This window comes from Cottoperca gobio, chromosome 10, assembly GCF_900634415.1.
Source record: "Cottoperca gobio chromosome 10, fCotGob3.1, whole genome shotgun sequence".
Classification (NCBI taxonomy): domain Eukaryota; kingdom Metazoa; phylum Chordata; class Actinopteri; order Perciformes; family Bovichtidae; genus Cottoperca; species Cottoperca gobio.
Genome location: NC_041364.1, coordinates 24,850,317 through 24,922,405, shown reverse-complemented (window position 1 = coordinate 24,922,405; position 72,089 = coordinate 24,850,317). Strand labels below are relative to the sequence as shown.

At 44.5% G+C, this 72,089-nt stretch overlaps 3 protein-coding genes across 6 annotated transcripts in view; 1 reads left to right on the top strand and 2 right to left on the bottom strand.

Moving 5' to 3' along the window:
- Positions 1-2,700, bottom strand: part of LOC115014440 (storkhead-box protein 2-like) — a 73,859-nt gene extending 71,159 nt beyond the window's left edge. Inside the window, 1 exon segment of the mRNA XM_029441277.1 lies at positions 1,723-2,700. Coding sequence (XP_029297137.1) covers positions 1,723-2,062 — 340 coding nt within the window. The 5' untranslated portion in view covers positions 2,063-2,700.
- Positions 2,701-28,343: 25,643 nt separating this feature from the next.
- Positions 28,344-37,172, bottom strand: LOC115014639 (pancreatic secretory trypsin inhibitor-like). The gene is made up of 5 exons (XM_029441653.1): positions 37,109-37,172; positions 33,059-33,125; positions 29,857-29,915; positions 29,048-29,157; positions 28,344-28,455 (listed from the first exon to the last, which is right to left on the bottom strand). The coding sequence occupies exons 1-5, from the start codon at positions 37,160-37,162 to the stop codon at positions 28,404-28,406; spliced, it is 342 nt and encodes a 113-aa protein (XP_029297513.1). The 5' UTR covers positions 37,163-37,172; the 3' UTR covers positions 28,344-28,403.
- An 830-nt stretch (positions 37,173-38,002) lies between these two features.
- On the top strand, positions 38,003-66,506 carry csnk1a1 (casein kinase 1, alpha 1). 4 transcript variants are annotated; one of them, XM_029441650.1, is made up of 11 exons: positions 38,005-38,776; positions 39,043-39,149; positions 48,390-48,516; positions 49,017-49,115; positions 55,445-55,528; positions 58,837-58,976; positions 59,084-59,162; positions 59,700-59,774; positions 59,858-59,964; positions 60,291-60,403; positions 65,735-66,506. In XM_029441650.1, exons 1-11 carry the CDS (start codon positions 38,654-38,656, stop codon positions 65,740-65,742), a joined length of 1,062 nt encoding a protein of 353 aa, XP_029297510.1. In that variant the 5' UTR covers positions 38,005-38,653; the 3' UTR covers positions 65,743-66,506. The 4 variants fall into 4 exon arrangements, with proteins under 4 accessions (XP_029297509.1, XP_029297510.1, XP_029297508.1 ...); XM_029441648.1 differs by having other exon boundaries at positions 60,291-60,439; XM_029441649.1 differs by lacking the exon at positions 65,735-66,506 and having other exon boundaries at positions 38,003-38,776; positions 60,291-60,444.
- The last annotated feature ends 5,583 nt before the right edge of the window (positions 66,507-72,089 follow it).

The following is a 72,089-nucleotide window of genomic DNA, read 5'->3' as shown; positions in this document are numbered from 1 at the left end:
TCTTACAAATGGTATACACACACTCCACACTGAAGACATTTACGCACTGTCTGCATAAAGTTTTTCACAGTTTACCTTTACCGGCTGATCAGACTCATATTCCCAATTTCTTGCCGGTCAAATTCACACACGTGTCGCATGGTGGTTTTACGTTGCACACACAGCAGCACAGACTGTAACGTCCTAGCCACACACACACACACACACACACACACACACACACACACACACACACACACACACACACACACACACACACACACGCACGTCGGCACACAGTGGCAGAACACAATTACACAACACCCAATTCCATTTTCAAATTTAACAGTTTTTTAAAAATATTCATCTTTTTGCCTACTTTTCCAAGTACTTTTTTTTGTTTTTAAGTAAACATTAACCACTCTTTATAACGGAATACATTATATCCACCGCACAGCACTTATTTAGAAAGAAAATGTTACTTTTCAAGCTGGTGCGCAGTGAAAAACACCTGGAGCAAATGCCAGGAGATGAGTTTTCATTCAAACTAAATTGTGACTGTTGTGTTAACTGCATGGTAACATTTTTTTTACTTTGCTGTAGATGGGATCGGGCGATTAAATAAACTGCGGGTCCCTGGATTTAGCTAGCACTAACCAGAAGAATGGAGTCAAAATGAAGTTGCTTTTCTGAATCTGTCCAAGCATTTCCTGTGATTCCTGAGATATAGGGAAAACACTGGAACAGATATTTTTGCGTTACTTTTGGCTTTAAAAAAAGAAAGAAATTGGGGGTCTGTTGGGGGTTGCTGTTGGACTGCCAATCTGTCAGGCCTGTACAATTATAGCGGAAACACTTACAGTCAAGTTGTTTGGAAATAAGCCAGTTATTTGTATCTCAATAATAATAATATTAAATTATATCTAACATAACTCAGTTTAGTAGAAATCGTTGACATACGTGGTTTAAATAATCCAACAAAATATATTTTGGAATGTACCCTGGAACAAAAAATGAAGAAAAAAGTTTATGCTTTTTTGCAAATTAAGGTTTAAGGTCAAAACATCACCTAATTTATTTATATATTTTGGACCAAAAGTATTGAAATTGCAGATAAACTTGTTTGTAAGCTTTCTGATAATCAGAGAACCGTACTGTTATGCTTATTTTTTAAGTAGATAGCTTTGTTTTTAGGGGGGGGGGCAACCTTGAGGGCCCCTGTCTCCTGAATGGTCGGTCATTCTGGTTAATCAAACCACTCTCATATAGCATATGACAGGCAGGAAACAAATTCGAAAGGGGTGAGTTCAGAACGTGACTGACTTATCATGGAATGCCCCCTTGTTAAGAGCATGTACAGGCATACAATATACACAAATAAAATACAAGAAAGTAGTAACTAAACCAAATTATTTGGTACAACTAGACACTGCATACAGTTTACCACCCACTTCAATGATTATAAAGCAATTATAATCAAGTTTTCCTATTATGCGATTGCATCTCAAAATGTTAAATGTGGCTCATGCCACTGGAATTTCTGACTAATCTTTTTTAGAATCGAGCTTGAATGCAACAGAGACATAGTCCAACACGCTGTGATGATGATGACGATGGGCAGCATCGATTTCTCGTGCTGAATGGAGGCAGTCGTGTTGCATAGTGTCAATGAAAAACACAATCACAAACACACGAAAATTAGTCGGCTTAAACCTAAGCAGACGGGGGGTGTAGAGGCCTTACCCAGGTATTTGATGGTGAATCCTCGTGGCGGATTGAGGGACCTCCGCATCCATCCCTCCCTCAGCACCTCCAGGTGGTCCTCCTTCCCCTGGATCAGCAGCACATGCTCGTCTATCCATCCCAGGAAGAAGGTCTCAGACACAGCTTCGGTAATCCTCTGGTTCCAAACATGTTGCTGGGTATTTTCTGCTTTGAAATCGGCAAAAATCTCATAGCCGGTGTGGTGCCTTGGCAGCGCATCGCTCTCTGACACCCCGGCCGTACCCACCGCCTCCCCAGCCCCGACCCTGGACAGTACTATAGCCAGGGAATGGGGAGCTATCTGCAGAAAAGACTCCATTGTCGCGTCGGCCTTCTAGCTGACTATTGAATGCAGTATTGTCATTGTATGTATCTATCTGAGACACCGTCAGGCTTAATGGGACACAGACACTCCATTTTAGCTAGCAGGGTGTGTAGCTACAAGCTACGCTCTGCAGCAGCCGCATAGCCAACTGTATTTCCATGAAGCTAGCCTGCTAGCTCCCGTTAGCTCTCTAGCCTTACATGAAACCCATTCCTACACCTTTAGGTCCGTCTTCTTCTCCGTACGTAATATATCGCTCCGTAACAGGAACCGGTATTTACTGAAGATTCATGTCGAGCGCTGTCTACTAAAAAGCAGAGATGACATTCGTGTTTTTCGGTGTAACGTTAACTTACACCTCGTTGCGTTAGGTCCCTTGCAATATGGCTAGCTAGCTGGATGCTAACGTGTTAATGAATTCACCCAGGCAACAGATGCGGAGAGCCCCTTTTTTTCTCGTCGCCAGGCAGCAACCGGCTCTCGTGGGACACCTGTATCTTTTTTTGCCAGCCTTCACGGTTAACGAGGATTCAAGATCCCTCCAGCCGCCGGTGAATATTGTCCTGTCTCTTGCCTGACACGCTTCGGTACAGTGCGCGAGAACACAGCTGGATGCAGGACCGTCTCATCCAGGTACAGTGATGGTAGGCATCGTTCCGGAGCTGCGTAAAGTCAGCTTTAACAAAACCGACTACACTATCTTCCGGCCACATTTTCAAATTAAGACTTCTAACGCAACAAGTCTTTTGGGAATAATAACATTACAGTTAGCAATTCGCCATTAATATGCTGCCAGCAAGGTAAGTGTAACTGCCCCCGAAGCCAATAATGTCAAATAGGTACTTTTTGACTATTACGTAGTAAGTAGTATTACTGCAATAAAAGAATATGGCTATTGAAACTGAGTCTATAAATACTAATTTCTCAGTTGTCTACATACTAATACATTTAGGAAAACAAGAAAAACTAATTGACTGACGAACTCATTGTTACAATTTATACTTTGTGGAGGTTGTATGTTGATATTTTTCTGCCCCTATGAACAATTCCAAACTTCAATTCATTATTGAGCTTTTTTATCATGAAGTGGGACTCCACCAGAGGGGAAAAAAGCTTTGACATGCTTAAGATATTTATATAAATCAGACTACTTTAGAAACACACATTTCGTTTCTTCCATTTTTCAGTTTTGCCTTTTATAACGATTTGTTACTACATTATATATATATATATATATATATATATATATATATATATATATATATATATATATATATATATATATATATGTTTTAGGTATAATTTGTCTCTTACATATCTTCAAAACATTACTTCAAAATGTTGTTTCTAAATTATGCAAGTTGTAATGAGTGATTTCACATGTTTTTTTAATAGTCCATATGTACTTCTTACATCTATTCTGGTGTATGGTGTGGTAATCAGATTCACCAGAAATATATTTAGATAAGTAAGCACATTATCAGTAATTAAGGTTTCAAAACTAGATCTAACACAAGGTCCCTCTTTAGAACAGGACCTCAATAAAGGACCCACCTTCAGGTCTTTATCTAGTGATATTATTGTGCTTTTGTACAAAGTTACGAGTAATATTACCACAACACAAGTGGGGGGATTAAAAAAAAACATGCCATAATGCTATTAAATATATTATATTTATATATATTTTAGTTAATATAATATTGACCAGACTTTCAGTAAAAAGCAAACATATAAACAAGATATTTGTCATATAGGAAGTTTAATGAAGTTAAAACTCGGACTCACTATTTTGCCTTTTTCATAACTTTGTGTTGTTTTCTGCTTCATTAAATACTTATATATATTTATATTTAAGTGTATATATTTTAATATACATTACATTACAGGTCATTCAGCAGACACTCTTATCCAGAACGACTTACAGTGAACTAACAACAGGGACAGTCTCCCTGGAGCAGCTCAGAGTTAAGTGCCTTGCTCAGGGGAACACAACGATCTGGTGTTCTGTTTGGAAGGTGTACCACTAGACCACTATATAAGTTTGTTTGTGTATAACTTGACTATCACAAGACAGTTGTTATATTTACCATTTCTTACAATTACCATTGTGTGTCTTTACATTTAATATTTTGCATCTTTCACCATAGATTTTAATTTTTTTAGCCACTTTTGCCACTAAGCACCATACCAAGCATTTGTTGGGTGAATGGCAAGATTAAGGATAAAGGTATCAGGTGTTTTAATCTCAGGTAATGCAACAGGAAGAGAAATGTTTATTACAGAGCAAGAGAGAAGCAGGATGTACACATGTGCACTTTTGCTTTAGAACAAAATAATCTACCTAAACATGAATTCAACACAAATGCCTGCATCAGTGGCCTTTTGTTGTAAGTTTATTTTTTTTGAAGAAAATCTTTTTTGACAAATTGCCATAACACTGCCCTTTCATTACAGATATCTACCTCCATGCCCGATGGAGCTGCATTTATATACAAGCATTTTGGTCCAGGGTCATGGACAGCCAATCGAAGTTCCTTGACCTTCAGTGCCAGTCCTAGGTAACCTCTACACACAGGAAATAAACAAAAAGTTTCACACTGTATGTATTTGTGTATCTGTTATTCGGTTATCTCGCCAACCCTTTTACCAATCTACTTCACACTTGCTGTGTGTGTTGCTGAGGACCCAAGGGAGTGCAGGGAATTACCGGAAGTAATCCGGAGTGGCCGAAAAGATGTTCAGTCTACCGAAAAATGTGTCGGCCAGTCTAAATTCCACTTTCTTCCATAGTGTTCATCAAACCTGGAGCAGACACATTTAGTAGCTCAGTCTGTAGGAACTTGGCCGGAGAGTTGCTGATTCAAGTATGGAGTGTGGACTGATAGCTGGAGAAGTGCCAGTTTGCCTCCTGGGCATGGCACCGAACCCCCGCACTGCTCCCCGGGTGTTGTATACAGGACTGTCTCAGAAAATTAGAATATTGTGATAAAGTTCTTTATTTTCTGTAATGCAATTAAAAAAACAAAAATGTCATGCATTCTGGATTCATTACAAATCAACTGAAATATTGCAAGCCTTTTATTATTTTAATATTGCTGATTATGGCTTACAGCTTAAGAAAACTCAAATATCCTATCTCTAAATATTAGAATATCATGAAAAAGTATACTAGTAGGGTGTTCAACGAATCACTTGAATCGTCTAATTAACTCGAAACACCTGCAAGGGTTTCCTGAGCCTTGAAAAACACTCAGCTTGGTTCAGTAAACTAAATCACAAGTATGGGGAAGACTGCTGATCTGACTGCTGTCCAGAGGACCATCATTGACACCCTCCATCAGGAGGGTAAGACACAAAAAGAAATTTCTCAAAGAGCAAGCTGTTCACAGAGTGCAGTTTCAAAGCACATCCACAAAAAGTCTGTTGGAAGGGGGAAATGTGGCAGGAAACGCTGCACAACCAAGAGAGATGACCGCAGCCTTAACAGCATTGTGAAGAAGAGTCGCTTCCAGAATTTGGGGGAGCTTCAAAGACAGTGGACTGAAGCTGGAGTCCAGGTATCAAAAGCCACTGTTCACAGACGTGTCCGGGAAATGGGCTACAATAGCCGTATTCCCATGGTCAAGCCACTTCTGAACTCAAGACAACGGAAGAAGCGTCTGACTTGGGCTATGGAAAAGAAGCACTGGGCAGTGGCAGAGTGGTCCAAAGTCCTCTTTTCAGACGAAAGCAAGTTTTGTATTTCATTTGGAAGTCAAGGCGACAGAGTCTGGAGAAAGGCTGGAGAGGAGCAAAATTCAAGTTGCTTGAAATCCAGTGTGAAGTTCCCACAGTCAGCGATGGTTTGGGGAGCCATGTCAGCTGCTGGTGTTGGTCCACTGTGTTTCATCAAGCCCAGAGTAAATGCAGCTGTGTACCAAGAGATTTTAGAGCACTACATGCTTCCGTCTGCTGAAAAGCTCTATGGAGATGAGGAATTCATTTTCCAGCATGATCTGGCACCTGCCCACAGTGCCAAAACCACCAGTAACTGGTGTACTGACCATGGCATTACTGTCCTCGATTGGCCTGCCAATTCCCCTGACCTGAACCCCATAGAGAATATGTGGGGTATTGTGAAGAAGAAGCTGAAAGACACCAGACCCAACAATGCTAATGAGCTAAAGGCCGCTATTGAAGCATCCTGGGCATCCATAACACCTCAGCAATGCCACAGGCTGATTGCCTCCATGCCACGCCGCATTGATGCAGTAATCCGTGCAAAAGGATTCCCAACCAAGTACTGAGTGCATTAATGGACATTTTCAAATGTTTGATTTTGTTTTGCTGTTATAAATCTTTTTTTTTACTTGGTCTGAGGAACTATTCTAATTTTTTGAGATAGGATTTTTGAGTTTTCTTAAGCTGTAAGCCATAATCAGCAATATTAAAATAATAAAAGGCTTGCAATATTTCAGTTGATTTGTAATGAATCCAGAATGCATGACATTTTTGTTTTTTTAATTGCATTACAGAAAATAAAGAACTTTATCACAATATTCTAATTTTCTGAGACAGTCCTGTATATGATAGCTGCCCACTGCTCCTAATATGGGTTGAATGCAGAGTCTAAATGTGACAGTGTGTGCTGTGCTGTGTACAAGTGTGACGATTAAAAGATGATTCAAATCCTCCATTTCCTTTATGTCTTTATGTGTACTCGTGCAGTGTCCGTTCAGGATGTGCTCGTGCCGCTTGGGTTTCGAAGTAAGTCTACAGTCTACGCATCATGAGTGCAAAAGAAAAACAGTGTTTGTCTCTGAAATATGAGCGGCCTGCTGTGGACAACATGCTCCACTTAGTCCACAGAGTGTCTGGGTAGTGGAAAAGTCAGGCGCCAAACAGAAACCGAACCGAAAAAATGAGGTAGTCGGATCTGCTCAAAAACTTTAAGGGTTCTTTCTTGGCCCTTGCTACAACCGTTCACTGTTTTATGAAAATCGGACCAGTAGTTAAACTATAATCCTGTTGACGGACAAATGGACAAAAGGACACACAACCTAAGCACAAAACATAATCTCCTTGGTGGAGGTAAATATTACGAAGTGGAAAAGGAAGAAGAAACAAAAAAAAGAAGAAAGAACGAAGGAAACAAAGCAGAAAAAGAAAGGAAGGAAAGAAGAAAGGGAGAAAGGGCAGGAGGAAGGAAGGTAGGGGGGAAAAGAGAGACAAAGGAATGAAAGACAGGGATGGATGCAGAGATGGTCTTGCTCGTCCATGTGGTCGTCCATCGTAGTTGTTGTACATGTTCGCCACCTTTTCCTCAGTGTTAACACTGATGCTTACATTTGAAAACCTAAACCGGCCAGATAGCAGAGTTGCAGGAGGAGAGTTGATTTCCCTATCCTGATGAGTGACTTGTTATGCTATCATTGTACAATGTTAATCACAAAAAGTACAACTAATACGCACACACACACACACACACACACACACACACACACACACACACACACACACACACACACAGTTCAGAACGCAGATGAACAGCTGATTAATTACGCAGTCTTCATAGTGTGAGGTAAATCTACTGCCAATCCTTCTCTGCCAATATTCTATCAAAATATGCAATCAGGAACACAGCACTAGTGCTTTTCCCCAACTCCTGATAATGCCATATTGTGAACAACCGTGTAAAAACTGCCATGAGAGCTAGTAACCCTAACTGTTAGCAACCAGGCGAGGACTATCCAGACCGTGAGTTTTGTGACCCTCTGCACTCCTAGAATTCACACATCTCAGAATGCCAACAAAAACCGAACATTATAAGCTTTATTAAGGTCGTATAGGTAATATAAGGCAGACCTCTTTTTATCCTAGCTGTCCAGGTACAGCTCAAGATGGTCAGTGTGGGGATCAAAATGTTTGAGATACGAACATTAACTCCACTGCCCTGTCCTGCACACAGTGATGATGAGCCCCTCTCTGTTTTTATGGACCAACCTGGTGATGTCATGGAGTGCAGACCATAGGGGTCTGGGTAGCCATGCAACAAAGCTGAAACAGTGTTGGCTTTAGTGCATCAATGTCAGCTCCTTTTTCTGCCTGTACACAATCCCTACCATTTTGCAGGCCTGGCAGAATGAGCATGCAGGGATCATCAGAGAACTGAAGAAGGTGACAGTAAACGTTGGCCTGCAAAATAAAAGTTGGCATATAAAACTAGACCTGAACTGAAAACGGAAACATTGCCACTTTTCTTTATCCCTCCTTGCTGCAGCGGCCATTGCCAGAGGCATTGACTACTGGAATTGTCTCATGATATCTCAGGAACGCCTTGAGGGAATTCCTTAAAACTTGGCTACAACGTCCACTTGGACTCAAGGATGAACAGATTAGAATTTGGTGGTCAAAGGTCAAGGTCACTTTGACTTCACAAAACCAGTTTTTGGCCATAACTCAAGATTTCATTTGGTAATTATGAAAAAATAAAAAGTCAACTTCACGGTGACATCATAATGTTCGGCAAAAATACTTTCCTGGCAATTATTTAATGCCATAATTCAGTAACAGTTGAACGTTGAAAATGTAGTTATTGTAGATTGTCTGTGCTGCCGGGCTGAAGATGTCTGTGAAGCATTACATTTTTTTGAATTTGTAGCTTCTTTGCAGCAACATCTGAAGCATTATCTACTGTCATGGCTATTAGCCAAGCATGTGAACACATGCAAGGAATGTAGCTTACACCTAGACATAGAGCAGAACAAGAACTTTAAAGCTTAACAAAGTAAAGTCAAATCTATTTTATTTATATATCACTATATCACAAATTTAAAAAATGCCTCAAAGGGGTTCACAATCTGTACAGCAAACAACATCCTCCCGGCCTGTCCTTAAACCCTTGACTCGGATGAGGAAAATCTCCCAAGCTTTGATCTTGTCCTTCATCCTTGTCTCTGCCAATCTGCCGCAGACGGTTGTAGTGTTGTTACAAGTGTTGTGTTGTTGAGAGTGAGAAGGGTTATGTAAGATGGCTTTGATTCTGTCCCTTGTGCTCCTCTCCACCACTGCCTCCACACTGTCCAGTTCCAACCTGATCCCCCAGCAGGCCTTACTTAACAGCACTGTTGAGGCTGCTGACCTGCAAGCCTTGATGCCACCACCCCAGCACACGCAAACTGAAATATGTTTTCATCATTTATTTTGTTTTCTGATGAGTTATACTTTGACATGATTTTTTTACTGACAGTTGTTTTCAGGTGTCAGGACCCAGTGACTCCCGCCAGTAACACCTAGGTGTGTGTGAGTGTGTTTTTGATATGTTCAGCCTTTTGTTTGAGTAAGGTGTGCTTGGTATGTTTTGGTTTTGTCTGTCAGTCTGCTCGTTCCCTTCCACTCAGCACGTGACCAATCACAAACATGGACAGGTCTACTGTCAGCAGAGCTGCATATTTCACAAATGAAGAGCACACTGTAATATTAGACACATATGAAGAAGATATAATCAAAGTCATAAATCAGGCTAAAAGCAGCAAAGCTGCAGCTGCCAAGTGCTGGAATAATAGCCGGCAAAAAGAATCGCTGACTGTGTGAATGCGCAAATGAACAGACTTATAATATTACTGCCCTATCTAAGGCATGACTAAATCTGACTTAAATTACATTTGAGAATTTCATTAGATACAAGTGTTGCTTAGATTTATATAGAATAGAATAAAACAATTTAAAAAAATGATGGCGTGAATACCTTTGTCTTATTCTTTCAGCTGCAACCCCCGGCGGTTTGAAACAGACTTGGGAGCAAATGAAAAATAATATAAAAACATCATTAAAAGCGGTAAGCAGACTTGCTTTCATACAGTGATAATCACCCACAGCACAGTCTGTGTGAAGCTGACACAAAGTGAATATATATGATATGATTTGATGTAACTGTGACACGTAGGAGTGGTGTACTGACAGAGCTGCAGGCTGGATGCCTTGCGTTACTTTGCTCCAGGTACTTTTTATGTATGCTGTGGGTGTTTATTAGATATGAACGTAAACCTATTTACCGCTTTGAATTAAGTTATTATATTAATTTTGGATTAGCTCCCAAGTCCGTTTCAACTCATCAGAATTACAGCTGAAGAATAAGAATAAATATTAAATATAAATTATAAATATTATCATACACGCATAAGATTAATTTAATGAAATACACACATTTAATTATAGTCAGATCCTTCCCTGTACTGGGCAGTGATATTGTAAGTCCATTAATTTATGTATTTACACAGTCAGAGATGCCAGCTGTTCTTCCTGCATTCGGCAGGTTAAACTGTTGCTTTTAGCCTGGATTATGACTTTATATAGCCTATAACTTCTTTATATTTGTGAAACATTCATTTAAGATCTGCACTCCGAGCTGTGATTGGTCAGTAGGCGCTGCTTTCCCACAAGCTGATCTCTTATCTAGAACATAACTGCTCTGGACCATGTACTAGAGTAGCTCATGGTGGTTTTGTATGCACTTCTATGTCCAGAGCTAAACTCTTCAGGAATGTCCTAATTGAAGGTTTGGGAACATTATTTGGTTGGTGACATATTTCACAGACGGTCCAATATATTGCCAAAGCTGTATCTCCATGACCGTTTGACCTACGAGGTTGCTTGACCACTCAAAATTTGCGCAATGGCCAAATTATAATAATACATTTTGTTTACCCAAAATCAATAGTTTTTAAGATATTTACAAAACACTACATTTAGCATGTTATTCGTGCACTACACGGTAATTGTAGGTAATTGTTGCTGTTACTATAGTTACATGTATTAATTCCCCTGAACAGTCTAGCAGTAGTTGCTAGATGTGAATTCTTCATTGTGGCTTCAGGATGGTGTATAAATTAATTTAATTTCAATTTCAATTTCAGCTGATAGTCTGACGTGTTGATGTGTCGTCCAATGTGTCCTTAGATTCTTGTTTACAGACGAAAACATGGTAAGTCTTTGAATAGTCTTATCTTAGACAAATTTATATTATTGGTACATCCTGCACATTTAATTAGATATCAACCATGTTGAATCATTTATCATGCAAAACCATCTTTTTAGATGGTGCTTATGGTGGGACCACATGTGTAATATGTAACACTGCATCAGGAAAGTTAATAGGTAAATACATTTCACCATTATCTCCGTTTGAACAAAAACAGTATCAGTATGAACAACAGTATCCTTCCTAAGATAAAGAGTTATCAAGAGTTCGTTGAGTCGAGATTTCAGCATAAAGATATGCACCTTCATGATACGATCCCAACCAACCGCAAAACAGTTTTTGTGAAACACGATTCTACTCAGACCGCAGCAAAAAGATCCATGACGAAAAAGGATGCTGCAGAAACTATTAGATACATTGACTATGCTAGAGAAAGAGGGTACAGCATGTTAGAACTGCTGAAGTTTGAACTGACCAGCACATCTCACTTCCTCACCTCTGAATGTAAAGACGGCATCAAATTGAAGAAGCCTGATAAATCTTCTTTAGCCAGAGAATAAACTTCCACAGGAGACGAGGAATGTTAAGAGTGATGCCCAGGTGACAGTTGTGGACTTCAACTCGAAGAAAGAACTGGACTTTAATCAGCTTGTCTGCTGTTCCTCAATGATACAACAACACATCAAACGAGCTTATCTACAGTGTAAGATGTGGTTGCAGGCCCCAACTCCAGCAGTTATTAAATCAGATCCAGTCCAGTATGGGTATGAGGCAACGGATGTTGGCTTAACACCAGTGATACTGCCAGGACCCTGTAGGCCAGACAATTTACCTCCTCCATGTAAATGCCCAACATCATGCAGGAGTATAAAAACATGCACTTGCAGAGAGAGGAACATAAAATGTTTGACATTTTGTGGCTGTAGTAGTGGCGTAAAGTGTAGAAATCCAAATGATTAGTTCAAACTTTAACAATGCAAGGTACAAACAGAAGTATAGTGTCATTGTGTATGTAGTTTGTAAGCTCGTAACATGCTAAATACAGTTTTTTGTAAATATCTTAAAAACTATTGATTTTGGGTAATCAACATATATTACTGACCCCCCATGATTTGGCCATTGCCAACATTTTGAGTGGTCAAGCAACCTCTTAGGTCAAACGGTCACGGAGATACAGCTTTGGCAATATATTGGACCGTGCCCAAAATGGGCTTGGCCATTTTGGCAATTTCGCCCTGTCTGTGAAATATGTCACCAACCAAATAATGTTTTTAGACCTTCAATTAGTACATTCCTGAAGAGTTTAGCTCTGGACATAGAAGTGCATACAAAACCACCATGAGCTACTCTAGTACATGGTGATCTCGCCGGTAAGAAGTGAACCACCGTCGTAGGACTGAAAGCAGCAGGGTTCAATCTGAAGTTACCTCAATAACCCAAAATCCTGCTTCGTAGTACAGTGTGTATTTTGAAAAAAAAAAAATCTTCTGACCATACATTTTGTACATCCACATATTTCAAATTTTCCAATCCTGTGCTTTGAGTTTACATTTGTGTGACAGGATGTGCCGTCTCAACTTGTCGTGTCGTCATGTCAACATGTCGTCTCAACTGCACGTAGCAGTGGGGTGTGGTGAGGGCGCCACCTGCTGGCACTCACACTCACACTCAGACTCAGACTCACACTCACACTCAGGTTCACGCTCACACTCACACTCAGACTCAGGCTCAGACTCACACTCAGACTCACGCTCACACTCACACTCACGCTCACACTCACACTCACACTCACACTCACACTCACACTCAGTCTCAGACTTACGCTCAGACTCAGACTCAGACTGACGTACTCACACTCAGGTTCACACTCACACTCGCATTCAAACTCACACTCACGCTCACTCTCACGCTCACGCTCACGCTCACGCTCACGCTCACGCTCGCGCTCGCGCTCATGCTCACGCTCACGCTCACGCTCACACTCACGCTCAGACTCAGACTCACACTCACACTCACGTACTCACACTCAGGTTCACACTCATACTCACGCTCAAACTCACACTCACTCTCACGCTCAAGTTCGCACTCACACTCACACTCAGAATCAGGCTCAGACTCACGCTCAGACTCACACCTCACGCTCACGCTCACACTCAGACTCAGGCTCGGACTCACACTCACACTCACTCTCACGCTCACGCTCACACTCAGGCTCAGACTCACACCTCAGACTCACACCTCAGACTCACACTCACACTCACACTCAGACTCAAGCTCAGACTCACACACACACTCACACTCACACTCACACTCACACTCAGACTCAGACTCAGACTCACACTCACTCTCACGTTCACGCTCATGCTCACGCTCACACTCAGACTCACACCTCAGACTCACACTCACACTCAGACTCAAGCTCAGACTCACACTCACACTCACACTCACACTCACGCTCAGGCTCAGACTCAGACTCACACTTACACTCAGACTCACGCTCACACTCAGGCTCAGACTCACATACAGGCTCAGACTCACACTCACACTCAGGCTCACACCTCAGACTCAGACTCAGATTCACGCTCACGCTCAGACTCAGACTCACACTCACGTATTCACACTCAGGTTCACGCTCAGACTCACACTCACACTAACACTCACGCTCACACTCAGGCTCAGACTCACACCTCAGACTCACACTCACACTCACACTCAGGCTCAGACTCACACTCACGTATTCACACTCAGGTTCACACTCAGGTTCACGCTGAGACTCACACTCACACTTACCCTCAGGCTCACACTCAAGCTCACACTCAGGCTCAGACTCACATTCAGGCTCAGACTCACACTCACACTCAGGCTCACACCTCAGACTCAGACTCAGATTCACGCTCACGCTCACGCTCAGACTCAGACTCACACTCACGTATTCACACTCAGACTCACGCTCAGACTCACACTCACACTAACACTCACGCTCACATTCAGGCTCAGACTCACACCTCAGACTCACACTCACACTCAGGCTCAGACTCACACTCACGCTCAGACTGACACCTCACGCTCACACTCACACTCAGACTCAGACTCAGATTCACGCTCACGCTCAGACTCAGACTCACACTCACGTATTCACACTCAGGTTCACACTCAGGTTCACGCTCAGACTCACACTCACACTAACACTCACGCTCACACTCAGGCTCACACTCACACTCACACTCACGCTCAGGCTCACGCTCACGCTCACGCTCAGGCTGACGCTCAGACTCACTCTCACGCTCAGACTCACGCTCACGCTCACGCTCACGCTCACGCTCACGCTCACACTCAGGCTCACGCTCAGGCTCACGCTCACGCTCACACTCAGGCTCAGGCTAAATCTCAGACTCACACTCACACTCACGCTCACGCTCAGGCTCAGACTCACACTCACACTCACGCTCAGGCTCACGCTCACGCTCAGGCTCACGCTCACGCTCACGCTCAGACTCACGCTCAGACTCACTCTCACGCTCAGACTCACGCTCACGCTCAGGCTCAGGCTCACGCTCACGATCACGCTCACGCTCACGCTCACGCTCACGCTCACGCTCACGCTCACGCTCACGCTCACGCTCACGCTCAGGCTCAGGCTCAGACTCACACTCACACTCACGCTCAGGCTCACGCTCAGGCTCAGGCTCAGACTCACACTCAGACTCACACTCACACTCACGCTCAGGCTCACGCTCAGGCTCAGGCTAAATCTCAGACTCACACTCACACTCACGCTCACGCTCAGGCTCAGACTCACACTCACACTCACGCTCAGGCTCACGCTCACGCTCAGGCTCACGCTCACGCTCACGCTCAGACTCACGCTCAGACTCACTCTCACGCTCAGACTCACGCTCACGCTCAGGCTCAGGCTCAGGCTCACGATCACGCTCACGCTCACGCTCACGCTCACGCTCACGCTCAGGCTCAGGCTCACGCTCACGCTCACGCTCACGCTCACGCTCACGCTCACGCTCAGGCTCACGCTCACGCTCAGGCTCACGCTCAGGCTCACGCTCAGGCTCACGCTCACGCTCCTCAGACTCACGCTCAGACTCACGCTCACGCTCAGACTCACGCTCAGACTCACGCTCAGACTCACGCTCACGCTCAGACTCACTCTCACGCTCAGACTCACGCTCAGGCTCAGGCTCACGCTCACGCTCACGCTCAGACTCACTCTCACGCTCAGACTCACGCTCACGCTCAGGCTCAGGCTCAGACTCACACTCACACTCACGCTCAGGCTCACGCTCAGGCTCAGGCTCAGACTCACACTCACACTCACGCTCAGGCTCACGCTCAGGCTCAGGCTCAGGCTCACGCTCAGGCTCACGCTCAGGCTCACGCTCAGACTCACGCTCACGCTCAGGCTCAGACTCACACTCACACTCACGCTCAGGCTCACGCTCAGGCTCAGGCTAAATCTCAGACTCACACTCACACTCACGCTCACGCTCAGGCTCAGACTCACACTCACACTCACGCTCAGGCTCACGCTCACGCTCAAGCTCACGCTCACGCTCACGCTCAGACTCACGCTCAGATTCACGCTCACGCTCAGACTCACTCTCACGCTCAGACTCACGCTCACGCTCACGCTCAGGCTCAGGCTCAGGCTCACACTCAGGCTCACGCTCAGGCTCACGCTCACGCTCACGCTCACGCTCACGCTCACCCTCAGGCTCACGCTCACGCTCAGACTCACGCTCACACTCAGACTCACGCTCAGACTCACGCTCACGCTCAGACTCACGCTCAGGCTCACGCTCAGGCTCAGGCTCAGACTCACACTCACACTCACGCTCAGGCTCACGCTCAGGCTCAGGCTCACGCTCAGGCTCACGCTCAGGCTCACGCTCAGACTCACGCTCACGCTCAGGCTCAGACTCACACTCACACTCACGCTCAGGCTCACGCTCAGGCTCAGGCTAAATCTCAGACTCACACTCACACTCACGCTCACGCTCAGGCTCAGACTCACACTCACACTAACGCTCAGGCTCACGCTCACGCTCAGGCTCAGGCTCAACGCTCACGCTCACGCTCAGACTCACGCTCAGACTCACTCTCCACGCTCAGACTCACGCTCACGCTCAGGCTCAGGCTCACGCTCACGCTCAGACTCACGCTCAGACTCACGCTCACGCTCAGACTCACGCTCACGCTCAGACTCACGCTCACGCTCACGCTCAGGCTCAGGCTCAGGCTCACACTCAGGCTCACGCTCAGGCTCACGCTCACGCTCACGCTCACGCTCACCCTCAGGCTCACACTCACACTCACGCTCACCCTCAGGCTCACGCTCACGCTCACGCTCAGACTCACACTCACACTCACGCTCAGGCTCACGCTCACGCTCAGACTCACTCTCACGCTCAGGCTCACACTCAGGCTCAGACTCACGCTCAGGCTCAGACTCACACTCAGGCTCAGACTCACGCTCAGGCTCAGACTCACGCTCAGACTCACGCTCACGCTCAGACTCACGCTCATGCTCAGACTCACGCTCACGCTCACGCTCAGACTCAGACTCACACTCACATTCAGGCTCAGACTCACACTCACACTCACGCTCACGCTCAGACTCACGCTCACGCTCAGACTCACGCTCAGACTCACGCTCACGCTCAGACTCACGCTCAGACTCACGCTCACGCTCAGACTCACTCTCACGCTCAGACTCACGCTCACGCTCACGCTCAGGCTCAGGCTCACACTCAGGCTCACGCTCAGGCTCAGGCTCACGCTCACGCTCACCCTCAGGCTCACGCTCAGGCTCAGATTCACGCTCACGCTCACGCTCAGACTCAGACTCACACTCACATTCAGGCTCAGACTCACACTCACACTCACGCTCAGACTCACGCTCACGCTCAGACTCACGCTCAGACTCACGCTCACGCTCAGACTCACGCTCAGACTCACGCTCAGACTCACGCTCACGCTCAGACTCACTCTCACGCTCAGACTCACGCTCAGGCTCAGGCTCACGCTTACGCTCACGCTCAGACTCACTCTCACGCTCAGACTCACGCTCACGCTCAGGCTCAGGCTCAGACTCACACTCACACTCACGCTCAGGCTCACGCTCAGGCTCAGGCTCAGACTCACACTCACACTCACGCTCAGGCTCACGCTCAGGCTCAGGCTCAGGCTCACGCTCAGGCTCACGCTCAGGCTCACGCTCAGACTCACGCTCACGCTCAGGCTCAGACTCACACTCACACTCACGCTCAGGCTCACGCTCAGGCTCAGGCTAAATCTCAGACTCACACTCACACTCACGCTCACGCTCAGGCTCAGACTCACACTCACACTCACGCTCAGGCTCACCGCTCACGCTCAGGCTCACGCTCACGCTCACGCTCACGCTCAGACTCACGCTCAGATTCACGCTCACGCTTAGACTCACTCTCACGCTCAGACTCACGCTCACGCTCACGCTCAGGCTCAGGCTCAGGCTCACACTCAGGCTCAAGCTCAGGCTCACGCTCACGCTCACGCTCACGCTCACCCTCAGGCTCACGCTCAGGCTCAGATTCACGCTCACGCTCACGCTCAGACTCAGACTCACACTCACATTCAGGCTCAGACTCACACTCACGCTCACGCTCAGACTCACGCTCACGCTCAGACTCACGCTCAGACTCACGCTCACGCTCAGACTCACGCTCAGGCTCACGCTCAGGCTCAGGCTCAGACTCACACTCACACTCACACTCACGCTCAGGCTCACGCTCAGGCTCAGGCTCACGCTCAGGCTCACGCTCAGGCTCACGCTCAGACTCACGCTCACGCTCAGGCTCAGACTCACACTCACACTCACGCTCAGGCTCACGCTCAGGCTCAGGCTAAATCTCAGACTCACACTCACACTCACGCTCACGCTCAGGCTCAGACTCACACTCACACTAACGCTCAGGCTCACGCTCACGCTCAGGCTCAGGCTCACGCTCACGCTCACGCTCAGACTCACGCTCAGACTCACTCTCACGCTCAGACTCACGCTCACGCTCAGGCTCAGGCTCACGCTCACGCTCAGACTCACGCTCAGACTCACGCTCACGCTCAGACTCACGCTCACGCTCAGACTCACGCTCACGCTCACGCTCAGGCTCAGGCTCAGGCTCACACTCAGGCTCACGCTCAGGCTCACGCTCACGCTCACGCTCACGCTCACCCTCAGGCTCACACTCACACTCACGCTCACCCTCAGGCTCACGCTCACGCTCACGCTCAGACTCACACTCACACTCACGCTCAGGCTCACGCTCACGCTCAGACTCACTCTCACGCTCAGGCTCACACTCAGGCTCAGACTCACGCTCAGGCTCAGACTCACACTCAGGCTCAGACTCACGCTCAGGCTCAGACTCACGCTCAGACTCACGCTCACGCTCAGACTCACGCTCATGCTCAGACTCACGCTCACGCTCACGCTCAGACTCAGACTCACACTCACATTCAGGCTCAGACTCACACTCACACTCACGCTCACGCTCAGACTCACGCTCACGCTCAGACTCACGCTCAGACTCACGCTCACGCTCAGACTCACGCTCAGACAAACGCTCAGACTCACGCTCACGCTCAGACTCACTCTCACGCTCAGACTCACGCTCACGCTCACGCTCAGGCTCAGGCTCACACTCAGGCTCACGCTCAGGCTCAGGCTCACGCTCACGCTCACCCTCACCCTCAGGCTCACGCTCAGGCTCAGATTCACGCTCACGCTCACGCTCAGACTCAGACTCACACTCACATTCAGGCTCAGACTCACACTCACACTCACGCTCAGACTCACGCTCACGCTCAGACTCACGCTCAGACTCACGCTCACGCTCAGACTCACGCTCAGACTCACGCTCAGACTCACGCTCACGCTCAGACTCACTCTCACGCTCAGACTCACGCTCAGGCTCAGGCTCACGCTCACGCTCACGCTCAGACTCACTCTCACGCTCAGACTCACGCTCACGCTCAGGCTCAGGCTCAGACTCACACTCACACTCACGCTCAGGCTCACGCTCAGGCTCAGGCTCAGACTCACACTCACACTCACGCTCAGGCTCACGCTCAGGCTCAGGCTCAGGCTCACGCTCAGGCTCACGCTCAGGCTCACGCTCAGACTCACGCTCACGCTCAGGCTCAGACTCACACTCACACTCACGCTCAGGCTCACGCTCAGGCTCAGGCTAAATCTCAGACTCACACTCACACTCACGCTCACGCTCAGGCTCAGACTCACACTCACACTCACGCTCAGGCTCACGCTCACGCTCAGGCTCACGCTCACGCTCACGCTCAGACTCACGCTCAGATTCACGCTCACGCTCAGACTCACTCTCACGCTCAGACTCACGCTTACGCTCAGGCTCAGGCTCAGGCTCACACTCAGGCTCAAGCTCAGGCTCACGCTCACGCTCACGCTCACGCTCACGCTCACCCTCAGGCTCACGCTCAGGCTCAGATTCACGCTCACGCTCACGCTCAGACTCAGACTCACACTCACATTCAGGCTCAGACTCACACTCACGCTCACGCTCAGACTCACGCTCACGCTCAGACTCACGCTCAGACTCACGCTCACGCTCAGACTCACGCTCAGGCTCACGCTCAGGCTCAGGCTCAGACTCACACTCACACTCACACTCACGCTCAGGCTCACGCTCACGCTCAGGCTCAGGCTCACGCTCAGGCTCACGCTCAGGCTCACGCTCAGACTCACGCTCACGCTCAGGCTCAGACTCACACTCACACTCACGCTCAGGCTCACGCTCAGGCTCAGGCTAAATCTCAGACTCACACTCACACTCACGCTCACGCTCAGGCTCAGACTCACACTCACACTAACGCTCAGGCTCACGCTCACGCTCAGGCTCAGGCTCACGCTCACGCTCACGCTCAGACTCACGCTCAGACTCACTCTCACGCTCAGACTCACGCTCACGCTCAGGCTCAGGCTCACGCTCACGCTCAGACTCACGCTCAGACTCACGCTCACGCTCAGACTCACGCTCACGCTCAGACTCACGCTCACGCTCACGCTCAGGCTCAGGCTCAGGCTCACACTCAGGCTCACGCTCAGGCTCACGCTCACGCTCACGCTCACGCTCACCCTCAGGCTCACACTCACACTCACGCTCACCCTCAGGCTCACGCTCACGCTCACGCTCAGACTCACACTCACACTCACGCTCAGGCTCACGCTCACGCTCAGACTCACTCTCACGCTCAGGCTCACACTCAGGCTCAGACTCACGCTCAGGCTCAGACTCACACTCAGGCTCAGACTCACGCTCAGGCTCAGACTCACGCTCAGACTCACGCTCACGCTCAGACTCACGCTCATGCTCAGACTCACGCTCACGCTCACGCTCAGACTCAGACTCACACTCACATTCAGGCTCAGACTCACACTCACACTCACGCTCACGCTCAGACTCACGCTCACGCTCAGACTCACGCTCAGACTCACGCTCACGCTCAGACTCACGCTCAGACTCACGCTCAGACTCACGCTCACGCTCAGACTCACTCTCACGCTCAGACTCACGCTCACGCTCACGCTCAGGCTCAGGCTCACACTCAGGCTCAGGCTCAGGCTCACGCTCACCCTCAGGCTCACGCTCAGGCTCAGATTCACGCTCACGCTCACGCTCAGACTCAGACTCACACTCACATTCAGGCTCAGACTCACACTCACACTCACGCTCAGACTCACGCTCACGCTCAGACTCACGCTCAGACTCACGCTCACGCTCAGACTCACGCTCAGACTCACGCTCAGACTCACGCTCACGCTCAGACTCACTCTCACGCTCAGACTCACGCTCAGGCTCAGGCTCACGCTCACGCTCACGCTCAGACTCACTCTCACGCTCAGACTCACGCTCACGCTCAGGCTCAGGCTCAGACTCACACTCACACTCACGCTCAGGCTCACGCTCAGGCTCAGGCTCAGACTCACACTCACACTCACGCTCAGGCTCACGCTCAGGCTCAGGCTCAGGCTCACGCTCAGGCTCACGCTCAGGCTCACGCTCAGACTCACGCTCACGCTCAGGCTCAGACTCACACTCACACTCACGCTCAGGCTCACGCTCAGGCTCAGGCTAAATCTCAGACTCACACTCACACTCACGCTCACGCTCAGGCTCAGACTCACACTCACACTCACGCTCAGGCTCACGCTCACGCTCAGGCTCACGCTCACGCTCACGCTCAGACTCACGCTCAGATTCACACTCACGCTCAGACTCACGCTCACGCTCAGACTCACTCTCACGCTCAGACTCACGCTCACGCTCACGCTCAGGCTCAGGCTCACACTCAGGCTCAGGCTCAGGCTCACGCTCACCCTCAGGCTCACGCTCAGGCTCAGATTCACGCTCACGCTCACGCTCAGACTCAGACTCACACTCACATTCAGGCTCAGACTCACACTCACACTCACGCTCAGACTCACGCTCACGCTCAGGACTCACGCTCAGACTCACGCTCACGCTCAGACTCACGCTCAGACTCACGCTCAGACTCCTCACGCTCAGACTCACGCTCACGCTCAGACTCACTCTCACGCTCAGACTCACGCTCAGGCTCAGGCTCACGCTCACGCTCACGCTCAGACTCACTCTCACGCTCAGACTCACGCTCACGCTCAGGCTCAGGCTCAGACTCACACTCACACTCACGCTCAGGCTCACGCTCAGGCTCAGGCTCAGACTCACACTCACACTCACGCTCAGGCTCACGCTCAGGCTCAGGCTCAGGCTCACGCTCAGGCTCACGCTCAGGCTCACGCTCAGACTCACGCTCACGCTCAGGCTCAGACTCACACTCACACTCACGCTCAGGCTCACGCTCAGGCTCAGGCTAAATCTCAGACTCACACTCACACTCACGCTCACGCTCAGGCTCAGACTCACACTCACACTCACGCTCAGGCTCACGCTCACGCTCAGGCTCACGCTCACGCTCACGCTCAGACTCACGCTCAGATTCACGCTCACGCTCAGACTCACTCTCACGCTCAGACTCACGCTTACGCTCAGGCTCAGGCTCAGGCTCACACTCAGGCTCAAGCTCAGGCTCACGCTCACGCTCACGCTCACGCTCACGCTCACCCTCAGGCTCACGCTCAGGCTCAGATTCACGCTCACGCTCACGCTCAGACTCAGACTCACACTCACATTCAGGCTCAGACTCACACTCACGCTCACGCTCAGACTCACGCTCACGCTCAGACTCACGCTCAGACTCACGCTCACGCTCAGACTCACGCTCAGGCTCACGCTCAGGCTCAGGCTCAGACTCACACTCACACTCACACTCACGCTCAGGCTCACGCTCAGGCTCAGGCTCACGCTCAGGCTCACGCTCAGGCTCACGCTCAGACTCACGCTCACGCTCAGGCTCAGACTCACACTCACACTCACGCTCAGGCTCACGCTCAGGCTCAGGCTAAATCTCAGACTCACACTCACACTCACGCTCACGCTCAGGCTCAGACTCACACTCACACTAACGCTCAGGCTCACGCTCACGCTCAGGCTCAGGCTCACGCTCACGCTCACGCTCAGACTCACGCTCAGACTCACTCTCACGCTCAGACTCACGCTCACGCTCAGGCTCAGGCTCACGCTCACGCTCAGACTCACGCTCAGACTCACGCTCACGCTCAGACTCACGCTCACGCTCAGACTCACGCTCACGCTCACGCTCAGGCTCAGGCTCAGGCTCACACTCAGGCTCACGCTCAGGCTCACGCTCACGCTCACGCTCACGCTCACCCTCAGGCTCACACTCACACTCACGCTCACCCTCAGGCTCACGCTCACGCTCACGCTCAGACTCACACTCACACTCACGCTCAGGCTCACGCTCACGCTCAGACTCACTCTCACGCTCAGGCTCACACTCAGGCTCAGACTCACGCTCAGGCTCAGACTCACACTCAGGCTCAGACTCACGCTCAGGCTCAGACTCACGCTCAGACTCACGCTCACGCTCAGACTCACGCTCATGCTCAGACTCACGCTCACGCTCACGCTCAGACTCAGACTCACACTCACATTCAGGCTCAGACTCACACTCACACTCACGCTCACGCTCAGACTCACGCTCACGCTCAGACTCACGCTCAGACTCACGCTCACGCTCAGACTCACGCTCAGACTCACGCTCAGACTCACGCTCACGCTCAGACTCACTCTCACGCTCAGACTCACGCTCACGCTCACGCTCAGGCTCAGGCTCACACTCAGGCTCAGGCTCAGGCTCACGCTCACGCTCACCCTCAGGCTCACGCTCAGGCTCAGATTCACGCTCACGCTCACGCTCAGACTCAGACTCACACTCACATTCAGGCTCAGACTCACACTCACACTCACGCTCAGACTCACGCTCACGCTCAGACTCACGCTCAGACTCACGCTCACGCTCAGACTCACGCTCAGACTCACGCTCAGACTCACGCTCACGCTCAGACTCACTCTCACGCTCAGACTCACGCTCAGGCTCAGGCTCACGCTCACGCTCACGCTCAGACTCACTCTCACGCTCAGACTCACGCTCACGCTCAGGCTCAGGCTCAGACTCACACTCACACTCACGCTCAGGCTCACGCTCAGGCTCAGGCTCAGACTCACACTCACACTCACGCTCAGGCTCACGCTCAGGCTCAGGCTCAGGCTCACGCTCAGGCTCACGCTCAGGCTCACGCTCAGACTCACGCTCACGCTCAGGCTCAGACTCACACTCACACTCACGCTCAGGCTCACGCTCAGGCTCAGGCTAAATCTCAGACTCACACTCACACTCACGCTCACGCTCAGGCTCAGACTCACACTCACACTCACGCTCAGGCTCACGCTCACGCTCAGGCTCACGCTCACGCTCACGCTCAGACTCACGCTCAGACTCACTCTCACGCTCAGACTCACGCTCACGCTCAGGCTCAGGCTCACGCTCACGATCACGCTCACGCTCACGCTCACGCTCACGCTCACGCTCAGGCTCAGTCTCACGCTCACGCTCACGCTCACGCTCAGGCTCACGCTCACGCTCACGCTCACACTCAGGCTCACGCTCAGGCTCACACTCAGACTCACGCTCACGCTCACGCTCACGCTCACGCTCACGCTCACGCTCACGCTCAGGCTCACGCTCACGCTCACGCTCACGCTCAGGCTCACGCTCACGCTCACGCTCACGCTCAGGCTCACGCTCACGCTCAGACTCACGCTCAGACTCAGACTCACACTCACATTCAGGCTCAGACTCACACTCACACTCACGCTCACGCTCAGACTCACGCTCACGCTCAGACTCACGCTCAGACTCACGCTCAGACTCACGCTCAGACTCACGCTCACGCTCAGACTCACGCTCAGACTCACGCTCAGACTCACGCTCGCGCTCAGACTCACTCTCACGCTCAGACTCACGCTCACGCTCAGGCTCAGGCTCAGGCTCACGCTCACGCTCACGCTCACGCTCACGCTCACTCTCAGACTCACTCTCACGCTCAGACTCACGCTCAGGCTCAGGCTCAGACTCACACTCACACTCACGCTCAGGCTCACGCTCAGGCTCAGGATCAGACTCACACTCACACTCACACTCAGGCTCACGCTCAGGCTCAGGCTCACGCTCAGGCTCACGCTCACGCTCAGGCTCACGCTCAGACTCACGCTCACGCTCAGGCTCAGACTCACACTCACACTCACGCTCAGGCTCACGCTCAGGCTCAGGCTAAATCTCAGACTCACACTCACACTCACGCTCACGCTCAGGCTCAGACTCATACTCACACTCACGCTCAGGCTCACGCTCACGCTCAGGCTCACGCTCACGCTCACGCTCAGACTCACGCTCAGACTCACTCTCACGCTCAGACTCACGCTCAGGCTCAGGCTCAGGCTCACGCTCACGCTCACGCTCACGCTCACGCTCACGCTCACGCTCAGGCTCACGCTCACGCTCACGCTCACGCTCACGCTCAGGCTCACGCTCACGCTCACGCTCACGCTCAGGCTCACGCTCAGGCTCACGCTCAGACTCACGCTCACGCTCACGCTCAGGCTCACGCTCAGACTCACGCTCAGACTCACTCTCACGCTCAGACTCACGCTCAGGCTCAGGCTCAGGCTCACGCTCACGCTCACGCTCACGCTCACGCTCACGCTCAGGCTCACGCTCACGCTCACGCTCACGCTCACGCTCACGCTCACGCTCACGCTCACGCTCAGGCTCACGCTCACGCTCACGCTCACGCTCAGGCTCACGCTCAGGCTCACGCTCAGACTCACGCTCACGCTCACGCTCAGGCTCACGCTCAGACTCACGCTCAGACTCACGCTCACGCTCAGACTCACGCTCACACTCACGCTCAGACTCACGCTCACGCTCACGCTCAGACTCAGACTCACATTCAGACTCAGACTCACATTCAGGCTCAGACTCACACTCACACTCACGCTCAGACTCACACTCACGCTCACGCTCACGCTCACGCTCACGCTCAGACTCAGACTCACATTCAGACTCAGACTCACATTCAGGCTCAGACTCACGCTCACGCTCACTCTCACGCTCAGACTCACGCTCACGCTCACTCTCACGCTCAGACTCACGCTCACGCTCAGGCTCAGGCTCACGCTCACGTTCACGCTCAGGCTCAGGCTCAGGCTCAGGCTCAGACTCATGCTCACACTCAGACTCAGACTCACGCTCACTCTCACGCTCAGACTCACGCTCACGCTCAGGCTCAGACTCACACTCACACTCACGCTCAGGCTCACGCTCAGGCTCAGGCTAAATCTCAGACTCACACTCACACTCACGCTCACGCTCAGGCTCAGACTCATACTCACACTCACGCTCAGGCTCACGCTCACGCTCAGGCTCACGCTCACGCTCACGCTCAGACTCACGCTCAGACTCACTCTCACGCTCAGACTCACGCTCAGGCTCAGGCTCAGGCTCACGCTCACGCTCACGCTCACGCTCACGCTCACGCTCACGCTCACGCTCACGCTCACGCTCACGCTCAGGCTCACGCTCACGCTCACGCTCACGCTCAGGCTCACGCTCACGCTCACGCTCACGCTCAGGCTCACGCTCAGGCTCACGCTCAGACTCACGCTCACGCTCACGCTCAGGCTCACGCTCAGACTCACGCTCAGACTCACTCTCACGCTCAGACTCACGCTCAGGCTCAGGCTCAGGCTCACGCTCACGCTCACGCTCACGCTCACGCTCAGGCTCACGCTCACGCTCACGCTCACGCTCACGCTCAGGCTCACGCTCACGCTCACGCTCACGCTCAGGCTCACGCTCAGGCTCACGCTCAGACTCACGCTCACGCTCACGCTCAGGCTCACGCTCAGACTCACGCTCAGACTCACGCTCACGCTCAGACTCACGCTCACACTCACGCTCAGACTCACGCTCACGCTCACGCTCAGACTCAGACTCACATTCAGACTCAGACTCACATTCAGGCTCAGACTCACACTCACACTCACGCTCAGACTCACACTCACGCTCACGCTCACGCTCACGCTCACGCTCACGCTCAGACTCAGACTCACATTCAGACTCAGACTCACATTCAGGCTCAGACTCACGCTCACGCTGCACTCTCACGCTCAGACTCACGCTCACGCTCACTCTCACGCTCAGACTCACGCTCACGCTCAGGCTCAGGCTCACGCTCACGTTCACGCTCAGGCTCAGGCTCAGGCTCAGGCTCAGACTCATGCTCACACTCAGACTCAGACTCACGCTCACTCTCACGCTCAGACTCACGCTCACGCTCAGGCTCAGGCTCACGCTCACGTTCACGCTCAGGCTCAGGCTCACGCTCACGTTCACGCTCAGGCTCAGGCTCAGGCTTAGACTCACGCTCAGACTCACGCTCAGACTCACGCTCAGACTCACGCTCAGACTCACGCTCACGCTCACACTCACATTCAGGCTCAGACTCACACTCACACTCACGCTCAGACTCACACTCACGCTCACGCTCACGCTCACGCTCACACTCACGCTCAGACTCAGGCTCACGCTCACGCTCAGGCTCAGGCTCAGGCTCAGACTCACGCTCACACTCACACTGGTATAAAGTGTTGTAAGTGTGTATGATTGCCAGACAGCTGCAGGTGCCATTGGAAGTGTTTGAGCTTGTTATCTCCCAAATACAACAAAGTTGTTATCAACAGTCGACTCCACTTTCCAGTGGTTAAAATCAGAGGACATCTTCAACTTGAAGAATGTAGTTTCAAGCCATCAACATAAAATAAAACATACAGTACATCATGAAATTCACCTGTACACAGATGACACATTAGTATTCCTACTAAACCCTCTTACTTCCTAACAAGAAATTATTTATAACCTCCCAAAAACCTAAATAAGTAATACTCAATCAATAATACAGACTTGAAATACAGAATATGTCACCACCCATCACTGTGTGACCAATTTAGACAAGAATATTTCAACCAAGCTGTTAAGACTTTTCCATTGAATTGCAATCCTCTTCACATAAAATGGAAGACGATGTGAAGCGTTAGATGACTTTGTCCATTTCACTGGCAGAATTGTTAAAGTGTAAATGGCTGTACTCCTCCTACTGCTATGCTATAAATACATTTGATTAGATGTTTTGATGAACACTCAACTGTTCTTCTCATTTTCCCCATCTGACAAAATCTCTTGAGTGGATTTAAATCAAGAGCGTAGGTTTGGTCTCAACAGCCTTTTAATCTGGGTACTTTTGTATGTTGTACTTGCATGAATGATATAAATTGTGAACATATATGTCTGCAAAATAAGCATCTTCCTAGATGTTGGTAGCTGCAGACAATCAGAAGACACTCGTAAGCACCCGTGAATATTTAGCCCTACTATTACTAAACAAAACAACCAGGCTGCCACTATCCATCTGTGGACATTTTGTATTTCAAATAGTGGAAGTTATCAACCTTACACATACATTTAGTTGGAAATCAACAGCCGTTGCGTGCAGCGGGAATTTTGCTCTTGTAAACTTTCGACAAACCATAACTTTTCATATATACTAGTACTAAAGGATGAAAGAGAGATCACACATGGAGGTCAGGGTGTAGATGAACTGTCTGCTACATTTACAAGAATTACACAGGAGACATCTTGCAATATGTAACTTTATTTAGAAGGCCAGAGACAGTTGGTGTGTGTGTGTGTGTGTGTGTGTGTGTGTGTGTGTGTGTGTGTGTGTGTGTGTGTGTGTGTGTGTGTGTTTGTGTGTGTGTGTGTGTGTGTGTCACTGGGCTCCACATTCAGTTACTTGGAGCACTGCCCTTTTCCTGACATTGTCACATTCGTGTTCTTTTTTCTGTTGGAAAAAAAAGTATGTGTTACAGCACTGTGGTTTGACTTGTGTGTGTGCATATGTGGGTGGGGTTTTTATTGTAGCAATAATAAAAGCAGAATGAAAGCAAAACAACAAGCAGGATCAGGCGTGCTAGTTTTCATGACGTTTCAACGAGTGACTCTTAAGCACTGCAATCAGTGTCTCAGTGTTGACTGAAACAACCTCAAAAGTAAGTTAACACTCATGTCATGAGAGAAATAATATGTGTGTGGGGTTATCTTGTTAGACCCTTCCTTCTGCTTTCAAAATAAAAGCTGATGTGGAGGTGTTTTAACCACCAGATGGAGACAAAGAGCAGTGTCTGGTGTCTGTATTATCTTAAATATTTCATTACGTTTACAGTAAATAAATATAATCACATTACATTTGTTGGCAAAGGATCTTGGTTTAAGACATTATGGCAGAGTAATTTTGACACACTCACTTTGACTCTCACACATGATCCGATGAGATACAGTTTCACAACTCTCCACACACATTTGACAATACTATTACTGCAATAATAACCCCACATATGAGTGTGTGTTTGTGTGTGCAGCTACATGTTACGTGCCTATTTTCCTGGCAGAGGATGCATTCGGTGCTGTAGGTCTTTTTATTACTGCCACACACGGGATCATACTCCCTGGTACAGACTTCATCTTTATACTTATCACAGCCAGGCTGGACAAACACAGGTAGTCACATGGTTATTGGTTAGACACTCAGGCATTAGGTTATCTTTACAGTTACATTAATGAATCATTGCTAATGTCATCATATTCTGCACTTCTTGGACGTGTGCATCTGTCAGTGTTTAACAGATGTTTAATGTTGCTGTTGCTGCCCTCAGATTCAGAGGCAAGACATTCTACAGTTTATGTCCAGAACTACAGAAAGCAGGTTCACTGTCGGCCTTTGTCTTAGTTTTTTGTGAGTGGCAGCTCTGGAGTCCATAAGTACATTTAGAAATGAGTACAAGAATCTTAAAGTTGATCCTTAAAACTAACTTGAAGCCAGTACAGAGACTTTAGAAGAGGAGCTCTTTTCTTTGTTCCAGTACAAACCCTGGGAATAGTGTTCAATATGATCTGTGACTGAATTATAGACCGTTTGGTGCTGGCCAGAAACTACGCATTGCAGTAGTTGAGCCAACCTCTAAAAGTTTGTTGTTTTATTTATTCATAAATTCTAATTGAGATCAATATCTATTTTGCTATAGAGACATGAGAACAAATGACACCAGTTGCCAGTTTATTAGGTGCACCTAGCTAACAGTGATGCAGTACAACACAACAGTCTTGGTCATAAAGAAATACTTTTATCTTCAATCTTTAAACCAGGAGTCAAAATAAAAACACAGAATCAGATCAGAAGTCTCACCTTCACTGTGACCATCTCATCGCTGTCCGGAGTCACAGGCTCATTCTCCAGGGCGAGGACTACACACACACACACACACACACACACACACACACACACACACACACACACACACACACACACACACACACACACACACACACACATTAATACTCTATTCTTCTGACACCCTCAGTGGTATAACACATCTCATTGTAACTTGAATGTAGAATCTGCAGGCAAAGGGACAAGATTTGTTCTTGGTTGTTCTTGGTTTGGTTTCTGTTTGTAGTCCGACTGTCCGAGTAGTGTTGACTGATCATAATCATATTTGCATTCATTTGGTTGAAGGCATGTAAACTGTAATGTATACGGCCTCCTATTCATTTGGAGCAGGTGGTTTGGAACTACACATTGAACATTTAAAAGCAAGTATGAACCTTCAAAGAGCTCTTTGAAGAGGTGAGGACTGGACAAATAGCCATATGTAAAAAGGCTCTTATTCCCAATGTGCACATGTGCATCTCTCCCTCAGTCCTCATGGAAACAAGTGATTTCTGAAATGTAAAAACATAACCAGAGGAATGTAACCCAGCCAGGTCTCAAGTTCAGCTGAACTTCCTCTTGTTTGGCTGCTCCTTGTGTTTTTAATTCTGTTGTTGAAACTGGACTTAAAATGAATTAGTATGAGGTGTTCTTTTTATAGAGATACATAAAGACACACAAATCACATGAAAACTCCACATCACTCTCTTCTTAAACCAATACAAGGCTTTTACTATAATGGCATAGTCATGTTAGGCCTAAAAATAAACTCTGGCACGTTTCATCAGGAAGTCAGTCTGATTACAATAAAGGCATTTTAATTGTCTGAAAAAAGATTGCCTTCAAGTTTTCTTGTGATTTTTGTATTATCCATCCATCCATCGTCTACCGCTTATCCGGGATCGGGTCGCGGGGGCAGCAGCTCCAGTAAGGAACCCCAATCTTCCCTTCTCCGGGCCACATCCTCCAGCTCCGACTGGGGGATCCTGAGGCGTTCCCAGGCCAGTGAGGAGATATAATCTCTCCACCGAGTCCTGGGTCCTAGCTCCGCCGGAGGTGTGAGTTAAAGATCCCCAGGACAGGGGCTTCCTCCAGACGTTCCCAGTTCACCCGCACTACCCGTTTGGGTTTACCAGGTCTGTCCAGAGTCTTCCCCCACCCCTTGATCCAACTCACCACCAGATGGTGATCAGTCGACAGCTCCGCCCCTCTCTTCACCCGAGTGTCCAAAACATGCGGCCTAAGGTCAGATGATACGATTACGAAATCGATCATTGACCTTTGGCCTAGGGTGCTCTGGTACCACGTGCACTTATGAGCATCCTTATGTTCGAACATGGTGTTTGTTATGGCCATTCCATGGCTAGCACAGAAGTCCAACAACAAACGACCGTTCGGGTTTAGATCAGGGAGGCCCTTCCTCCCAATCACGCCTCTCCAGGTGTCTCCATCGTTTCCCACGTGTGCGAAGTCTCCCAGCAAGACTACGGAGTCCCCTACTGGAGCCCCCTGCAGGGCTTCATTCAGGGTCTCCAAGAAGGCCGAATACTCAGAACTGCGGTTTGGGGCATAGGCACAAACAACAGTCAGAGTTTTCCCCCCCATAACCCGAAGGCGTAAGGAGGCGACCCTCTCGTCCACCGGGATAAACTCCAACGTAGCGGCGCTCAGCCGGGGGCTAGTGAGTATCCCCACCCCGGCCCGACGCCTCACACCTTGGGCAACTCCGGAGAAGAATAGAGTCCAACCCCTATCCAGGAGTACGGTTCCAGAGCCAAGACTGTGCGTGGAGGTAAGCCCCACCAGATCCAACTGGTAGCGATCCACCTCCCGCACTAGCTCCGGCTCCTTCCCCCACAGAGAGGTGACGTTCCACGTGCCCAGAGCCAGCCTCTGCTGCCCGGGTCTGGTCCGTCGAGGTCCCTGACCATCACTGCCACCCATGTGACAGCGCACCCGACCCCAGCGGTTTTTCCCATGAGTGGTGGGCCCACAGTATGGATGGATGGGAGGCACCATGTAGCTTCTTCGGGCTGTGCCCGACCGGGCTCCGTGGCAAACCCGGCCACCAGGCGCTCGCTGTCGGGCCCTCCCTCTGGGCCTGGCTCCAGACGGGGGCCCCGGGCTTCCTCCGGGCAGGGTCTCTCCTTTCCTTTCCCTTTCTTTCATGAAGTCGTTTTTGAACCATTCTTAGTCTGGCCCCTCACCTGAGACCAATTTGCCTTGGGAGACCCTACCAGGAGCACTAGGCTCCAGACAGCACAGCTCTCAGGTTCATAGGGACACACAAACCTCTCCACCACGATAAGGTGATGGTTCCCATCCCCCATGTATTATTATTATTATTATTATTATTATTATTATTATTATTATTATTATTAATAATATAAGACTTCTGTTCTGGGGACAAAGCACTCTGGGAAACTCAGCACCCTCCCATTACTGTCAGTATCAGTATCTGTGGTTAGGAGTCAGAATGATCTGGTCTGAGTTAGTTATTGACAGCAGGTATCAATGTTATCTGCGTGTGATTGGATTGGTAAATAGGCACGTCTGCTGAGACCAGTTCAAATCATTCATGGGAAGATGACATCTGAACCACAGAGTTAGTGTCTTCACAAAACTATAACTGAGAAAAGCTGATCCTCCACAGTTAAGGTTTATTTTTTTTAAACTAAACTAACTAAACTAAAAAAATAAAATAAAATAAAACCTTCTGCTCACATACATTACATCAGTTAGATTTGACAGACCAGTTTAAGATCATGAAGATGTATAGTACCATTATTTGTAGACATTCTTATTTTATTTCTAGCCTTTTATTTATATATCTTTTAGCTTTTTTACATATAACGAATTGTTACTCCTTTATTTTATACTGAACATTACATGACAAAAAACTCCACCTCAGCAATTCACTTTGTCCTTAAATCTTTTTAAGGACAAATAATAATAATATTGATTATTATCTAGACAATAATGCAGTTTTCTGCTTTATTCTGCATATTTCTATGTGCCATTTCTAGAAAAAAACCATGTACATGAAAACTACAGTAGAAACCTCCAACACTTTCAGCAGTTTCTGGTTTAAAATTAAAAGCTGTTTCAGAATCTGAGATTAAATGACTTGTTATTAACACGTTGTTAAGATCATTACTTTTGCTGGTAATAAACTCACCAGAGACAGAGAGCAGCAGGGCAGAACAGAGCAGCACAGTCAGCTTCATGATGTCCAGTACAAGTTTCTGTGGACGACAGGTGTGTGTTTCACACATTATGTTTTTGCTTTCATACACAACCTGTTGAGCTGGCAGCTGACCCCTCCCACCCCGGACGCAGACTTTTTCAGTGACTCCCCTCCGGCAGGAGTCTGCGGTCCATCAGGACCAAAACATCACGACATAAAAACAGTTTCTTCTCCTCTGCAGTCGGCCTCATCAACAAGGCCAGAGACCCCCACTGACACTGTCTCACCCCCCACCCTACACGTTACATTATTGTACTGCTCAGCCGGCTGTCCTTGTGATGTGTTACATTACCCCTACTGTTTATATTTTGTATATATTGTTAATTGTTCATTGTAAAAATTTTATATTTATGCACCAACGAACCAGAGCAAATTCCTTGTAGGTGGAAACCTACATGGCAATTAAAATGATTCTGATTCTGATCTATAAATGTTTTTAATTTGTGAATTTGGTTGCTGAACTTTATCTAAAAATTCCTAGGAGTTGAGCTGTGATGACCCCGACCCATGTGGAGGGTAATGTCCCAGAAGGCCTGATCATAAAATGCACAAACTACATTGAGAACAGCTGACAATTATAATACATTTAATTTATATAGTGCTTTTCGAGACCTCAAAGCCGCTTTACAATAGTAGGGGAGGTGGGGTGGAGGGGTGGGATGAGAGAATAAAAAGAGAAAGAGAAGAAGAAAAAGAAAAAGAAAGAAGTATATGGTTAACAGCAGATGATAGTTGAGAAGAGGTGCGTCTAGAGGCGGGACTGAAATCTAGAGAGGGACTGAGAGTCATGGATGTCTTGGTGGAGGGAGTTCCAGAGCCTGGGTGCTGCCCTGGAGAAGGCTCTGTCTCCAAAGCTGCGCAGCTTGGATAGTGTTGAATAGTGTTTCTAACACTATTTATTCATTATTAATAAAACATATTACATTTATTGATTTTATTATCCAAACACATAAGTAAATATATACATGAGCCTCAATATCAGCTATTGTAATAAAGTTAATACTAATTATCTTCCTAACAGTGTCTGGAAAACAAAGGTTGGATGAGGCTTTGATGGATATAATTGTTAAGGATGGCCAGCCATTTTCTGTGGTAGAGGATGAAGGGTTTATAAACTTTGTCAACATCCTAGATTCTACCTACACTATTCAGGGTACAAAGGCACTCAAAGGTATGATGGAGGCAAGATAAAAGACATCCAGAGAGAAGGCCATGTCTGAAGTGAGGCAGGCCTGTGCATACAGGCCACTTCATAACTGAAAACATGAAGCTGACAACGGTTCTTTTGGGGGGTACAGAAATGTACACTGATAATATCTACACCTCGGTCCTGAACAATTGAGGCACACTTCAAATCGAGCACCACATCCAAAACAAATCTGTGTGCCATGCAGGTAAATATGGACATGGCACAGTTAAAACTCATTCAAGAGCTAGAGACAAGATAGAACAGCACCTTCGCTATGCTGCAAAGGTTGTACTATCGAAGAGAACCAACGGGTGCAGGCCTTTTACTGCACACTAGTATAAGGCAACCCACCAGGGCTTTATGGCCATTCCACCAAGCCACAGCTGAGATGCCAGGAAGTCCAGATGCACAGTATGTTGAAGATTTAATGTGTACTGCTGAAAGATAATTGACTGTTCCATCGTGAATACCTTGTCTTTCTGCCTACACAGATGTTTGAGAGAACTACACCTGGTCCAAGGGTCTACCAAAGTACAGGGTCACCTGCAATGCACTTTACCCACACCTATCTAAAGTTGCCTCTCTGTACCTCTGCATACCAGCAGTGTAAAACATTTTTTTTTTTACCTGGTCAGCCAGGTTTTTAATAAAAACCTGTGAAAATACATAATGCCACATACTGCCCCTTTGCACAATCATTCCCATACGTATTAATGAATCGAACTGCCTTAGATGAATTCTTGCCAAATAAACATCAAGGCTAAAGGAAAAATGCATAAACCCATAATGAACATAGAGCCTATGGGCTGCCACCACCACCAGCTGAATAAGGTACATACGCTGCATCCAGAACGTATTCATACCCCTTCACTTTCCCACATTTTATTATGTTACAGCCTAATTCCAAAATGGATTAAATAAAAAAAAATTCTCAACATTCTACACACAATACCGCAGAATTTTTTGCAAATGTATTAAAAATAAAACACTAAAATATCACATGTACATCAGTATTCACACCCTTTACTCAATACTTTTTTGAAGCACCTTTGGCAGCAATTACAGCCTCCAGTCTTCTCGATTATGATACTACAAGCTTGGCACCTATTTGGGGGCAGTTTCTCCCATTCTTCTTTGCAGATCTTCTCAAACTCTGTCAGGTTGGATGGGGACCGCCGATGGACGGCCATTTTCAGGTCTCTCCAGAGATGTTCAGTTGAGTTCAAGTCCGGGCTCTGGCTGGGCCGCTCAAGGACATTCACAGAGTTCTCCCGAAGCCACTCCTGCGTTGTTTTGGCCATGTGCTTCGGATCGTTGTCCTGTTGGAAGGTGAAACGTCGGCCCAGTCTGAGGTCCAGAGCGCTCTGAAGCAGGTTTTCATTCAGGATCTCCCTGTACTTTTCTCCATTCAGCTTTCCGTCGACCCTGACTAGTCTCCCAGTCCCTGCCACTGAAAAAGAAAAACACAGCATGATGCTGCCACCACCATACTTCACCTTTGGGATGGTATTGCACAGGTGATGAGCAGTGCATGGTTTCCTCCAGACATGATGTTTAGAATTGAGGCTAAAGGTTCAATCTTAGTTTGATCAGACCAGAGAATCTTATTTCTCAGAGCCTGAGTCTTCCAAGCAGCTTTCATGTGTTCTACACTGAGCAGTGGATTCCATCTGGCCACTCTGCCATATAGCCCAGATCCATGGAGCGCTGTAGTGATGGTTGTCCTTCTGGAAGGTTCTCCCATCTCCACAGAGGATCTCTGGAGCTCGGTCCGAGTGACCATCGGGTTCTTGGTCACCTCTCTTACCAAGGCCCTTCTCCCCGATTGCTCAGTTTGGACGGGAAGCCAGTTCTAGAAAGAGTCTTAGTTGTTCCAAACTTCTTCCATGTCAGAATGATGGAGGCCACGGTGTTCTTGGGAACCTTTGATGCAGCAGAAATTGTTTTGTAGCCGTCCCCAGCTCTGTGCCTCGACACAATCCAGTCTCTGAGCTCCACAGGCAATTTGTTTGACCTCCTGGTTTGGGTTTTGAACAAAAGTACATTGTGAACTGTGGGAGTTTACATAGAAAGGTGTGTGTCTTTACAAATCATGTCCAAACTATTTAGTTTACCACAGGTGGACTCCAAACAAGGTGTAGGAACATCTCAACCATGATCAATAGAGATTGGATGCTCCTGAGCTTCATTTCAAGTAGATCAAAATTATTTTTATTATAGATTTATTGCAGACATATGGGATTGAAACAGTGAGGTGTTGTGCCAGTGCTTTGGTCCCTTTTTTGAAAGGCTGCCTTATTTCTGTACGCCACCAGATGTCGCTATTTATTTTTGCTGAGAATTAAGTTGCCTTTGAATTAGAGTCAGCACTGGCATTTGCCAGTAAGAATAACAGCTATGCCGTTCATAAGTGGTTTACTGTACCACCCAGAATAACGAGTAGCATACCAGTAGGCAACGACAGCAAACACAAATCAGCATAACACTGAAACATCTTACCACTACAGAATTAGCACCGCAAAAGACAGACTACTCTATCTATTATGTGGATTTGACCGGCCAACACGAGCTTTGCTGGATATTCTGAATTTACTTTCTACTTATGTTCGCCTTTTTTGAGGTTTTGAACGTGGTGTTAGGCCTTGTTGTTTTTGACAATAGCTGCATTTTGCCCGGGTCGTGCTTTGGAATAACCTCGTGGCATTATAAACTGTGAACTGTGTCTGATAAACCTTAAAACGTGCAACTCTAATGATCAAACAGGACTTTCTGGAAATATCTGATTTTCTCACCTGCACCTGAAGCAACATGCCCACACCAATGTAGTCCCCACCCTTATGCTGCATTCAAGCAATTTCGGGAAAATGGGAGAACAGGGAAAAGCGACTTGCAAATGTTCACACATTAATGCATATGGTTACCCCAACTGCTGGTCTGAGTCAGACTTTTTAAAAATCAGCCTAAATTAGATTTTGTTGTGTTACATATTTATAACGGTTCGTTAACAAGTGAAACTAGATAGAAAACAATGTAGACCTAGGCAATAGCTGATTATAAGTGAGCTGACTTTAGTGTATTAGTGTCAATAAATGTTTTTATTTAGACTGCAATCGATGGTGGCTTTGCAAACATCGGTACCAGTTTGCTGAAACTATAGTGGGAGATTTCGTATCTGTGAGTCTGGATTTCAACGAACTACGAGGCTTATTTGAGAAAATGATCATATAGTTTAGGAGAAAGCAAAATACACCAAAAATGGACTTTCTTCTGAAACTCTGCCAGGAGAGAGATGACGCAGCCTATTCAGACGTCAGTCGTAAATGCCACCTGTGGGTGCATTCAAGGCCCTGGGGTCGAACTTGTATTGTACATACAGTTACAGGGTCTCCAGCAGCTTTGATGGTCGCTTCGTTTGTATTAGACATTAAACAAATATGAGGCACAAAAGTAAAGGACAAACACTTGCTATGGATACTTTAGCATAAATTAGGCAAAAATGGCTGCATCACAAATAATTTTTTAACTTTGCAGTTGTTGACTGTGTACATTATGGGCATCATAGAGCATATTTACTTATACATTCAAAATTATGATTATTATCACTATGCGGCGTTCATATACAGTATATGTCATGAGTAGTCTTGATTGTATTATATCCGATAGCACCTGAAGGGGTCATGAGATATCTAACCTTAGCTAATCGCCTCCAACGGAAACCAGCTGAGAGAAAGGGTAGAGAAGACAAGATGGCGGAGTGAGTGGGTTGCGCTTTCTACAGACGGTTGCGACCCTTGATGTTTGCTGAAACGCCCTTAAAGGACTGAAGAGATTGAAAAAGCAACATTACCATTGGAAGTGTAATCAAAAGGGCTGTTTCTGCTACTCAGCACGGAGGAGGTCCAGACATTTTTCCGCGGCGGTCCTTGCGACAGCGTTAGCTTGATGCTAACGTTAGATTTCACTAGCTGCTACTTCGAGGTAGCTGGGTGGTAGTTGAAGGCCGTAAGCTTTTTCGGATTTAGTTTTGGATGTATATACTTCGATACTGACACGGCATTCCGTGTTTCTTGGAAGAGGTTGTATTTGAACGAAGATCCATTGTAGCCGGTAGCCTATGAATAAAGCGATCAACATCAGGAGAAATCCACTTTCAAACTTGCTTGTTTCGTTAATTGTCGACACAATTTTTTGGAGTACAGCTGACGTTAGTCCATACTTGCTTTCATCAACGCTAACTGGACATACAGGACTCTGTATGTTCTGCTGACAATCGGGCTAGACTGCCATACAGAATTTCCTAAAGTGAATCAAGTGGAGATTATCATTTGGTGGATATTATGGCGAGCAGCAGTGGCTCGAAAGCCGAATTCATAGTCGGTGGAAAATACAAGCTTGTCAGAAAAATTGGATCAGGATCTTTCGGTGACATTTATCTGGCCATCAACATCACAAATGGAGAGGTAATATACTGCATAAACGTCTATATTCTTGTAGTACATTCGGCAGCCGTTTGTTCTACTGAACACAACCGTGGCTGTGTCAAAAGTATTTGAAGCAGGTCTGTACATATTAAGTTGTAAAATTGATTTAGCTAAAGCGGTTAACGTTACACACGATGCATTGGCATTATTAATTTTACAGCCTGTGCCAAGACATTTGTAATGGCTGTAACCAATGCAGTGACCAGAGTTGTAGTATAAGTATCTTTTGTGTTTGTCATTTTCAGGAGGTAGCTGTAAAATTGGAATCACAGAAAGCCAGACATCCACAGCTGTTATACGAAAGCAAGCTGTACAAAATTCTACAAGGTGGTGTCGGGATTCCTCACATCAGGTAAGTGGTAGGATCTTTACATCGTACTTTCGCTACTGACAATAAAGTGGCACTTTGTTTTAAATGACATTGTTTAGCTATATTAGTGTTGCCTGTGTTGAAAAAAAGAACTAATGTTAAAGAGGCAGCAACCTTGTTGGAATTAGGCCTGCTAATCTGCCGAACATTACCCCGTCTATTCTAGGAACGATATATGTCCCGCAAACGCTTAAAAATCCCGTCGGGTTTTCACTGTACAATATGCTTTGTACCAGTGTTGTTCCAGCTGTACACTTTTATTGTGAATAACAGCTGTAAGAAGTGAGGAAAACCAACTATGTGTTTGGAAATGGCCGCTCCTCTTTTGTTGTGTTAGCTCCCAACATGTCTTCCCTACACTGTTAGAAAATGGCGGCGGAGCACAGAATCGAAAACAACAACGCAAGCCCCACAGTAGAAGTGTTTTCACCGCGTAATTTTAGCCTCTTAGTGGCCTTGTCTTACCATGTAACGGGTTGCCCAATATGTTTAGTTGTGTGGAAGTACCTGTTAAGAATAGGGTGTAGCCCAACCGAGCAACTGGTAACGTTTGAGACACGAGCTGTGGCCCACAGTTCCACACTGCACACTACAGCTATACTATGCTCACCGTGCACTCATTCAGAATGTGCTGGTGCTTATGTGGCTAAAACTATGATGGGGCATTGACATGTTACTGCAGGGCCGTTGCCGACACTTTTAGGAGCCTGTGATATTAGTTTATTTATTAGATAAAAGGAGAAGGTTGTGTATGTGCTGCTCGTGAGGATGGCAGTAATATTGGTCACTACATGTACACAACGTATACAAATGGTTCTGTGCTCACTATAACATAAATAGTATGCTTAGGCTTCACATGTTTTGAAGTAATTTGTTCTTATAGAACAAATAGTGTATTTATTGTACGACCATGGCAGCAGGATTGTTTGGTAAACTAATCAAAGTAGTAACTGTGTTTTTATAGTTTTTTGTTTTCGTTCCGTTTATTTGATCAACCGGTCCCCATGAGAAATCTGTCCTTTATTACTTCATGTTTTTAATGTTTTCTGCCACAAAGTTAAAACTGAATGTGAAAATCATTACTGTCAATATGTAGTGTGAAGGTGACAGGAGACGCATGTTATAGTTCAAACAATAAAGCAGGTTTACTCAGCTTATGGTTCTGTTGGTGTGTGATTGATCACATCACACATTTATTTAACTTGTTCTGTAGAATGAAAATGGAGGATTTGAATCGCATTAACTCTAATCGTCACACATTTGTAACTTTGTATATCATTTGGTACCATTTTAAGGAACGTCGAGGATAAGAATAAACTGCCACAACATATGGGTCATCTTTAACAGCAGTGCATACTTTTAAAAAGGGAACATTGGTTCCCATTCCTCTTCTCGTAATGATACGGACAGAACCATGTTATCCATTGACTTTGTGTTACTTTCTAAAAGTCATACCAACTGCCATCTTGTTCATAAGTTGTTTGAAATATGGAAATCCTACCTAAGGCTTTGCATTCTCCCCCCTTTTGTACTTACTGCAAACCCCCAATTAAAAATTGATCTTGGTCTGTTTAGCGAGTGTTTGAGAAATTCCATTTAGTGTTGGGCTGCAGTCTCCTGAAATGGTACAAATCTGAGTAACTTGTGCAACAGTAGAGAAGAGAAACTCTCGGCTAAATGACTGCTGAAGGGTTGGAATGAAGACCACGGTCGTGACAGCATAAAGTTAAAGTAGTGCTTCACATCATTGCCTGATTTAGTACTTGAAGAAATTCTTGACTTCTGAGTCACTCTGAGGGATGGTGTGAATTGTCTGTGTTCTACTAGTCAAACTTGTTTGAATTTAGTTTGGGAAACTAGAGAATCTACCTGCCTCTACCTGTATGTTGCAGCTGGTATGTTTGTGGCACCAACCTATTATTTTCTTCACCTGTTTTTACATGATGCAAAAAGCTGCTTTGGCTTCACTACTTTAATCTGCCTCTTAAGGTGCAGCTGTGGCTCAGAAGGTAGAGCAGGTTTTCCACCAATTGGAAGCTCGGGGTTTTGATCCCGGGCTCCTCCACTGTGCATGTCGATGTGGCAAAGATACTAAATGCCAGATTGCTCCCGAAGGTTGTGTGTGTGTGTGTGTGTGTGTGTGTGTGAATGAGCATTAGATAAGACAATGAGCTGTTTGGCACTTTGTATGGTAACCCTGAAGTGTGTGTGTGTGAGAGAGAGAGCGAAAGTGCTTTTGCCTGGTCAGAACACTAGAAAGGTAGTTGTGCAGAGATAATACCCATGATTTGATATAGGCTCACTGTTGTGCCTTTTTTTAGTGTTTTAATCGCCACGTTTACGACATACTCCTTTAAAACGTAGCCCACTTTGTTTTGAGGCTTCAATGTTAAGAAACATTGAATTACACCTGATTTTTCCATTGATTACCAAGAAAAGTGTCATGTTATGTGTTAGGGATGCACATTTGAAAATTTTCGTGACTGTCAGTCATATCAATGATCAAAAGCTTATTTATATAATAAAAAAATGCAACATGCATGTTCTTCCAAAACGAATAAGTTTTTAAACCACGTATCTAATGGTTGCCATTCAACTTGATAAGTTTAAGCAGCTTTGAAAATGATAACGGGGTGTGGGGAATTGCTGTGACTGAATGATTTGCTTCAAACACTGCAATGTGTGTAAAGCAATGTTTGACTTAACTACAATTGTAATGACATTTTAAGTCTCAAATTGCATTTGACATGTGACAACCAATTTAATATTGATTATAGATATTAGTTTATTCACTGCTCTTTGGTTGTTGGAAAGACACCTTTTCATTAAGCAAAGCTGCTTTTTAGGGCAAAGTATCTGCCTGTATACTGGACAAACAATACCAACATTTGACTGGTGTTGATTTTCCTATCCCTGTTCTATATCTGGCTAACAGCACTAACATGCACGGCCTTATACAGTATACAGTACAGCTGGCACATGGCTGCATAGAGACAATGACTGGAGCCACTGAGGCACAGTGACTTGGTTGAAACCTGAACTCTAACATGCACACCTTAACAAATTAGACCTGCTTTGTAAGGTAACCCCTTTCATGGATCCAAGCACACATGGGTTATATGCCAATTGTGCATTGTTGTGTGCAGCTCATGGCCATTGTAGAGTCCAAATGCTGGCAACTTGAAATACTTTTTGCCGTCACCAGGAAGTGAGTTGTAAAACAGGTTGTAAAACCTTCATCACTATCATGCATTGTGGGCAGTATTAATAACTACAGCCGGTTTTGAAACAAAGCTTTTCCACCTTACTGCAAGCGGGAACTGTTCATTGAATCTTTGCACTGGTAATGCTGGCTTAATGTTGCAGCAAAATCTTGTTAGAGCCTGTCCAACCTGCTAGTCCTGCTGCCCCTCCTCCACGCTTTTAAAACCTGGTGTACCTTTTTATAGAATCACCACCTATCAGTCTTTCTGTCACACCGACTGAAGCAACTCCCTTTCTAATATTTGCTGTAAAAATGTTTTGATAATTAATCTGACATTTGTAAATAATCAAACAAAGGAAGCTTATTTAAAAGATAACTTTTTAATCATCAATCATATACATCAATACATCATAGTATAGATGAGAAATGTTAAAATAAAAATAGAATTATTAGAATTTACATTTGCCCCGATCACCTTTTTGCGGCTGATACCGAGAACTATTCGTCAATGAGCACAACAACAAACCCACCAGCCCATACATGGCTGATGACAATCGTTTTGTGTTATAGCTAGACGGACTGTTTTCACCACCGTCCTGAACAATTATTTGAATCGTTTAACCGTTTATCTCTGATAACCAGAGGACAGCTTTTTACTATGGTATAAGTCACGTATGTATAAAGCTTCGCATATTTTCACTCGATTCCTTTTATTATATTTGATTTATATAATTCCTTGTTAGTTATTTTTTAGATTTGGGCTTTTATTTGTTTAATTTTCAGATACATTGTCAACATGTTTAAATATAACCATATAACATCAAAAAAGGGTTTAACACTGCAATTATTTTAAAGTGCATTTTATTGGGAACCCACTCGAAGGACCGCGGGGGTCCCAGAGACTCATTACATTTAAAACGTATCAACATCATGATTGCTGTGAAAACATCTCCTTTAAACAACTGTATGGTTATTCTTGTCAAATATAATTGACTTTTGCCTAATGCTATTTTTTACTTAACTGGAACACTACAAACCTTTTTCCCAGGCAAATGATCAGATGTGGGTCCAACTCTCTGAACGTTGGATTTAAGTTCCCGTTCGTGTGTGCTTCACTAGGGGGTTATCCAGAAGCAAGCGCACCTTCTGCAGCAGCAGAAGAGGGGGTGTGCTGTGAATTACTTGGTTACAGTAGATCGCACTCGGTCGGTGTTTCTCATGTGTCAAAAATGACCAACGGCCTTGACATTTTCCCGTCATTATTTTTAAAAACGCGACGCGTCATGTGGTCATCACTGGCAAATGCCAGTAAGAATCACAGCTATGTCGTTTATAGGTACACGCCAGTACTATGCCATTGAAACATCCTACCACTAACCATGAAGTCGCACCACAAAGGACAGGATACTCTGTTATGTGCACTTAGATGAGACCTTGCTGGATAATCTTAATTAATTTACTCGTCACATGTGCCCACCTTTTTTGAGGCTCCTTATTGTTCTGTTTGTTCATATCTTTTAAGCATTGTATGTGGCTTAAGGCATTGTTAGTGATACAGCTGCATCAAGCTAACATTGGCTCCTCATTCATTTAATTTAACTACCATGGAGGACACTTGGGACCCCCTCTGTATATTTTCTTTGACTTTTATAGGAAACTTTTTGAGGGAGTTGAATTCTACAATGAAAATCTTATATTCGGGGGAATATTTAAAAGCTGATTACAGTATTTAGTTTTATTTTGTGTGTTTAAAATCAACTACTCTTAGACATATAAGGAAATTAATGATTCAGTATTTCCCCACCAGGATTTTACTCCCTGCAAGTTAACGGTCATGAAACGTGTCAAAATGTACGAGCAAAAAATAAAGTTCTTGGTGTCTGGGATGTTTTCTGAGTTAGAGGTAGACAGACTCAAACGTCAGGATTTCTATAATCCCGGTTTTTGCCCGGGCCCTACTTTGGCACAACCTTGTGATATTATAAACCCTTGAATGGCATTTTGGTGTCTGATGAACCTTAAGACTCGCAGATTTAATGCCCCTAACTGGACTTCCCAGATTGTATTTGAATGTCCCACCTGTATCTGAAGCAACATGCCCACACCAATGTTGTCCCCACCCTTATGCTGCATTCATGCAACTTCGGCAGAATGGGAGGACAAGCAAATACTTTTTTCTTTTCTTTTTCTGTGAATGCTGGTTGTTTACATGGTGTAATGCCCCTTAAAAAAAAAAGATTCCCACTGTCCACTCACCACCAAATTGAATAATACCGTGTTTTATTTTTAAGGACTAACTTTGCGTTTCAGATTTTGTTACTGCTCGGCAATACCATAATCAGGGATTTATACCAAGCAGGGTGCACGTTAATAGTTGGAGCACATTGATGTTGTGCACTTTGCCTACTTATAACACTTCTAATTTGATCAATTGGACTAATGTTGGTCTTAATGTTTTTAGCTAATTGACAAACTACCAAAATGATGTACGTATGTTGAGCCATTCCCTCTCCCTACCCACTTCCACTCCGTTTGCACATTCACGTGGAGGGTCCGCCATATAAAGTGCCCTTCCAAACCAGATAGCGGGGATTGGAAGTGGGTTATAAAACCCTCCAACGGCGTGTCTGCATCCATCCTGACACCAGCTGCCCTTACTGAGAACATGCAACACAGTTTGTGTCCGTCATGGAACACGCTGTGTAAACATTTACAAGTAAACTGCATGAACTAATATTGTCATACAGATGTTAACAACTAAAAGCTACATTGTATTTTTATCTTTCTGAGGAATATTCCTGTGTCTGTGTCTATACAACTGTACACATGTTAATTTGATTGTACAATCTTTTTAATTTACAGGGACTGTTGTAACAATCAAGCAGCTCATAAACGTCAAAGTTAAAAACGAGAAGAGGTTTACAAAGTGTCTGAAGAATTTGAAATGTAATTATTTTTCTTTCGGAAGATGCTGATGCGTAACTATAGTTACGGAAACTTACGACAGTTCCTGTTTCTGTCTGAGAGGGAAGTTGGTCCCGAAGCTTGCCGCTTTATTTGCATCCTACACCTTAAAGAAGGAGCCTCATTCAGCTGTGAGTGACTATAGAGTTCACTCCGTCATGGAATGGGAGGGTACAGGGGCCGGATTGGAATTGGGCCTCTGTCAGTCATTCATTGACTCATTGACAGACCTTTGAGTTGTATATGGCGGCTCCCACAGTGTAGATGACGTTTGCTGAATGTGTTTGTAGCATTTGTTGGTACTGCTCTGTACTATAATATGCTTTGACGCTTGCTGAGATCCTTTTTTTTTCCAACTTCAAAGCTGAGGTATTTCTGTGTGTGTGTCATCGGTTAAACGGTTAAAAAGAGAAAAAACAGAGTAGCAGCTTTCCCTAAAAACGATAATAGCTGGTCCACTTTATTAAGTGAACCTGAGCCGGAGTTGTTGCTAACTCCCTTCGGAAGCAAGACACAGGAACTTGGCTTGGGTCTTGAGCAGTTGTAGCATTTATTCACTGACAATTACACTGTACACATGGCACTGCAGTCTCCTTCGTTCACAGCTATAATGTTGATGCTAACGTCATACTCGTATGACAGACACATGGTGGGCAACCGGGCTTGCAATTCACTTGCGAAAACCCAGGCAGACACACTATCAACTCGCAGCTTAACTAATTGATGCTGTAGAGCAGGGGTGTCAAACTCATTTTAGTTCAGAGGCCACATGCAGCCCAATTTGATCTCAAGTGGGCCGGACCAGTAAAATCATATCATAATAATCTGTAAATAACGACAACTCCAAATGTTCCCCTTTTGTTTTAGTACAAAGAAATACAAGTACATTCTGAAAATATTCACATTTAATTAACTATATTTTTACAAAACATTATGAACAACCTGAAAATTCTTAAGAAAAATAAGTGCAAATTCAACAATATTGTGCCTCAGTTTATCATTTACACATCTGTACAACATACACATCACAGTGTCTACAAAAGAACAACACATTTAGTCACAGGTATCTGGAACTGAACAATATAGTATTTTACTTTATGATCAAAAAACTCGTCAAGATCTAGAAATTATTTTAAATGTACATTCATTTCCACATCTGTGTAGTAATCCTGATCACATGAACTGACACCACACCACACAAACTAAAGTGGCAACTATTAAGGAAGAAGATTAAGTTATCCTCCTGCTTTGTAAATCTATACATATAAAATGTTGTGGCTCTTTGTACTGAAGCTGCTGACTGACATTATGTCACAATGTTCAATGTCTTAAAATATTTCCAAAGTAAGTTCATTTTCACAGAAATATATTGTTGGCAAAAGCCTGTCTCTTCTCAGGGCACATGAGTTCTGCAGCCTGTTTTCACGAACTCACCCTCACAGTCTGGCTTTGATGCTAATGCTATTTTGCTAGCAATAAGGTAGCTAGCTTTCACTGCTACATCGCCGATATCTCGGCTACGGGTAAAAACCGACTGCTGCCTCTTCAGACCCGCTAACAATTCATTTATCTTCTCTCTTCTCAATTGTCCTTGCAAGCTGTTGTATGTTTCGCCATGATGAGTCTCATAGTGACGCTGAATATTATATTCTTTGAGCCCTGAAACCTGCTGCGAACAGACCGAGCACTCACCTCTGTGAATAAATAGGAAACGTTCCATTTGTCTTGGAAAACTCTACACGTTTCACTTTTCTCCTTTTTTGACAAAGACATTTTGTGTAATGACGGTGCCACAGAGTGTAATGTTGACAGAACCCGCCAGCTCCAGAAGTTCTTTACCGGCAGCTCAGCATGAACAGTTTGCTTGCTTGGCAGTGTTGTGTGCGACCCCAGTGAAATAACAGTTACTTTCATTGGAAAATGGCAGTTAATGTCTTCTCTGTAATCTTTACACTTTGCAAAATCATCTCGCGGGCCGGATTTGATGTTTGACACCCCTGCTGTAGAGATTTACGGGAAATGACGTATTGACAAAGTACAACGCTGCATCATGTTTTACTTTGCTAGGACTAGAGCCATGGTGGGAAGAAAAAACCACTCTGAAGCGTGGCACTAATAAACCTGATGTGACGCACCCCGTTTTTCCTGTGATAATGCTACATAGTGAACAAATCCGTGTTAAACTCGGCAGAAGGATGACTAGAAACGTTGGTTGTTGGTGGATGATACAGTCCTGCTTGGCTAAATATAGGAGCTAACGTTAACGCAGGTTTCATTGAGTTACATTTTGATTCGTTCAATGTCTATTCAGTAAAAATAATTCAATTATAACGTTGTCATGATGTGTTCAAATGTGATCTTGTCAAATTTAGTTTTTGAGGAGACAATTAATGATAAATCTTATCAATTCCATCCCTACACTGCAGCCGGTTGTTAAATGATGAATTTAACCTGTTAACCAGGTTATCGTTGCAGCTAAGCGGCTTTTTAGGCACTTTAACCACAGCAACACCCCTGAACTAATCTTGTCGGCTATTGGTCAGAAAAGGAATTTGCAGCCCTATTACAGCACCCAGACCATGACCCCAAAATGTATTTATTTTAACCTCCATAGTTCCACAGTATCTTGGATTTTAGATTATTTTATCTAAAAGCAGAGACAAAAAAGTCTCTGTCCTTTTTGATAAAAATGGTGCTCGGGGAAAGATTTGGTCACTTTATTTATTCCCTCTTAATCCAGCTGTTTTGTAGGTATAGCTAGGTATCTGAACCTGGAACTTAGTATTTGTATAACAAAGAAGCTGATTTTTGACTTCTGAAAAAAAAAGGGGGGCAGTCACCTATTATCAGAATTAAACAATGCATTTTATCTGTGCATTTATAAAATGATTATTTGACAACACTAATCCCTCATAAATGCGCGTTACCCCTTTCATAAAAACTCTGAGAAGGTTTGGTTCTATGTAACCTGTGAAGTTGGTTCAGACAATGTGCTGTCATTGACTCTGATTAACCATAGGCTCACCCTCATAATGTCACTATTGTGTCTCCAGGTGGTATGGCCAAGAGAAGGACTACAATGTCCTAGTCATGGACCTGCTTGGACCTAGTCTTGAGGACCTCTTCAACTTCTGCTCTCGTCGCTTCACCATGAAGACGGTCCTTATGCTTGCAGACCAGGTAGCTAACAATTACACACATCCATCTCTATGCAATCTTTGACAGCAGTGAAACATGGTTAAATACTAGTAGAGTGGTGCCGCCTTTCAACAAGACGGTTGGTTCCAACCTACTACCTACTCCAGGTCCCTCCCACAGTCAAAAGACCTGTAGGTCTGGCGACTAGGCTTTTTTCGAAGCAGACATTTTGACATGTCACAGCAGGAAAGCACAGGTGTAACTAATAACATAAATATGGGCTGGTGTGTCCATGTTGTGAAGGCTGCTTCATTGGCTTGGCTTACTGGAATACTTCAATTAATGTTGTTTGTTATAACGTACCAAAATGTCCTCTTTGGAAAAGGTCTATTGGTGACTGAAAAAGGCCAATACTGGTGAATGTCAGTGTGAATAAATCTATCTGATGTCCCTCCTACATCTCAACAGAATAAGCTGTTGCTGTTAGCGGATGCTAAATTACTTTGTTAAATATTTAACCGTGGCCTTTTTTTCATCTTCAGATGATCAGCAGAATTGAGTATGTACACACAAAGAACTTCATCCACAGAGATATCAAACCAGACAACTTTCTCATGGGCATCGGCCGTCACTGTAACAAGGTAAGACCTGTCAAGGATCTCTCTCTATATCTTTCTCTCTCTCTCTTTCTCTCTCTCTCGCTCTCTCTTTCTCTCTCTCTCTCTCTCTCTCTCTATATATATATATATATATATATATATATATATATATATATATATATATATATATATATATATATATATATATATATATATATATATATATATATATCTATATATATCTATATATATATATATATATATATCTATCTATATATATATATATACGACATGACACAGTGTAAGTATGGATTATTGAAGCTCTATAGAGCTGTTTGCAGACAGCTGTATGTCATAGTAATGGTGATCTCTCCATATACTTGACTTACTACATCCTAAGAGAACCTTTTCATGGCTATAACTTGACCCATTGTTGCTGCTGTTTCACAAAAACCTTGTAATTGGCACTTGTTCCATTGAATATTTTTGTAAGCCTCAAATGGTATCAAATGTCATACTTGTATCACTTTTTGACTGACGGCAACTTTACCTGGTCAACAACCAATAAGAGTTATTGTCCTGTTTAAAAAATAATCTAAATAAGGAGAGAAGACTCGTGTAGTGCAGTTACTTTTAAATCTGCTGTATATCCTGAAAGACGTGATAGGTATAAATTCAGCGGTGGAGTTCTGAAATAACAACAGAAAACCTTTTTAAGGCTGCACTGCTGAGTTTCCACAGTTAAATAATAGTACAAAGTAATATTCATTTATCTTGTGCCACGCAATTAAGGATAAAACACAACTAAAATAACTATTACCAGTATCTGTATCTTGAAGTATCTATATGAAAAAGGATTGTCTCATTACATATCCATTTTATAATTCCAAAATCTGTCACACCAAGTGTTTTTATGCACGCATGTAATTACAAGACCCCATTCAGCCAGTCATCAGTACAGAAATGCAAGCACAGCAGCGTGATCGTGGAAATATAAAGTTATATCCTTCGAGGTGGATATTGATCTCCTAGATGGCAAGACTTTGATGTTACTTTTTATTTGTCAAAATAACAGGCATCCTAATGTATAGACAACTAGATGAGTCATATTTATATTAAAAGTAGACAAATAAAAAAAAAAACGAATAATTGAGTACATAAATAGCCATGTGATAATGTTTTAATAAACTAGATAAATACCAAATGAAAAACATAAATACCTCTCCTAAATTCACAAATAGGCAATTAAATAAATAACTTTATTGATCACACTGCAGTTTCTTCTCCCATGAAGTTCTCTTATTTCATGGCATATTTTCCTCAAGATGATGCTTGCTTGTCAATCAAGCTCTAGGGATGGGACCAACAATTAAGATAGGTTGCTCTGTTACTCTGCAGAAATGCAAACAAAAGCTATTGAATCATCCGATAGATTGTATGTAGATAAAGTGGTCACACTGGTCAGTCAGAGTTGAACATGGAAGAAACTTTGTGAAGGAGACCACGTTGGTGATTCTACCAGCTCATCACCAAGATCTGCAAGGGGCTAACTCTAGGCTGAGGACTCTGGTCCAAGGTAAGCTAGGCCTATAACATTAAGCCATATTTTAAAAAGTTATATTGTTCAAATGATTCCTAACAGTGTTACTGTTTTTGTTTCATTTATGTCACACAAATGCTGTATGGTGTATTGACATTGTGCGCAGACTTGATGGTTTTAGCTCATTAGCTACTGTGTTCGCCTAAAACATTTCACACTAGCTACAACGAACATATTGACTTTCGGTAATAATGCCATAAAATCTGCACTCTGCATCACTATTCAATCTATTAATTACTGCTTTATTTATTTACTTGTCTATTTTGTTAATATAATTACGAACCTAGTCTTTACCCTAAAGGCACTCTAAACATACACAAAATGATGTTTTAATTACTCTGTGGAGGTATAATTGGTAATGGAGAACAATTCAGTAAAATGCTTTATTTTAGAGAAAAAAGAAAGAAATCGATTTTCAAAGACTGACTTAAACTGACATACAATTCATTAAGTTCCACTTATCACTGTCAGTGCTTGAGCTTTGAATGTAATCGATCATCAGTTATTGTCTGCTGAAGATCACAAGTTGGTAGCTGAACAGACACAAACCTAAGCATGGACAGTTGGCTACGATTAGTGAATTATTAAGCTACTAGTGGCAAATATTTTGCAGTCGCCGAGCATCAATTACCATTCATTTTGCACCAGTTAACTTTTTATTAAGGTGTAAAAGGACATTTTTACATTAGTTTTGGAGTGAAACTGCTTCAGCTGAGAAAATATTTGTCATTTGGGTGCTCTCGCGTTAAGCCTGTCAACACTAAATACATCCTGATAAATTACAAGTTTATAACTTGTGTTTTACAAAGGTTTGCCATCCACACTAATATGCCGAAAAAAACAAAAAGCAGGTCACACAGTACAAAAGTACCGTACGTAGACAATTGTTAATGTAACAAAGTTTGCAGGGTGATGTCGCCTAGTTTCTGTGTACAGGATTCTGCATCCTGGACCATGATGCTGGTTTTCTAGCTAACCACACAAATCAAATATCCATGGGTTTTTGTCAACGTGTGATGTCATTTGTATGCGTCTGGTCTGAGGTGTGTATAATCAAGTTGCCTGAAATTAAAATAGATTATTTATTGTGTGCCCTTGCAGACAGGCAACGTCTGGGTAAATTAAAGAACGGGATGTATATTTTCCCAATTTTCAAAGAATGTGTACTCTGCTGCACAACAGGTGTGCAGCCACAGCCCGACCTCCACTGTTTCCTGCCTGTAGCTCGCTGCAGCCAGCCTTTCCTCCCTGACACTGCAGCCTAGCTCTGTTTGTTTTACAGACCAATGTTAATTTCTTGATATTTAGGATTCAGGCTAATATGGAATACTTGTTTACTTAAATAGTGTAATTGTTTTGACTGAATTGTTTTGTTGGTGGTTGCGTTCCAAAAAATAATGGGAAACATACCATTTTGGATTTGATAGATGGGTCACTTAACAGTTGGGCAGCAGAATTAATTAAACTTCTTTAAAAAACCGTACTCTACAATGGGGCACAGTCTATCTTAAAGCAAATCAGATTAATGTTGGCATTTGGAAGTTTACACAGATGTAATTATGCTTAGAATGCTGAGAAGCTATCTTTTCACGTTCGGGCGCAGAATGGACTTATGGCTTGGCCATTAGCTGGCTGTGTTCTGGGGTCTTTGCTGTGTGTTCAAGTGACACTGACACTGCCTCAGGTCTTGTGTTAGCAGACTATTGTTGATGGTAGTCTTCCATGGACTGCTTGGTGTTGTCGGGGCCCTGACATGATTGATTATCCACTGTAACTGGGGCAAATAATTCTGTACCAAGTTGATGCCCAAATTCTGAAGAATGTGAGGGAACCCGGTTATCTACAGTACCGTATGTATCAGAGATCGGGACTAATGCCGTGAACCTAAAGCTGACGCGTTAAAATCCACAAGGACGCAGTACCCTCACTATCTACGCACCATATTATTCCATCAGCAGTAAAGCTAGTTCACATTTGCTGTTAGCGGCCGGTGAGCAACACTGTCCTGCTTGGCTTCATAAAGGAGCTAATGGTTAACGTTAACAAAGGTTCTGTTGCAGTACACTGATGCGTTAAAGCTATATTCAGTAAAGATTTGTTATCACGTAGTGTTCAAATTTATTCTTGTAAACTGTAGTTTTTGACTAGAAACTTGAATAAATCCAGTTGTTTTGAGTGCGATTTGTTTTCACAGCAATATAAAATAGATATTAGAGAAGGAATTATGACCTGTTTAACTTAAAGTGCTCAGCAGCTTATAATGCATAATTAAAACTACTTAGAATCTTTTTAACAAAGCAAATATTTGACTTTTACTGTGGTATAGAATTGGCTATTAAGAATCATTGAATTTCCCTGGTACTGATAAAGGCATTTAAAATGTGTGATATGGTGACATCCCTAGTCTGCTCCAATTAGGGATGACGATCAGTACTTCCAGGCATCATCTGTCAGACACGTCCGACCTACCATTATGTTAGGTTGTATTTATTCTCAATATTTTATCAAGAAGATACAGCAATTATTGAACAAGGATCTGGTGGAGTATCTGCATATAAAGAAATGCATACATGTTCTGCTATTAATGACAGAATTTGCATATCACTTTCTTAGACATGAATTGCGATTTCCTTTTAAAAAAAACTGCAGAAGCGAACTGAATAAGCTTCCCACAATCACATGACTATTTTGAGTAGTTGCAGGCCATGATGTTCTGGATGGTATTGTAGGAAGTGAAGCTAAATGGGGTCTTTTTGTTGCAAAACATTTTATTCTGCCAGTACTAGAAGTGTAGAAGAGCAGCACGGCCAGCTCACGGTTTGATTAACAATACAGGGCTGAACAAGAGTCCGTCGCTGAGCAGCGGCTCTCACTCGTTCTTCGGCTCAGTGAGTGTGTGTGTGTGCCAATGAGCGTCTCTACATTTCTTTTCCTCTGCTTTGCCCAGTCGGACATTTCCCCAAATTGCTTGTTGACCGTTTCACAGGCCGCCTGGATTTTCAACCTGCCGTACCCACGCTCTCCTAGCAACCGATTAGACTGTTTAATTTTCTATTAGTGACTTTATATGGGATATTCCCAACAGACGTTTTAGTCGTTGATAATTTCATATGCCAGACAACTACATGTGATGCCAACACAAAGTTGATGCCAGCTAACGTGAACTTTGAGCGACGGCTCGGAGGGTGTGTGCTCATGCACGACTAATTTTTCGGCACCTACAGAAGCAGGATGTTGGAGTCACTCCCGCTTGCAAATCAAGTTAGGTTGTTAAAAAACAAAACATTAGTTTGCAAATCTAACATAACTATCATACAACTTTGTAGTTGGTCATAAATAATAGTTTTTTTTAAGTGCCAGTGCAGATAATTATAAGCTTAGGGCAAAATGATGCTGTTCAGTATCTTGTTGCCCTGTGTTAAATCTCAACTGTAAAACAGTTTCATTTATATTCAGCAGGCACTTGATTTAAGTATACGGCTGTGTTTAAGTTCAGATGTTAGCCCTCTCACATACTCCTCTGCTCTTTTTGTTTTTACACATACTTTGATTGGGTCCTGTACACCTGTTTCAGGTTAGTCTAGGGCTGGGTGTGGCTTGGGTCTCATGCTTGCTTTGTAAAACGAGTCAATACACCAGTTCATGTTTCCGGTTTGAGGGGGCTCTGTTTACTCACCAAAGTTAACACTTAGTAAAGATTGTTCTGGGATACTGTCCCATAGCAGTGCTAGAACCTATAGGATTTGGTTTGGTACTGAAAAGTACTAATACAGAGCACAAGCTTGTCTTTGTCGAGATAATTTGTCCTAAAGCGGGGACTGCTGTTGTTTGGGTCTCATTGTTCCATGATACCCAAATGTAGTTGTAGTAGTAATGTATGCTCCAGTACAGAGTATGAGTGTATATTGTTGATTTTGTTGGTTTCTAAAATGCTAACAAGCTCTGTCATAAACTAGCACAATATCACAGCTAACCATAGCAGATAAGAGTTAAAGTTGGTAAGTCCACAGTACATCAAAAGACATCTTAATGCGTTACAGGTAACTAGTCAATTACACAATTTCCAGCTGGCTCATTATACGTTTATTCCAATACTATCTACTCTAGTACAGGATTAACCCCTTATGTCTGTTTAGCTGCGTATGACTGAAGTGTTTCATGTAAACGAGAGGCAGTAACTCTCCCTATGTTAGTGGTGGCATGTGAACAACTTGGTTCAGATAATGTCATCTTCACCCTCCAGGGGCCTGTTAAAGCTTTTCTTTGTTAGCAGATATTTTATATGCACTCTTTGTTTAGCTGGTGGAAGATGGACAACCATGGTCTCTTTACCATCTGCTGCCGAAATCCCCTCTCTCCCCCAGGTCTTTTCTGAGCCATGGAGTTGCCTGTCTGCACTGGCCTTTCTTGTCACTGTCAGACATATTGAAGTTTCAACATCTCCACGTTTCCAGAGACACTTTTGGCTTGTTGTACAGGGTTGATCTCACTACGGTTGTCCTGACAGAAGAAAATCACAGTCATGTGGTTTCTTCTAGACTGATGGCCAGAATGATCATATCTGTACCACAAAGATTTAAAGTGGATTTTTTGCCTGTGTAGTTCCAGTCTTGGATGTGCCTATCCTAGCTGTACAGGACACTGTTAGTTGTATCACAGGGAGAAAACCATGTGGGTGCAACCAGAAGTGCCTGTTTTACTCATGCTAACTGTAACTGAAGGTGGATAGAGGCTGTGATTTTGACCCCTGCCCCTCTACTGTCTGCCCTAGTGTTTAGACTCGTCAGTGGGGAAGAGGAAAAGAAGCTTGGCTGTTAGCTCTTCTCAGGACCCATCTTTCTCAGGATTAAACCAGGTGTGACCTTTACCACAACACCAGCTGCCTCACAACAGCAGTTGTCGCTTTGCAATCATACCTAACTACACTGGTTTAAAGTGAATCAGACCACCAGCACCCATATTGCACTCATAATACCCAATGTATGTACTCCCCCACCCAGTGTGCACTTCATTACAGTGGGAGAGGACAGCAAACTTTCCATCAGCATTTCCTAGGGAGTAGCTATTGTTGTAATATGGAGTCCCAGTCCCTCGAATCGTCGCTCAAATGGCTTCTTGCCAACATTAAAACCCAGTTTCTGTCTCTTTAATGTGATGTCCTTATAGTAGTGAAGGCATTTATCCAAGTGGAATGAAATGACTCACTCTTTAATGATTCATATTAAACAGAAATCAAACCTAGTCTTAAAGTTGATGCAGAATGGCACTTGATCTAACCTGATCCTTATATTATTAGACAGCAGGCTAGCTGACTGAGACTGCGTGGCTCTCATTATTGATGTTTAATGAGCCATCATACTGCTGGATACATGAGCAGGATGCATCCTCTCAAAAAGGAAGGCCAGAAGCACTCTAATGATAAGAATGTACAAGCAAGTAAAATGAATCTGGTCAATTGTAATATTCAAACTTACTAAATCACAGTTCTCTTATGTAAAATGTGTGTCCATCTTGTGTAGATCAGTCTTCAAATGTAAGTAATTTTTAAGAAAGTGAAATGCTTTGGACTAAGATACAAAGAGAAGCTTAGCTACTGTGAAGCTGCTTCATCAAAGTCTGAGTAAACTGTCACTTGTACAACACGCTTGTCTATTTTGTTTATTCCACTGCCGGCCCTCCTAAACGCACCATTTAAACTGTTCATCTGCTTCATGTATAAATGCTCAGATTTGGGATTTTAAGAGTGGTTACTGATTACTGCTAGAATTTAGGACTTTATTCTTGATTTGCACTCTTATTTTTCATGGGTGTCATAAAGGCATGTGACTCACATTAGCCTCACAGGGCTTCTAACAGGCAGTAAGCACCATATTTTTTATTTTATCTAAAATAACTTGTGCGACAAACCGAACAACAATATATTTCTTCCCGACGATTTCGAAGACTATTCTCCGGCCAATGGGCTTATTAGGATTAAGTTATTTTTTGATAAAACATGTTTCAATCTGTAAAGTATTAACATGATTTTGTGTTTTTATATTTGTTTTTTATTAAAATTGTGTTGGTGTTACATGATGAGTTGGTGTTATTTGTGCAAATTAAAATAGCCATTGGCAGCACTGTAAATGCATTCTTAACAAGTCCAGATTAAACAAATCAGAATGCTTAACTCCATTCAGAGCTTGAAACTAACTACAAGTGTACCTTTAGATACAGATAGGTAAACATGTCCTTGATCCAGCTAGAATAATGGTAATACATTTGGCAATTGTAAAAGAAAATTGACTGGCCAGTATGGTGATGTGCTTCAGGTGTCCTGGGGAGGAGTCTGCTCACACCTGTAGTTAGTCGGAATTCACCAGAATTTCGAGACACGAGACGTGTCAGCTGCTATTCCAGATTGTCTGGTATGGTCACATTTGATCGTAGCATGTTATCGTGTGCATGGACAAGGAATTTCCATATAGTGTTCAAAGTGGTAGTATAATAGCTTAATTTCCATTTTTTGATAGCTTCAGTGCGTTTGATGCGTATAGTTTGAGGAAAGGAGATATTTCAACCTCCGTTTCACTTCTGGTTGTTTTCCCTTTGATGGAACCCGTTAGGGTTGTAGTTGGGTTTTACTGGTTCCTGCTTCAGTGTAGGATGTCACATCCATACGTATTTGGTTCTTTAACTTAGTGTCTCTAGAAGCCCTGGTGTCAGGTTTGTATGAGAAGACCTGAATTTCGGACATGATCATCTGTTTACATTCGCAAATAACACGGCCCATGCTATTTAAATGATTAGGATACTTGGATAATAGCAAAATAAAACACTTCTGTGAGATCTGTCCTTCATATAGGTTGAATTCAGGATAATCTTATAGTTTATATTGAACAAGAACTGTTTCTTAATGGCAGCCGCCTGAACAGCGTGGATCCAGCCATCTTAGAAAGAGATGTCAGACTTGCCCTCCAGAGGTGTGTTCCCTGAACTCTCTTTATACCAGCAACCTGTTGCTTTTGACATTGATGACTCTGGTCAACATTGATTATCTGGATTATGGGACAACAGGGCTTGTTTTAACTCTTGGGATGTATGCAGATGGGTAAGCTGACACAGGACAACAGTCAGAGCACGCAGTCTGTCACTTTACGGCCTTTTGAACTCCTGTAATGCTGAAACTGATGCTCTTGCTCCTGGTCTCGTACGATTGCCTTTTTGGCCTGGAAAGGCCACATATAGCCTGGTGGAATAAATATTCAGATTAGCAGTTAGCATTCATGCACGGTGAGGTTGGGGTGGTTTAGTGTCTTTTTGGTCTTCCTATTCATGAAGTGTTCAACATGATCACTGAGTGTCTCTTGGATATTTACTGTGCTTTAGTTTGAGCCATTAGGAATTACAGACGTCGTGTCATTTTAATGGACAAAATCTGACAACACGGTTGCCTACATAATACAACTTCTCAAAATGAGTGTAAATAAGTGGCATAATTGTCAGCCGGTTCAACTATACTGATGAGTAACATAGTTTTAGGAAAGCAGCTGCTTAACTGGACCCTATATATTGTAGGAAATTGAAACTCTGCAGCTTGATGAGTCGAGTGTGAAAAGGAGCAACCTCAAAGTCAATCATACAATAGATTAGCACAGTGCTAAATGTGTTACACTGCTGGATCTTATACGCAGAAGTCATATGATCATAACCAGCTTTCGTAGCCTGCGTAGCGGCGTGTTCTCGCAGCCTGATGACTGTGTTACCTTGAATTTATATACTTTCTTTATTAAATGTCTTATGGTTCTTTAAAAGAAAACAATGCATTATCATATTGTACAAAAGGAGGTCAAAATCTGCCTGCCGCTTTCACAGAACACATCTGGAAGTTGTCCAGTTTATTTGTTGCGAGGCCCCTGTTACCACATTGAAGCTGAGAAGTGACTATTTTTTAGGGATACAACACTCTTCCCCCTGTGCATGTTAATGTTGTCACACAGATCCTCAATCAATGCAGTAATGTTTTCAACAGTCATGTTTAACAGCAGGACTCGGCTTATTGACCGTGTTTTTAATATGAAGGACATATGTAATATTATGCATCTCCATTTTTGTATATAATGTGTGTGTGTGTGTGTGTGTCACTGACTGATAACCAACATGTGTTCTCTCCCTCTCTGTCAGTTGTTCCTTATTGACTTTGGTTTGGCGAAGAAGTATCGAGACAACCGAACACGACAGCACATCCCCTACAGAGAAGACAAGAACCTGACTGGCACAGCACGCTATGCCTCCATCAATGCACACCTGGGCATTGAACAGAGGTCTGTGCACACATTTAATATTTGATTCTCAAAGACGATAAAGTTAATGTCTGTCGCCGCTGATGCCGTTATCTGGACTCGACAACTAACATTATTGTTGTCTGCAGTCGGCGTGATGACATGGAGTCACTAGGCTATGTGCTGATGTACTTCAACAGAACCAGTCTGCCGTGGCAGGGATTAAAGGTATGACAATAAAACTGAATGTGGCAGTGAATGGTCTTTATCCTATTCACAAAATGTTATTGTGTTTTTTTTCATTTTTGTTCATTTTATTGAACAATTAAATGCACATTGTAAACCCTTTTGTGTGTGTGTGTGTTACAGTATGTGTTTTATACTGCTAATGATGCTTTTATTTAGATTTAAGGTGAACTTAGTTTTTAAAATCTTAACTTAACTTAACTAAACCCAGTAGTCCACTTGAGATGTCCAGGCCAGAACAGAAGTGCAGAGGGCAGTTATACTAGGGGGTAGCCACAATGTTTGTTTACTGAAAATCTGTTATTTGCACATAGTTTGTGCCACTAAACACTAGTGTCACTACAACAGCTGCCAGTGAGCTGTGGTGCAAACATGATTGTTGCGCTGCAGAAATAGTGACTGATACTGTATTTATGTTGCACAAATGAATGTTGTCAGTGTCACAGAGGGTAAACAACTAAGACGTTTGAGTGGTAGCATGTTGCTATCAGCGTTATTAATGTATTGTCTGATTGTCAGGCTGCCACAAAGAAGCAAAAGTATGAGAAGATCTCGGAGAAGAAGATGTCCACCCCTGTTGAGGTCCTCTGTAAGGTAAGAAAACGTTAAATGGGCACAGTGGTAAAAGGTCTTACTCCACATTCACACAACTCAATTGTATGACTTCATGTTTGCAGGGTTTCCCAGCAGAGTTTGCTATGTATCTGAACTACTGCCGTGGCTTACGCTTTGAGGAGGCTCCAGACTACATGTACCTACGCCAACTGTTCCGCATCCTTTTCAGGTAAACGCACTTACTACATACGCATAAGAAAAAGGCAATTTTTGCTGTGGCTAGTGTTGATACCAGCGTTGATTCAGGTCAGTCTGCTCTGCTACTTATGACAAACTGAAGCTAAGTATAAGGACATGTTTGCAAAGTGGTCTGCATACATGAACAGTTAGTGCAGACACACTTCTAAGCATCACCATATATGAGTATATTGCTTTTCTTCCTACTATTGTTTTCCTTGCGTTGTCTTTTTCCTAAAGTGTTGTCCCTCTCTAACCCGTTTCACACAGCTGATTGTTAGAAATATTGGGCTGACCACATGTTTCTATGTCTTGTAGGACTCTGAACCACCAGTATGACTACACATTTGACTGGACCATGCTGAAACAGAAAGCAGCCCAGCAGGGGGCCTCCTCCGGGGGCCAGGGCCAGCAGGCACAAACCCCCACAGGCAAGCAAACTGACAAACCCAAGCCTAACATGAAAGGTTAGTAGCAAACAGCCAAGCGACGTTTTTTTACAGACACCAATTGCTCATATATTCATTCAGTATTGTAGTAAGGACTATTAGATACTGTTTTATTCCCTAACCCACACCCCAGTGCCCTTTTTAAGAAAAGTAAAACGGCAAATTGGAAATGAAAAACAAATTATAGTTTATTATTCCTGTTGGAATAATGAAGCCGAACAGCATTAAAAGTTTCAGGAGGCACCCTAAAAGAACAGAAAATCCCAAATAAAAGAATTTGATACAATTGGTCTGTCTTGCAGAAGCAAGCACGTCCTTGGGGAATTTGACTACTAACTTTGCTGCCATGCTATTCTGTTCCTTTGTTGGGACTGGACAACAGGCTCTCTCTGCTACAACACTGTCTTAATGCTGAACAACTCACTCTGATTACACTCCTCTGACCCTTCTGCTGTCTTTATTAACATTCCCTCTCAAAACTGGATAGTGTTGAAAATATCTTTATTGTTTTCCCTTCTTACTTAACATTTGTTTCCCCGTGCTATTTGACTGCGACATTAGTGATCCACACCTGCTGTCGAGCAGATGGGGAATAGGTGTGGCTCAAAAGAAACAACCTGAGAAATATTGGTCCCTCAGGGCTGGAATAAAGGGTATACCTGTGATGTCGCAGTATGTGGAAGTTTCCACGGTCACTCTCCTGGGTGGCACACGGGGAAAAGAAAAGATGGAAAACGCTGCTAAAATAGTAAAGAGCTGTAGTGTAAATTACTTCACAATCTGTTTTAGAAACAATTCAAGCACACGCTCTGACGTCTAAATAGAAGACGGGCAACTGGAAGTGAATGGAGTTTTTAATCTGTAACTTAAACTAACCAAGAACAATGTTTTCTGAATAAAACATATTTTTACAAGCCTGTCCACAAACATGAATATCCTTTTAGGGCATTGATGAGGTGTAAAGGTGCAGCATGGGAGGATCACACTCAACCAAAACCAGGGAAGGCGGTCTGCAAGGCATGCAAAGAAGGATTGTTTTGATGATTACTAATAATCGTTCAACCCCTATTATTTGTGTATACTTGGTACGCCCTCACCCAGAGACTAGCTAACATTCGTGGAGTGGAACACCGAACGAACTCGACCAGCTCACCAACTTAAATGCTCACAAAATTCCCAACCAACTGTGGTCAGGTGAAGAAAATCACTCCCTAACAATGACTTTCCCCGGGAATAACGTAGCAGAATACGGGCTGTTCTCCACAACTGGAGATATAAAGTTACTAACACAACGGAGTTAGAAAATAGAGTTGCACAGTGGGAACCCGATAGCGGAGAGGTTTTGGTACACACCAAATGCAGCAAATCCCCGGTGTGAGTCCCGTCTGGCCAGACCAAAAAGGAAATGGCGCAGGAGTTTAATGCCGGGGATTTCATGGCGATCCAAGCCGTAGAACCGTGAATGAAACTGTGATTCCCGTTACATTGTCTTTGGGGGAAAAAGGAATAGTTTGTAGATAAAGCTGTACTTCGCGAAGGGCGGTGACACAGTCAGAGATAGAGTGGAGGAAAGAAGAGGGGTGAACTAAAATACATTTTACTTCCCCCCCCCCCCCCCCCCCAATCGCACGGACCTCTTCAAGCATCTTCTATACAATATATATAGTAGGGGGTCCCTGCTCCACGCTACACCAGTTTGGGGGTCCTTGGCCTGAAAAACGTTGAAGACTCCTGACGCAAACGATCGCCCCAGTAGCATCCAACAATACAAAGTCAATGGTGAGCCAGTGCATCTGTGGGAGCTCACTTCGTATAGTATATGCGTACCAATCTGATCTTGTGCCAATCTTGAATTTACTTTATAAAAAATAAAAAAACTTATTTTCAGCTTCTGTTCTAACATGTTTTGTGAAATGTTTGTGTTTTTCTGTTTTTATTATTATATATTTAGTTAAATCAAATATCTTTTCTCAATAATAGTTTCTCTTCCGTGCATTTCCAGTGACAGACTGCACGGGCACAGAATAATTGATTTGAAGATTTTGAACAGTAGTTAAAACTGCAACTCTTCAACTCTTAAACTAAAGTTTGACATAAAAACAGATGTTAAAATTGGACCCACTTATACTCTGCTGAAACCAAATGTGAGTACTCTAAGCAACAGATCCTTAATGTAGCCGCATTCTTCCTTCACCTTCAGCTGCAGCCACAGTTGCTTCTTTGCTGAAAGTCTTTTACTTTGTTGTACCTTCAGAAAGTAATGAGTCAGCTTCAACAGAATGCTAGCTTACTTACTAACATTTTAAAGGAAACGTTTTCCAGAAACCAAACAAATGTAATGAATTCTGCTAATTAGATTTCATCACTTATTGTTTAACACTTATATCCTGTTGGTCCTGCCTGCTCTAGCCTTATCGTAACGCACCCTCTACCCGACTGCTAGTTAACCGTTGGCCTGATCGCAGGAGCGTCATGGCAGGAGACCACACCTGACAGGAAAGTTCTCCTGAGGCCAGTGGCTCATCAGAAGCTGTTCCAACAAGTCTCGTTTCTCCCTCCACCCAACACTCTAGAAATATATAAAGAACATGTTTGCTGGCAAATAATGCACATGACACTTCAGAGAACTCGACAAACTGAAGCAGCCAAATTCATGTTTGCACTACAGTGTGCTGTCGGTTCACAATTTCATGTTAGTTAACATGCGAAGGTCACATTGAATGACTGGTGCAGTTGTATCAATTTTAATTTCTCCAAGAAATGTATGGCCTGTGTTGTATTTGACATGAAATGCTTACAATGCTTTGAAGACTGAACACCTGTTCATACCTGAATACACCTTAACCATCTCCGTAACACCCAGGGTGTGGCTGAAACCTGATGCCGCTTTCAGAGGTGGAACTGAGCTAACATCATACTTGGCTTTTTACTTGTATTATAACAGAATCAATTTTATTTATATAGCCCAATATCACAAATTATACATTTGTCTCAGTGTGCTTTACAGGATACGACACCCTCTGTCCTTAGACCCTCGCATCACACAAGGAAAGACTTCCTAAAAGAAACTCCATAATTAAAGGGGGAAAAATGGAAGAAACCTCAGGGAGAGCAACTGAGGAGGGATCCCTCTCCCAGGACGGACAGACGTACAATAGATGTCGTGTGTACAGGATAAACAACATTTGACAGAAATTATGTTGTGTTGAAAAAGAGAGTTTGGATGAATCCAGGAAAATGTCAAAAAGGCTTCCCGGTGTTCAGCAGGACCAGGGCAGCAGGCGCAGCCACGATTCCTGATCCTGACGTAAACTTTATCAGTGGCAACCTGCCACATGAGAGACACAGAAACTCTGGGGATGATACCCCGGATGATGAGTTAGTAACATACATTTACATAATGCATACAGATAGAGAGGGAGAGGAGGAGGCGAGCAGGGAGGTGTCCCCCGGCAGTCTAAGCCTATAGCAGCATAACTAGGGGCTGGTCCAAGGCAAGCCTGAGCCAGCCCTAACTATAAGCTTTATCAAAAAGGAAATTCTTTAGCCTGCTCTTAAATGTGGAGTGTGTCTGCCTCCTGAACACAAACTGGAAGCTGGTTCCACTGGAGAGGAGCTTGATAGCTGAAGGCTCTGGCTCAGTTGGTTTATAAGGTACTATGAGATCTTTAAGATATGCTGGAGCCTGACCATTAATTGCTTTGTAAGTTAGAAGGATTTTGAATTCTATAGTAACCTTTTCTAACCTCAGATTGTTCCTTTTCAAGGTCTTTACAGAATTGGAAACAAAGTTTTTTGTTTTTTCTTCAATAAAAAGGTGACGTTGCTATGGTGAGCAGAGTTTAAAACCATCACTGTATGAACAAAATGATTTGATTGATTTGACCAATATTGAGATCAACATTATTAATTGTTTTTAGGGCCAAATATTTGTATTGCATTTCCACATTTAAACAGAGCACGGCTTTCACTGTTCTACATTCCTGCTGATGTACATCAAATTAATATTCTCCAGATTTCAGTGCATTTTAGTTTTACTCTTCTGCTCTGCACTGCTCCCGCAACATTAAGGAACATTTTCCCCAGGGTGCTGCGCAGCGCCATGAAGCCTTCACATCTCTATCGCCCCCTGGTTGCTGGCTGTTAGTTTGAGAAGCACTTGATTTGATATGTAGCGGAGTTTTGAGTTGAGCACACATTTTAAGTGTCAGTATCTCAGTCAATCCAGTGTGGGAAACTAAAATCGTGAACGCTATTAATATTCAATGAATTGTGCAGCCCCACTACACCTCACCTCCTTATGGTTAATATGGTTAAGTTAACATGCACCAACTGTTTTTAGGCACACTGTTCTTCATGGAAGACTTATGAAATATTCCTCAACTAAATGTTTCTGTTGTCCTAACCAGGTGGCAGACGGTGTCGCACTGATGCGTGTAATACATGTGACACGCGGTTCTGCCTGTACGGTTACTGTTGTGTACAGATTCGTGCCTACAAACACCACTGAGCTACTGTGACCAGAGCCCATGCCGCATGCTGACTTTCTATAAATTCATAGGATATGCAGTCTAAGCACTTGCCTTGTGCGTGGATCCTGCTTTGCTGCGTTCACAACATTAAACTACCTGATCAGTGGTTCTCAATTCACTATCGCTGTGATGGACCAGCTTCATTGGAAATTGCAAATCTTACAATCTTCTCTTGGCTGAAGGACTTGGGAGAAGATGAGCTGATGGATCAGAGAACACTGCTGTAGTAACTGCTCAGACCATGGTGCCTTTAGTGTGCCCTTACACTGCCACGCTCTGCACAATCTGTGCAAATGCTCACAGTTCTGTTTTAGTCCATGTTCTGTCAGGTTGCAGTCATGTATCACCGCAGCTTAAGAACCAATCATGAAAAAGCACGAACAAGAGGAAGTATTGTGACATGACTGAAGATGTAACCTACCAAAGAAAGTGTGCCGCAAGTATAAAGACATTGTAGTGTTCTTCCTTATAACGGGTGTAACAGGAAACATTCTTTCATATATCTGGCGTTTTCCTTTGGTGCATTTCCAGGCTTTTGTGAAAGTGTTAGCTGGTAGAAAGAGATTGCATACTGTGGTGCTGAACAAACATAAAGAACTGTACTTTGGTAGGTCTTGTCATAACCTTTCCCCATTCTGTAATGTAGCGTTCTGTCCTGCTTACTGCTGACCACCTGCTTTCAGACACTATCCTGCTGGAGTGGCCGTGTGTATCTGACACCACCCTCTATGGGCTTCTGAACACTGCTAATGATGCTGCCTGTGTTTCTGTCTGTCTGTAGGTTTCTGAGTGGTCTCTGCCCAGAGCAGGGCTGCAGAAGCGTTGGTGACCAGGACCAACACGTCTCTTCCTGGACAAGCGACAAACAGAAAGTCTGTGTCTCCTTCCATAATAACTATCTATGTAATGGAAATGTATAGATTTACACACGCCTTTGTCAGCTGTGTCATCTATATATTCATATGTATATATAATAAAAACTCTGCACTCCGAAAGAAAAGAAGAATGAAAAAGCAGGTTTTTTTTGGATGTGGAGGCTGTAGCCCCCTGCCCCCTGCCCCACCCCAGACACACACCCTCCTCCATCCATCCCTGTCTCTGTCCTCATTTCAGTGTTGACTTTTTGTAAGGTTTCTTTGGAAACTGAAGTTAAGAAGATAGTCAGCTGACCCTCTATTTTTCTCTCCCAGTGGAAACATCTCAAAGCATCTTTTCCCCTCTTCACTCCTCAATTATTTCACTCCCTCCTTTTACCAAGCAAATGTTAAAACCTGAAAACCGTTCTCCCTTTTTGTTTCTGAAATAATTGAATGATGCAACCCTGGATGTTATTTACTAAAAAATCAAAAATGTTGGATTTTCTTTCTTGTTTTCTTTTTGTTTTCCTATGGTGATTAGGAGTTTGCCTGTTGACAATATAAACAGCTGATGGCAACAGTCAATGGTAGAATGATACTCTGGCTCTCTCCCTCTATAGAGCTCTGAATTATTATTAAATCTGTTGTAAAATGGTCTTCTCCAAAAATACCAATAAAAACATTACATAACTCAGACCTCCAAGCACATTCATTATCTGCACCTGCACAATGAAAACTGTCACGTGTATGATTTGCTGATTGATCTTTTCTTACACAAATGGAATAGTTAACTGATCTAAGTCCTTTCACCACACCTTGAGGGTTTTTATAAAAATGCTTGTTTGAACTCTAAAGTACTTTTGTGTTTTCCAGTGTTCTTCGTCTCACTGCTGATGTGTTTCCTCCCCATTGATCTGAGTGTAAACTGTTGTACATGCAATACTGAACATTATCCACTCAGAGTACTAGATCCACAAATTGGTCTTGTTGGTTCTATTTTAAGAATGTCTTAAACATTAGTAGTTAAATGTGGAGTACCCGAAGTGGGTCAGTTATTCTGCCTGAATGACAAAGGAACCTATCTGCTGCACAGCACACGATGCATCCAGACCATCATGTTTCCTCCTCTGGTCAAGTCGTTATTTGAAGAGTCAGTGTGCTGGATCATTTAAAAAAGTTCTTATGTGTATAAAGGACAAAAACTGCCATATAATTGTACATGAATATTTTCCACTTTCACCAAGTTAAATCTTTGAACCATCTTCAGTCCTGATTATAGCTTACAAATATTCATTTTCAGAAATGTAACTATTTAAATGCCAGTTTGCCTAGTGCTACCATTTTTATGAGAAACTAACACAATTAAATAATTTTCTCTACACTAAATGTAATAATGGCTTTCAATGGGGACATGTTTGTCCTAAAGGCTGTGACTGTTTGGGAAACACCCTTCATTACACACTTATGAGTTGAGGTTCAACGTCCAAGAATTTGAAAAGACAAAAAGAAGTCACACCTTTGTGAAAATGTATGCCATATTCATTAACGCAACCAAAATAATCCGAAACATGCACCTCGTGGGGCTCGAGGGTTGAGGCCCCGTGTTACCAAAGGTACTTTACATGTTGGACAAATAATGTGACCTGAGGTCAACAGTGATGTCAGGGATTAATGTTGATTTAGATTTGATTTTAAATGGTATATGAAACAAAATGCATGTTGCCGTTGAAAATGTGTTTGCACAATTTAAATGGGTATTATTTATAGTATTGAGTACAGTAATTAGAATCATTAAATCAAAATGAATAATGCCGACACTTCACATTGCTGCTTCTGCGCTTGTTATCCAACGAAATTCAAAATATAGTCGCTAGATATACATATATAGATACAGGGCATTTTAAACTTAATTCATTTTTGTATCTCAAATGACGAGTTATTATATAATAGTAGCGGCATTTCCACATCTGTGCTGAGTCGTAGACATTTGGTTAGTAAAAGTGTCAGCAGGCACAGTGAGGTGTTAGATGAAGAGGGGTCATCCAGGTAAGCAGCACATGCAGTTGTCTTGCTCTTCTTGTTTTAGGAAATGAGTCGACAGTGCTGCATCACAAGCTCTGATCGTCACACACTGCAGCTGTAGTGTAAGTCCAGATGCTAAAACACTGCATGTCTGCATCTGTCAATGCATTCATAGTGAGGAGTGATTACTTTATCAATGAATCATTAACAACCCTAGAATATCATGTTCTGTGTCAGCGCAACACCTTTTATACATTTCTATTCAGGTTTAATGCAGAAGTATTAACTGTGATTTCAGTGGGCTGATCAATAAAGGAGAAATTGATGGTATTCTTTATTTTAATCTTTTCTACTAATCCCATGTGCAAATCCCTTACAAGTATGTGTGTGTATCCAAATCCTGATATATCTTCTTCCTCAGTGCTGTCAAACTATCAATGAGCCACACTGATGCACTCCTTCATTACCGCCAATGTGTCCTTTCATAAATGAAACTACACCTGTGAGCTTCCCCCCCCCCCCCCCCCCCCCCCATCTTGGTCTTAGGGCTGTTTGCTCCAGACAAAGAGAAATCAAACCGTTGGGAGACAACTAACAGATGGGATTTGTGGACAATAACAAAACAGAATAATAGCAGATTTATTCTTTGATGTAATCCGAGGGCTGTTTGAATCATTGTGTGCTCCGTGACAGGGAGCATCTTGTTGAAGGTACTTGTCTCATGAATCCTATGAATACAGCTGTTAATGGACACAGTATGACAGTGTGTGTGTGTTCTAAAATTATACTCTCAGTTGTGTGTTGTGATGGTACAATAGTGTGTAGCACACTGACAGATAAACCAGGCCTGAAGACTGCACCAATCAACTCCTACTGTCACAGGCTCATGAGTCTGGGCTGCCATTACCTGTCTGTCTGCCTGCCTGTATGTCCGTCTGTCTGCCTGTCTGTCCGTCTGTCTGTCTGCCTGCCTGCCTGTCTGTCTGCCTGTCTGTCCGTCTGTCTGCCTGCCTGTCTGCCTATGTGTCTGTCTGTCTGCCTGTCTGTCCGTCTGTCTGCCTATGTGTCTGCCTGCCTGTCTGCCTATGTGTCTGTCTGCCTGTCTGTCTGCTGTCTGCCTGTCTGTCTGTCTGCCTGTCTGCCTATGTATCTGTCTGTCTGCCTGTCTGCCTATGTCTGTCCGTCTGTCTGCCTGCCTGCCTGTCTGTCTGTCTGCCTGTCTGCCTATTGTCTGTCTGTCTGCCTGTCTGCCTATGTGTCTGTCTGTCTGTCTGCCTGTCTGCCTATGTGTCTGCCTGTCTGCCTGTCTGCCTATGTGTCTGTCTACCTGTCTGCCTATGTGTCTGTCTGTCCGCCTGTCTGTCCGTCTGTCTGCCTACCTGCCTGTCTGTCTGTCTGCCTGTCTGCCTATGTGTCTGTCTGTCTGCCTGTCTGTCCGTCTGTCTGCCTGCCTATCTGTCTGTCTGCCTGTCTGCCTATTGTCTGTCTGTCTGCCTATCTGTCTGCCTATCTGTCTGCCTGTCTGCCTATCTGTCTGTCTTTCTGCCTGTCTGCCTATCTGTCTGTCTGCCTGTCTGCCTATCTGTCTGTCTGTTTGTCTGCCTATTCTGTCTGCCTGTCTGCCTATTGTCTGTCTGTCTGCATGTCTGCCTATGTGTCTGTCTGCCTGTCTGCCTGTCTGCCTATGTGTCTGTCTGTCTGCCTGTCTGCCTATCTGTCTGTCTGTCTGCCTGTCTGCCTATTGTCTGTCTGTCTGCATGTCTGCCTATGTGTCTATCTGCCTGTCTGCCTATCTGTCTGCATGTCTGCCTATGTGTCTGTCTGCCTATGTGTCTGTCTGCCTGTCTGCCTGTCTGCCTATGTGTCTGCCTGTCTGCCTATCTGTCTGTCTGTCTGTCTGCCTATCTGTCTGTCTGCCTGTCTGCCTATTGTCTGTCTGTCTGCATGTCTGCCTATGTGTCTGTCTGCCTATCTGTCTGTCTGTCTGCCTGTCTGTCTGTCTTTCTGCCTGTCTGCCTATCTGTCTGTCTTTCTGCCTGTCTGCCTGTCTGTCTGCCTGTCTGCCTGCCTGTCTGTCTGCATGTCTGCCTGCCTGTCTGCCTGCCTGTCTGTCTGCCTGTCTGTATGTCTGCCTGCCTGCCTGTCTGTCTGTCTGCCTGTCTGTCTGTCTGTCTGCATATCTGCCTGCCTGTCTGTCTGTCTGCATGTCTGCCTGCCTGTCTGTCTGTCTGCATGTCTGTCTGCCTGTCTGCCTGCCTGACTGCCTGCCTGACAGCAGAACAATACGCTGCTCTCCCCTTCAGAGATGAGTGCAATAACCTCACACACTGATGACGTGCCTCATAACGTTCAACATCACATTAAAAACACACACTCAGGGTGTTACCCTATTATTACAATATATTATTGTTCAGCAGATAACTGACAATTACTAAGTCTCCCACAGTAACACAACTCTTATAACCAGAGTGTGTGATGGCTCTGCTCAGTATTAATCAGACATCACATCCTATATGGGGGCTGAGGGGGGGGGGGGGGGGGGGGGCTAATGTGAGCGTACCTGCAGAACATTCTTAGTAACATATTCACATCCAAAGTGTGGAAATCTGGAATGTGAGTATGAATTAGCAAAAAGTAAACTGATAAATAGACCAAGGCATACACTGGCTTGCAGAGGATAGGACATTTTATTTTTACTTACCAGACAATGGGTCTTAAAACAATACGGCTGAACAGTTCATTTGTTAAAACTCTGCCTGAATACTGCTGCTGTTTTCCATAGTGATTGTTCCTAGTGAAGACGTTAGTCATTTAAACGTTAGTACAGCAGGAATGATGGGACTACAAGAGACCCAAGTTCTACAACAGCAGGGTTTTCTTGTTCATCCTTTACAATTGTATATTCATGATTAGCTATGATCACGATGTATTTATAAAACAACAGAATATTCACACATGAACATAGTGAAACGTCCTCAACGATGGCTTGAGTTAGGAGAAGGTGGGGGCCCCGGTAGCTCACCTGGTGGAGCGGGCGCCTCATGTGCTATTGTCCAATCTGACCCGCAGCCCTTTGCATGTCATCCCCTCCCTACCCCCTCTCCTGTCTATCTTCGTCTGTACTATATAATAAAGACAAAAACAATCATTATTAAAAATGAATAGGAGAAGTTGTTCCCCTTTAGATAACTGATCGGACATGGATAATAAGAAGAAGATAAAAAGTGAAATTCAGATTTAAAAAACATGCTTTTGTGTGTATATCCGCACACATTATTGCAGTGTAGTGAAGGTAAATGTGTTGGATTGCAGTACACACTGTGCATTGATACATACTGTGTCCATGCTTCTAACACTACTGATAGCTACTGATATTCAAATGAAAAAAGAGTGTGTGTGGCTGTGTTTTGAGAGCGGTGTGTTCAAACCCTACTGTGGGGAAACATTATTTGCTGTTTTCAAAATGTTCTGCCAGGGTCCAATGAGTAATCCAAATTCACCGATAAAATATGTTGTTTGTCCGTGCCCTCTCCACGAGGGTCATGGCCGTGGCCAGGGTTAACACCAGTGTTGACTGCGGTGTGGACTTTGTGGCTCTGTAATAACGTCACACTACTTCCTCCTTTCCCCCGACGGACATCCGTCATAATACGTGTGCCAGAGGATGCTCTCACTTCAATACAAGCATAAGTTGTGTTTGGGAATTTGCTGACACACTGATGCTGTCAATTACAGCTTTTAGTCTCCTCTGTGTAATCTGTAGCTGCTGAGGGACAGGAGGATGAAAATGTGCTAATTTAAGGAAATGTTATGAGTCGTGATTCCATCTGGAGCTCTGGTTGAAGCTCAGCAGTACTCCAGTCTAAACATTTTGTCCACCTAACTTGACAATGTTTTTCTCTGCCCGATCCTCAAGTCTCCAACTTTAGATATGCTATCTGTTAGTTAAAATGACCTTACTCACATGTAGTGTCTTGCAAACTGTATGGAATTTTACAATACATATTTTAAATATCAGTTTTTTCAAAATGAGTTTTTTCTCAGACTCTGAGCCAGAAGTCTCCACTTCAGCAGCACGTGCACACACCAAACTGTCCCGTTTCATTCCTCTCTACAATCTGAAGCTTTTACAGAGGGCTTTGTTCACATCTCCTTCAGAGCCTGATTTATATGGCTTTGAAGGTCTCGAAAAGCGCTATATAAATTAAATGTATTATTATTATTATTATTATTATTATTATTATTATACATGTTGTT

Bases quoted from the DNA above. Each gene is read 5' to 3' on its own strand.
- csnk1a1 (XM_029441648.1), top strand. From the start codon at position 38,654: ATGGCGAGCAGCAGTGGCTCGAAAGCCGAATTCATAGTCGGTGGAAAA. The intron at 38,777-39,042 runs GTAATATACTGC...TGTCATTTTCAG, and splicing joins TCAACATCACAAATGGAGAG to GAGGTAGCTGTAAAATTGGA. The intron at 49,116-55,444 runs GTAAGACCTGTC...TGTCTGCCCTAG, and splicing joins TCGGCCGTCACTGTAACAAG to TGTTTAGACTCGTCAGTGGG.
- LOC115014639 (XM_029441653.1), bottom strand. From the start codon at position 37,162: ATGCAGCATAAGGGTGGGGACTACATTGGTGTGGGCATGTTGCTTCAG. The intron at 29,916-33,058 runs GTGAGTTTATTA...GTGTGTGTGTAG, and splicing joins CCTGCTGCTCTCTGTCTCTG to TCCTCGCCCTGGAGAATGAG. The intron at 28,456-29,047 runs GCACGTAACATG...TTTTTCCAACAG, and splicing joins ATCCTCTGCCAGGAAAATAG to AAAAAAGAACACGAATGTGA.